This window comes from Buteo buteo, chromosome 7 (genome assembly GCF_964188355.1).
Source record: "Buteo buteo chromosome 7, bButBut1.hap1.1, whole genome shotgun sequence".
Lineage (NCBI taxonomy): Eukaryota > Metazoa > Chordata > Aves > Accipitriformes > Accipitridae > Buteo > Buteo buteo.
The window spans coordinates 22,120,145-22,192,233 of NC_134177.1; the positions used below are offsets into that span (position 1 = coordinate 22,120,145).

Sequence of the window (72,089 nt, forward strand, 5' to 3'; positions counted from 1 at the left end):
AGCAGTCAAAGCTGTAGTAAAATACTTCTAAAATAATTCACTCGATTTTTCAGCCTGTTATTTCCACATGCTCCACCCAAGGCAAAAAAGCATGCAAAAACATACAAGAACATGTTTTCACAAACATTCCTTCAATTTCTTCCTAATTCCTCATGAAGGAGTGGACTTTATTGCTAGAGAGAATTCTGCAATTCTACTTATCTTCAGTTTAAGACAAGGTAATTGTGCTTGAAGTAGTACTACAATCACATTACTAATACACTTCAGGCTTCTTTTATCATTTGTATGAGAAAGGGTACCAATTAATCCACAAATAGAGCTCATTTTGTATTTTTAAGGTAGGGATGCATTCAAGATTTATAGAGAAACATTTTTCCTTACAGACAATATGAAGATTAATTGACATAGGACTAGTATCACAAGAATTTAACCAGAATGGTACTCAGCTCCAAAAAGAAGGAAAAAAAAAAAATAATCATACATAACTGATGAGGATAAGGTTAGTTAAAAATAATTTCAGAGTAACTGACACAAATAGAAAAATGTAATCAAATATAAAATGCTAATTTGTCCCCCTCACAAATTCAAGAAAGTATTGAGTGGAGTTTTAACTTGGAAAAAAAAAAAAAAAAAAAAGAAATCCAGAGTTCTGGTCTTATAGATAAGTCTCAGTGGTGCATATCTTTTTATGAAACTGACTTGATTTAGAAAATAAGCTAAGTTTCATTTTCAAATTAATCAAGCAGATGTGCTCTGCTAGGAATTCACCAGCCCACAAAATAGAACTCATTTGAAAGAAAAGGTCTGTACTCCATGAATCTCTAACACATTCAAGCATTCTGGATAAGACTCAACAGGAAAAAAACCAAAACAAATCAAAACCTCATAAGAGTACTGTGCACACAGAACAGAAACCAGAGATGCAGAGGACTGAAAATGGTAAACTTACTTTTTTTTCTGAATCCACAGGTTTTGGACTCACAGTACATTTAAATTGTATACTATGTAAGCATTAGGCACACTTAGTTTGATAACATTGCAGTCTTTTAATTTAAGTTTTATAACAATGCAGTATTATTTTTTATTCAGAATTATTTTCTATTAAATGTTCTAATCTCACATGCCAGTACTCCTGCGCACTCAGGAACTGATGACCCATATATTACCCATCCCCTCCAACCCCAAAAAACAAATCAAAAAACCCCATACATGAACTTTGTTTCATAGACTTAGCATACGCGCTGCAAAACTAAAGGAAAAGGAAGAACACACCATTCTGTTTCCTTAATAAGTTTCAAGCCATATAAGGTTGTATGATTAAGATTTAGCATGATGTATGGATTTCTGGATTCTCTTAACATCTTAATGTACAGCAATATATTTCATTATATTCATATTTATACTTACAATAATCAGCAGAAAGGTCAAGAATGGGCACAAAGATCCCATTTGTTGTGACATCTTCCCAAGGTTATAGAGTTTTAACTGCCGCCTTCACACAGAAACTAGAGCTCAGAAAAGCAGGGTGGGTTTTCTGGGAAACATTGTCATCTTACAACTTGAAGCGTTGCTTTAGGATGCTCCCCAAGGAGGAGGGAGAAGACAGTGATACAAAGTCACAAACTGGAACTGAAATCTTTGTTCCAAGGTGTTCCACTTCTACAGCCAGTGCCTTATTTCCCCCCAAAAAACCCCCAAAACCCCAAACAAACAAAAAAAAAAACCCAACAAAAAACCGAACAACTTTATTGTAAGGTAAAATAAGAGGAAATAATAAAATCCCAGTATTTCCAAAAAAACAGAGCTGCTCCTGTGCCTTGGTGGATAGGCAGATGGTACCCATGTTTTCAAAGACAGCAGACTGTGCTGTATAAGTAAAGATGGTTTAATTAGTCTTGATGGCCCAGGTTTAGACTAGTTTTAAAGGGAACTGTAATTGGTATCAAGAATAATGAAATAAAAATCACTTTTCTAGTACAGCAATGACTTGACATATTATTACAACTTTAACAACAGTTTTCTCCCAAATAAGTGAAGTGTTTAATATAATATTCTCAGCTGCTAAGAAGAGGGAAGACTTCTCTCTTGCTACTTCCATGGCACCGGCAAAGCCATGTTACACCCAGCCCTCCTCTCCCTGACCTCTCTCACTTTCCAAGATAAAATTTTAGGTTTCTTGTTAGCTCCACAACTCATATCCCAGAGGCACAAGTAATTTCAATAGTTAAACTTCAGAGACTGAAACCAAGTGTGATGGGTTCACCCTGGCTGGATGCCAGGTGCCCACCAAAGCCGTTCTATCACTCCCCCCTCCTCAGCTGGACAGGGGAGAGAAAAATATAACAAAAAGCCTGCGGGTCAAGATAAGGACAGGAGAGATCATTCACTAATTACCGTCACGGGCAAAACAGACTCAGCTTAGGGAAAATTAGCTCAATTTATTACAAATCAGCCAGAGTAAGGTAATGAGAAATAAAACGAAATCTCAGAACACCTTCCCACCACCCCTCCCTTCTTCCCGGGCACAACTTCATTCCCGGATTTCTCCACCAAGCCCCCCCAGCAGCACAAGGGGGACAGGGATGGCGTTTACGGTCATCACACGTTATTTTCTGCCACTTCACCTCCTCAGGGTGAGGGCTGATCACACTCTTCCCCTGCTCCAGCGTGGGGTCCCACCCACGGGAGACAGTCCTCCATGAACGTCTCCAACGTGGGCCATTCCCATGGGCTGCAGTTCTTCACGAACTGCTCCAGCATGGGTCCTTTCCACGGTGTGCAGTCCTTCAGAAGCACACTGCTCCAGCATGGGTCCCCCACGGGGTCAGAAGTTCTGCCAGAAAACCTGCTCCACGGGCTCCTCTCTCCGCAGATCCACAGGTCCTGCCAGGAACCTGCTCCAGCGCGGGGTTCCCACGGGGTCACAGCCTCCTTTGGGAACCCACCTGCTCCGGCATGGGGTCCTCCCCGGGCTGCAGGTGGAGATCTGCTCCACCGTGGACCTCCCTGGACTGCAGGGGGACAGCCTGCCTCACCAGGGTCTTCACCACGGGCTGCAGGGGAATCTTCGCTCCGGCGCCTGGAGCATCTCCTCCCCCTCCTTCTTCACTGACCTTGGTGTCCACAGGCTTGTTTCTCTTACATGTTCTCACTCCTCTCTCCCGCGGCTGTTTCTCACTGTCCCAACTTTTTTTTTCCTTCTTAAAAATGTTATCACAGAGGCGTTACCACTATCACTGATTGGCTCGGCCTTGGCTGGCGGCGGGTCCGTCTTAGAGCCGGCTGGTATGGGGTCGCTCTCTCTTGAACACAGGGGAAGCTTCCAGCAGCTTCTTACAGAAGCCACCTCTGTAACCCCCCCCCCCCCGCTACCAAAACCTTGCCACATAAAACCAATACGCCAAGCAATCATAGTTACACATCCATAATGGAAATACCACTAGGAAAGCAGGGAAACATGACAGAAACACTGCTGCACTGGAACAGAAAGGCTTCACTTCACTCACACCTGCACCACAAGCCTGGGATATGGGCAACACCTGCAGCTAACTTTCTTTACGAGGCAGAAACACTTTTAGCAGCTGCAACTCAATAACCCGATCACCACTTCTGGGGGGGGATGCCATTCCCAGGCTATGCATTTCTGTTTGTATTACAGCAGACCTGGAGAGCTACTGAGATTTCTTTATCAACTTGCCCTGTCTCCAAAACCCTTAGCAAGCTCTGAACACACATAGCGAAGCTCGTTGCTCTTGTAGCTGAGCCTAAACACATGAGATAGTGCTAGTCTAAAATTCACACCAGATGTTACATGGGGTAACTAAGTCCCAGGCATTTGCTGGGCAGCAGGTTACTTAGCTGCTATCCAGTAGTCAGGCAGGTACATTATCCATTGAATTACTTACATTTAGGATACTCGGCCACCAGCTGTCCCTGCATTATTCTTGGTTTGGTGAATGATGTCCTCTGTTTGCCCAAAGGAAGACGGAAGCCACATTCAATTCCTTCCACATCTCCTGTTTTAAAAAACTGTGTTTTAAACACCCAGTAGTCAAGTGATTAATAGCCTATCAAGAAATATTAATGTTGTAATACTAAAATTAATTCATATTTCCTAAAATATACCATAATTACAGCATTCATATTTCACTAAATGCATTGATAACTGCTAGAACTGCAAGAAACAGCCCTGTTAAAAGATGAAATTACCTTTCCTAACATCTCTAGAAGTATATGATATGTCTACAACATACCCTAGAAATAACCAGTGGTTAAGCACATACAATTGTATCGGTCCTTTTCCCAGAAAATAGTCATTCATTTAAAACCCATAGATATGCACAGCTTCCTTTTCTTTGTGCCACTATGAAAGCACTATATTTTCATTCTATTGTTACAATACCATCATCATCTATAGCTGGTAGCACTGATGTTGTTAATAAGGATTACAGCAATATAGGTTATCCCCATCAGTGCACCCACACTAATAGCTGAGATCAGCATAAATCCCAAGCTGATGTTAAGACTTTAAACGTATCACCATTACCTACCTATCAAATAAGTAAAAGATATCATTTCATTACAATATAATATTGAAAGCTGTAACATTCATACCTAAGAAAATAGAACAAACATCCAAGTATTAACACCCCTGTTTTTGTGAAACATATTTACCTAGATACATTTCAACAGGTCACACCACCTACATCTGGTGGGAAGGAAGCAGAGCAATGACACACCTCCTAAATGCTTTCTGCAGTGCTTTTATACCTTCTGCACATTCCCAGTCACTAACTAATTAATTACAACTCACTGATGCAGGCAATCACTCAAGCACGCACATGAAGACCAGAACCAGGGCTAGAGCTTAGGAGCATCTGGTTCTCAATTATGGGGCTGCTCTGTGAGAGCACAACACTCATCTGCCTGTTATGCATACGGCAGCAGAGACTTATTTATAGTTGCTCCTCAGGAAGCTGTAATTTGTATTAAAATATGTAATGACTGAATTACTCTTCAGTGCCTGTACTTGAGAATAACAAAGTGTTCCCACCAATCCCCATACCATCTAAAGCTGTAGCTAATACCAAGGATTTGTTCAAAAGGCAGTGTAAATTGGAATGAAACCTGACCTTTATACAGCAGAAAACAACTGTTATGGTTTTTTTCAAGGATATTTCACCAATACCACAAAGTGGAATTCTTGTTCATACTGATATACAGGCATCTGCTGAGTATTAATGAGGCACACAACATTAGGCAATGGTCAAATGTAACACAGCAGCTTGAAGTCTTGCTTGAAAAGCAATGTGTAAAAACACAACCACCTTCTTTCACTACTGGTTTGTCCTTCCCTCTCACTCACAAACTGCCTTGAACAAAGTACTAACCAGAGCTATGCTGACTCGGTGCTTTAAAGCACACCTAAAAGTTCTTCCTTGCTTACTCCCCACCAGCTACCCCTCTGCCCCACCCGGCTGTGCATCTTGCACACCTGGCAGTCAATTGCTAATTTCACATAATTAGTCTGTAATCTCTACCAGTTACATTATCACCTGCTCTGCTTGCAAATCCAGGGCCCTCCCACCTTCTCCAATTAGCAGGTTCTTACTTAATCCGTTCTAGCATGGAGTTGGGAAACATGATTTCTATTAAGAAATTAACTCTTTCCTGAAACTCTTTTCAGTTTGTTACATCCAGGTTGTACTTCCAGAAAAAACAACAGACATCCACAGCAAATCCTCACAGTGGGAGATCAAATGTTGCACTCACTTTAGCAAGAAGTGACTCTTGCGCTTTAAGCAGGGATGCACCCTACTCCACTCGTGCATTATAATGCCTAGGCCTTAACAAATACAGTTTTAAAAGGTTCTGTAAATTAAAATTAGATTACATGAAATGTCCTTGTTAACTGGTTTGTAACAGATCTGCGCAACACAGTGTCCCAAGGACATTCAGTTTTCCCCAGCAAAATCCATAAGTGATGTGATTGAATAAAGGGATGATTCCTGTCATAATTTAAAGACTTGAGAGTTTTGCAAAGATGTTTCTTCTACCTAAATCCCCAGAAAGTGTATGATTCATATACAAGTTCAATGGGTGCAATAACAGAAAGCATAGTTATATAAGCCCCCCAAAAATCTGGAGTACAGATTGAGCAAACAGGCTTATTTTACCTAAGAAAAATGACAATGAATGTAAGTCATCAAGTATGTGAAAGCCTGGTGCAAAAAGATAGGAACAGTCTGCCTTGGTCTCAAAGTACACAGAGCAGAGGGCTTAAAATGCAGAAAATAAAGATTTGACTTCAGGAAAAAAAAAAAGCAAAAAGCAACTTTCTGATGGAGAAAGTAGTGAGATACAGGTAGGGAAACCGGGAAGTTTCTGTCATAGGAAGTTTTGGAGAAAGTTTAAAGGAGTGTCAGTCAGGGAAAACCTTGCTTAGAAGAGGATTTATGATCCAGTAGTGGTACAATGCAAACCAAAAGAAATTAGAAGAGGCAGTACAGTGGGTTATGCCAGGAGCCTTGTTACTATAGCTATGGTTCTAAATCCCTTGCCTAGCACAATTTTTGGGATTCCCAGAGAGGTGCAAAACCTTCTGAGAAACTCAAAACAAGTTTGTATCTGATTATTTTCCCTTGCAGTTAATTACAAGGTGTGATGACGGTGGTTTCTCCAGGGCCTTGCAATTTGCACTATTACTCTGGAAAAAGCAGTAATCCTTTCAGAAAGGCTGTTACAGGCTCTACTGAAATTAAAGTGCATCTTTCTATACAGATCATTAGGTGTTTTCCTACTCTGTTCTCCCACAGAAAATAAGAGGGAATATACAATAAAAGGAAAATGTGATCCTGAGGGGAGAACACGTCCGTTAGAAAAGAGAATTACTGAATCTAAAATATGCTAAAATTAAATATGTCACTCTAGATATTCAAACAGAGTTTTTTAAAAAAACACCACAGAAGCAGAAGTTTTTTTCTCTGGTAGATTTTAAGCATGTGACTTAGTAATTTACATCATCAATCAATTTGCAGAGTTCACTCAGAATACATCCCAAGCCCCCTAAACTTTTCACTAGCAAAAGCACAGATATACCCTGTTTTACCTCATTCTCTTGGTTTTATACAGCTGCACTTCCCAGAGTGTCCTGGGTTTGGCTGGGATAGAGTTAATTTTCTTTCTAGTAGCTGGTATAGTGTTATGTTTTGGATTTAGTATGAGAAGAATGTTGATAACACACTGATGTTTTCAGTTGTAATGTTTAGACTAAGTCAAGGATTTTTCAGCTTCTCATGCCTAGCCAGCAAAAAGGTTCTTGGTTGCTGGCTGGGGTTAAACCATGACACAGAGCATCAACAGTTGTAAAATTCAGGTTCTACATAACAAAGACAGACCTTACCTAATTCTAGAAATAATCTGTATTTACAAGATCAAGGATTGTGTAGTTCATGTTGAGTATAGTTTGAATATAATTACAATAAGTAGGATTAGAAAAAAGTAAATCTTTCTGATGGCCCATTTTTGTATTTTGTTTTTTTGATCATGTACCTTAGGTGTCTGTTATGTTCATTTATCTCCAGAAATCTGCTCTGGATGCCTTGATCAGAGCTAGAATGAAAGTTTATGGTGAAATCAAAACTGGAGACAAGTTTTCCCACATTTTAGTCAAAGTTAAGTAACTTTGTCGTTCCTTATAGGTGTGCAAATCCCCTTCTTGCTGAAATAATCCAAGGCCTGTGTCTTGCACATGAAAGCCAAGCAGAACTGGAAACCATCCACTGAGATCACCAAGTCCATATTCCTATTTCCTTCTGGTTTATTCCCTACACTACCATCTCAGATACCATTCTCTTAACTAATGTCAAATATCTTTATGGGCAATTTCCAGATTTTAAAAGTCCTTTATTTTCTGAATTATTACCAATATTGTTCACATATCTCCTAGCTAAATGATTCTTTTACCCATGATTGCTGTTATCTTGTCTTAAACATCAAGGATATAGATACCGAAAGAGAAGTCACAGGCCTGAATCCAACAAGAGGACTGGCATACAATTCTCCTATTATTTAAATGTCCTTAAGAGTTCCTTTTCATCTCAGTATTTAAAAACCATAAAACAAAGATCAAAAAACCCCATTACTGCCATGCACAACTCACTAAAGATATCTTTAATATCAGCATTCCTCTTCTATACCTCGTCAAAACCACTTAGAGAAAATAAGAATGGAAAAAAATATATTCAAAAAGACTGTGAGACTTTGTTGCTGATCCTATTAAGTTGTGAGTTTAGGACTACTTATTCATTTTCATATGGATTGGAGAAAAAAACAGATGCCCCTTACTTTGCAGAAAAAGTAACAGACAGGTGTTGGGAAGTTATTGCCATTATATTTCAAGTACAATCATGAAAAGCATGACAACAGTGACATCTTTGTTTTACTGGGTTACCTCTATCAACTCTCAGGCAAATATGGGAAAACCTGATTTGCAGTCCTGGGTAGAAAATTCCCAAAACTTTTTCCATCCACGGTTGTGAAGTGTTGATGCTGACCCAGGGGCGAGTTCTGAAATCTAGTAGCACTTGTCCAAACAAACACTGCATGCTCACTAGGGCTCTTGTGCACACAAACTATAAATATTACACCCCTGTTACAGATTTCTCATTTGTTCATCTACTTAAACAAGCTTAGGATACATATTTGAACTGAATCAGCTTTCACCCATATTGCAAACTTCCATCACAGTTTATAGTTTTATGGGATAGAATATCACAACATTACTTACTGAATCAATAATATTAATACAAGATAAAACGTATTTTTCTTCAAAAAGAGAACAGCAGCACTCCAGATTACTGAATCAATTTAACTTTCCTGAACTGCATACCAATTTTGTCAACATAGCCTCATGGTAACTTTGTTTCAGTTTTTGTGATTTGTTTTCCTTGTTTCCATGTATTTAGTGCCTGAAAAAAAGGAACACAGTCCACATACTTTCTTTTCTGTCTTAGGGCTTCTTAGCCATTGGAGATGAACCTGAACAGACCCTGATGAAACAAGCTCTCCTCCTCAGTGGTTGCCATGAGTCAGGTCCCCATTTGGTCCACAAGGCTGGAAATTCAGAGTTAGGTCATAATTACCTCCTGAGGCATTGGAACAGGGATTTTAATTTTAGTTTAGAGACATGATCAATTGGACTAAGAACAGTATTTTGTTGCATATTGATGGATGCAGAAATTTTCCTAAAATCATGCAAATACTGTAGCAATAATATTGTTTCCTTTGTTTACATGTAAGTTGTAGAAATCTCTAACAGGTATGTAATTCTCTCATAAATGCCACAGAATTGTTCACAATGACTATAGAGGTATTATAACTTTGTCATAATATTTTTATTTTATTCTAATAAGTTTTCCATATGGCTAACTTGTAATCTTTTCTTACACACAAGAGTAACATCCTACAAATGTATCTGTGGCAATTTTACAAACATAATAATTTTCAATAAAAGTCTTTCCCTGCAAAAAAGTTAAATTCATGCATATAAATGAGTGTGGGGTAAGGACCTGAAGGCCTAACCCTGCCAGATGCTGATTCCAGCAGGAACTTTAGTACTACATTGCTGCTCTCAAGAGAAATTTAAGAGAAAAGTTAATTTCAAGGGTTCAAGTCTATTTTCATAAAAGCCATAGACATTTTTGTAATAAATTTCAGAATTGCATTTTACTTGAACTTTGAATGACAGGTAACAAATGCTTCAGGTTGCATGATATAACACTCACCTGATCTGAGGCAATAAAAAGGAGACAGAAGATGAGGCAACTGTTCTCTCTGATTAATCTACACAGATAAAACCACACATCCTCCCCATGCAAGCTACCTTCACTCCAGTGACTTCAAATACTCTTATTTCTGCCAGTCATGCTTAGTAGTGTTATATTTAACCTGAGTCAAACTATGCAGTTCTATAATAATGCAAAACAAAAAATGCCATTTCTTCCTGCTTCTGGAAGATGTTACAGATCAGGTTTTCTAAAAGGAAGGAAAGGGGGATGAACAGGGCCTTATCCAAAAAGCCCTGCAGTTTTCCTTCTACCTTGGAAAAAGCTGCCTTTATGTTTTCTTAGAGTAGAAGTATGTTAGTTTAACATGATGTCAGTCAAACTCTACAGGTTAAAAGGCCATAGTTTGTTTATCTTCAGTTCTGATATTAACCAGTGAAGAGATTGAAAAGCAGCTATCTAGACTTCAGGGACAGTATTTGAGATATAACAAATGCAGTATATGGAAAATTAAAACACATGCCCTACAATTATTTATTATCTGCCATTTATTTTGACAATACTGTTAAATTGCAAATGGATTAAAGGCATCTATAAATCCTCCTAAAATTTAAAGATTCAGAAGTCCATACCTTAAAGTAGAAAGAGTTTAGTTTTAGCTCCAGCCCTCTCTCATTTTCTAATTTGAGAATTCATTGGAACTGGCTTTGCTAACCACAAAATACAGTAGGAAAATTGTAGACTATGCAAGAAAAATCTGAATCTGATCTGCAAAGGATCAGCATTTTGTCACTAGTTTTTATTATACCATCCATTCTAGACAAATAGTGCATTCATAAATTACTATGTTTTAGAAATACTGGGGGCTAACTTCCCTCCCCTCTCTAGATCAAAAGCATGTGCAGGTGGAGAAAAAAAATATGCTTATGTTGAGTTTGCCATTTCTTCTAATAGTTACCCAGGAAGACTTAGGTTGGTTTTGTGTTGGTTTTTTTTTTTTCCTTTTTCCTTTACGAAATTAACTAGGATTTATGAACTCCTGTTCCAGAGCTCTATGTAAAATCCCATCTTGGTTTTAATCAAGATTACACTGCCAAACTGAATAGGTAGAGTTTACTAGCTCCTCAGCCATGTTACCAACTTTACTGGAGTCAGAGGTAGGTTAAAGATGAAATTATACGAGAGTATATTGGCACAATTACCATCTTTGATCACGTACCTAGGGCCAAATCCACTGTGGATGTAAATCATCAGATCTCTGTGGAAGCCATTTACATTTTCTAGGGCTAAATTAATATTAAGACAGGTTTCTTTTTCAGGTATCAAAAAGGATGGCACCTATATGCTGAGTCCTCCTAGTTTGTCTCAGCTCCCAAACTGGAAGAAAACTATACTAAGTATATTTAACCACAATTATAAAACAGCCTCTAACTTCGCCAACAAATGGCAGTAATTGGAGAATTAAATATATATCAGAGAAGATAGTTATTTCATTATGTAAGACTGTAATAACAGTGCTGTAGATAGAGCTTCAGATTTTAAAATGATATCAAAGTCATGGCAAGGGTTCTGACCTCCCACTCTGATGATTGCAACATAGTACAGTTGAATGTATCCTCTTGAATTTTTAAACAGTCCCCAAACTCCACACAATCAGAAAACTTATATTTGATATACAGGAGTCTGTGTCATGGACCAAAAATTACAGATGCACAGGTGGTTGAAAGCATTGCAGTAAATAATTAAAACAACAAGAACCTTTGGCTATATTCCAGCAATAGTTATGGTGCTGGGCAATGAACACAGAGCTGGTCCAGCAGCTGTGTCACCAAGAACCTCATTCCTGTAATGACCGTGACCATCCATTTCAAAGCATTTGAAGGTTTGCTAAATGTCATATTTCTTTAGTGAGTGACCAAGGTGTTTGCTAAAGTTCACCAAGTGCTTCTGCAGGTTTGGATGAAACTCTCAGACGGAGCTTTACAAAACAGCAAAATTTGCCATTCAGCCATAACTTTGCTAAGGGATCAGCTCTCCAGAGGGCCTGATCAAGTTTTGTGTTGAAGCTGTTTGAAACCTGCTCAGAGGCCAAGCTTCTCTGTCCTAATACAATCTCAAAACCTGAATGCCTTTAAAGGAAAGCCTCTGACATTTTCATAACTTCAACTTTGGGAGGGTGGGGGGAAGCAGCTACCATATTTTAAAACTCCTGAAAACTCAGCTTTCTAGGTCTTGTTGAAAAGTGTCCACATAGAATTTTATGCAATAGTTGTTATGTTATTGACAGCCACTGGGATAAGGGATTTGGGGCCCAAAGGAAAAAGTAAAAGTTATTGACAAAAAATTCCCCCCTTCTTCCTTTCAGATTTAGAGCATTTGATAATTAAGTATTAACTAGTAACTGCATACGACTTTCAATTTTGTTATACAAGTGTTTCGTGACATTTAAAACACATTACAAAGAAAAATAGCAAATCTTTCGAAAAGCAAACTGAACTGAAATCATAGGATTCTTCAAACAAATGTGTCATATACAGCACAGTTTGGAAAATTAAGTATATGACAAAACTAGAACACATAATGGAGTGGGATGTATGGATGGATGGAGCTGAAGCAGAGCTGTGTCAGTATGGAGATGGCAGGCTGGGCCTGGGTTTTTGGCTTAAGATGAGGGGAGCTTCCAGAAAAATAAAATAAAATTCTGTTGGTGGAAAGACAAAGAAGTTAATAAAGCCAGAAAGAAATTAAAACCTGGTCTTTCTTCTTTCTCTACAAAGAAATTTAAGAGATTCATATATGGACTAGAGTAACTATTTCTGACCAAAGTCCCTGCTTTGAATAGCAACACCCATAACTTAACTTGTCCCTCACTTTTGAATTGTCCCCCCACAAAGCTTGTGCCAGGTCTGATACTGGTCGATGCCCCTAGGCCATGACATGATCTGCTGCATTCCACCATGTGGGAAACAACCCATTGCTTCATCTCTGGCCTCTGATCAAGGCTGAGGCTTACAAGGAGGTTGCCATGGTTCATCAGCTGCTCCATGTGCACTCTCCTTCTCTCAAACAATTTTGAGTGGGCCTCACAGCCCCTTTAACAGCAACAGCTGAACTTATCCTGGCTAAGAAAACACATTTATCAACTCGGTTGCCATGCAGAAATTTGTTTGTGAATCCTTAGCTACTGCGATGCTCGGTACCCTGGAATGGAAATGTTACAACTCTAAATTCATTGTAGCGAAGATGAAAGTTTCAGATCAAGAAAACCTTTTCACCATTGATGCTGCTCTATTAACAAAGCTAAATGTTAACCATAACAGTTTGAAAACTAGGGGCCAGCCACATTCAGAGGAAAATGAGTTCACTGACCTGGCTAGTTCATTGAAGCATTTCTTCCCCCTTCATGATGACTATTAGTTTGTTAGTGCCTGAGTTTAGTTGAAACCAGATGTTTCTGATTTTTCTAAGACAACCTCACTGTGATGGCTCTGGCAGCCTTTATTTCCCTTCAGCCCTAGGTGTATGTGCAGTTTGGGAGTCAATTAAGCTACAGATCAGCTAGTAAAATTGTTCATAATTCATGATCTACAGTATTTGCTAAGCATAAGATGACATCACTCATTTGAGACACTGGAGATCACAATGTCTTCCTCAATATCAAACCTCTACTACCTAAGAGCTCTTGACCTTTTTGCTTGTCTGTAGCGGAAGGGGCTGTTGCCTCCTAGAGGGGGCACGTTTCCTACCTGTGAGAGAAACTATGAAGTCAGTTAAACCAGCATAAACCTACCATAATTCCTTTACATTAATAGGACCTTCACATTTACACTATTGTAGCAGAGAGACAGAAATAAGTTAATGACACCTCAAAACTAAGCAAATCAAATGTGTAGCTTTCATTCCCAAATACCAGACTGCATCACACTGGAGGAGACTCTCCTACTCCAACTAGATGCTGCTGGACGTTTTGATGCTTCAGGACAAGACATGAGATAAAGATGTTACATTTTTTTCCTCCTTGTTGCTGTATGCTTGCCTCATGCTGACCAGAGAGGAAATGACAACCAGATGCCCCTGTGACCCACCATTCCCCTGAGGTGACCAATCCAAGTGTAACATGTGGTCACCTTATTTGGGAAAGAGCCAAAGTCTGTTCTCTTTAATTGGCCGAATGGTCCCCTACAGCTGCAACAGATTAGGGACAAATTCTCTTCAAATAAAGCTGTGCTTTCCCCGCCCCCCCCCCCCTACTTTTATCTGAGGGGCGTTGGGAAGAAATCATGCCTGGAGAAACACGTGCACATACACACAAAAGTGAAGTTAATAAAAGTGTCAGATAGGCAAACAAAATACCATTTATTATTAAACAGCAATAAAAGACCACATTGATGTGTATAAGGAATCAGGCAACCAGGGAGCTCAAGAGAGAGGGAGGGTAGTAGTATCTCATGAATCATTACAAAAGTTTGCTCTGATCTTTAATACCAGACTCAGTGACTTTGGGAATGGGGGAAGGGGGCAAACATTTGTAATTTCAAGTCCTAAGCCCTTTCCAACTCTACAGCAATTCATGTCTGAAAGAGAATGAAACTAGCACGGCTAGAACAACAATTTGCTGCAAAGAGAAGCCTAAGCTGTGAGAGCCATCTCACAGGGGACTTTCATTTGGCCTGGTCTGGCCTGGTCTGCCAGTGAGCTCTGTTAGCAGTTATTTTAAAAAATAAAAAGAATAGAATTTTAAAGATAAAGGAATCTTCAGGGCAGAAGCAGGTTGTTCATTTATCTAGAGATCCACTATCTGAGAAACTTCTGATGGAAGGGCTATATTTAGCAGCCACTCAGCTGGCAAATAAGTGCTCTGCTATTCATTATAATCTCAAATTTTCATGAAACAAAGCTCATTTTCTTAGACTTTGCAGAAGCTGTATGCTTATGTAGGGCGGGGGTTTTTTCCATCTCTGACACTTCTTACTGTGTTTTTCTTTCATTGCTTGGTCTTCATCTTGGGTGTGGAAGTTAACTCTTTAGAAGACATATGTAGAACATACTAAGGACATACCTTGGGGGAAGGAGTTGCCAAGAGTTCTGTACCAACAGTTCTGGAGCCCCAGACACCAAACTGTTTTTGCTGCATAGACTCCTTTGGATCATCACAAAAAGCTTGTAAGTTTTTGGAGATCTGTTCATGAAGTCTGATGTAACATAAAGGTCATTGTTTCTACTTAAGGCTAAGGAAAGGTTATCTTCCTTTACCGATGGCCTATTAGGAAATGGAGTGCAACACCAATGCAGGGTGTGAGAATGACTGTATATCTAACATTCATTCTACTCCTTTTGGAAGAAAGTAAGATACATTACTCTTGCCACATGCACTGTTGTATTTAGTTAGGAAAAACTTTTTTATTAAATTTAGAGACTGATTTGATAACCCAGTGCCATCCAGGCACATTTTTTTTATAGTCATTACTTTAAATATATCCACATACTATACGATCAAAATAGTTATACAATTATAGCAAACATTCCAACTGAATTTTTCTGGATATCTTCCACACCTACTTCATGGAGTAGAGCCCTTGAAGACAGGATCATTCATTCGTAAGAAATAACTCAGCTGGAGCTGTTGCTGTGCCTTAAATAATCATATATTAAAAAATAAATAAATCTGCAGATAGGTCTGTTATTCATTTAACTGAAAGGAGGAATCTTAGTAAGAAGTTGAAAACTCTGAAGTTGAGAACAAATACTTGTATGTGGGTCAGCAATATGAATATGTTCAGCTCCTAGTAAGATTTGAAAGTGCTCAGAGCTATGGACTTTGCTTGAAGACCTTTTCTACCCTCAAAAGATTAGACAGAATGAGAAATCTCCTCTTGCTTTGGGGTATCAGAGTGTTTAATCCTCCCAATTCTTATTAATTATCTGATTTGTTCATTACCCCCAAAAAAATCTTTTGAGGAGGAAGGGAATCAAAGAACATCAAAGGATGAAATAAGTCATTGTGGAGATATTTTAGAAGATTTGAAATACTTTCAAGAAACCCCTCTAGTTGTCTCTGTCCACACACAGAGGTATTTTATTTTCCCTTCACTGCATTAACTGGTTTTGCATGTATCCATTACAAGTACAAATATATATATACTAATAAACATTTTGAATTGTTTCCTCCATTTATTTTAGAACAATGCAGTTTCCTCAGCCTGAGAATTCATAGGTATTTACTGTGTATTCATCGCATAAAAAAACAAATGTAATGTGTTGTATCACTAAATAAGCCTTTTCCACAGGCAGAAAAATGGTTTTACACCACTTTTCAAATAGGATACCAAAGGGGTGGGAATGGGATGAGCCCAGCACAAGCTCACATCATTCCCAGGTTGCTATCATTCCCTAAGCAGGCAGAGGAACAAAAAGGGCACTCTGTGCCAGAAACATTTGCCTCAATGATTCAAACATGGTGAGACCCTTTGGACAAAACCCATAGGCTCATGCTGATGTTTTCTTGTACTCAGCTAAACTTGAAGTATTTTACAGTGGGAACAATTACACTGAGGAATTCTTTGGTGGACACCTGTTTATCAAATCCACCATCTTTCCTCCACTGTTACCAAGCAGAACGTGTTCACATAGGCATTTATCTCATTAAAATGTTAATTATATTCACTCTATATGCCTATCAGCATTTTGTCAAATGCAGGACTGCATCATCCAGAAGCAAACCATCAAAGGCAAAAGCAAAATTCACAAATGTGTACAATGCAGAAGGGTTTTTCCCTTCCTACTCCTGGTCTTAGTGTACAGAACTGTTTGCAAAATCCAATTTGAAACATGAGCAATTGAAAATCTGACTTTAAAGCTGCTTTGACAAACCTATTTCATACTGGTGTATAATCACAGTTTTTACAAAAGATTACATGATAACACACTATCAGTTTATCGTTTCATTACACATCATAAATATATATCTCAAGTTTTTCCCATGTTGATATCCAAGTTGAATAACAAAAAATAGTGTAGCTTTGTGCTAACCCTTGTCTTTTTTTTTTTTTTTTTCCCCCTGTCCTGCAGCCCTGGCCACAAAATTCACACTGTTCTGGTGTGACATTGATTGGATCAATTTGGTCAAGCCACAGGACCACAGAAGAAACAGCAGACTCCATCTGCTTTGTGCTCTCAGGAGGCAGTACAAGTTTCATGCATGCCTTCACTCCACCTGCAGCAGCCGTGTTTCTGCAGTCAGAGAGGCGAGGCTGACATCCTCCCCGTGACATATGCTATGTCTATTTTTCATACCTCATTCCTACCCCCTCACCTTGTCTGGAGTTTTTTCAATACTTTTGTGTCACAGTACCATACAGAATGACTGTATGTTTTTTGTTTTTTCTTTTTAAGTCCAGAACAGCAAGAGCTTTTCTACAAATGGTTATCTTGGACACATATGATTCTTGACCCATTTTTTATTACAAATAAAATCAATTTTATGCAAATGCAATCTCACATTGAAAACACAATACATTTATATTTTTGGATTCTTTGAATGTAAAAATAGCAAACTTTTTGCTGATGTTATTGTACAAAATACACTTTGGGGAGCAATTCATTTCGAATAATTCAGAGCATGTGAAAACTGACCTGTATTTGTGGATGAGATTCTAGTTCTAACTATTGGTATCTTTATTTTTAAATATTTTTTAAAACATATTTTTATAAAACTGCTGCTATTTTAATACTGGGTACAAGTACTGTGCAGAGATGGATTTGTGATGCTTTTTGGCTGGTTAAGTCCATACTTAAAAATTTGGCTCTGCAGTGCTGCATGTTAAGGTGCCTGTCTTAATAAATTGATAAATACGCTACCACAGTTATCAATACAGTCCTTACATTGCTATCAATGATATCCAGTCTGTGAAATTCCTGAGATGTTTCCAGCCTGCCTCATTCGATGGGCACTGTTAATAATAATTCTACTGTGAAAAAACGGGGTTTGGTCCTGCCACCACTCAGTTCCATGCTAGCTGTGCAATCCCTTTCAGCAGAAGTCACACAGGACTTAGCCATGCAGCCTGAGCTTCAAGTCAAAGGCAGCTCCATATTTCATTTTAGTATACACAGAATTGGTCATCATTGTTTTCTGGATAGACCCAGCCATGCAGACAGGTTCCTCAGCAGATTAGGGGTGTCAGCATGGGCAGCTATGAGGTAAGGGTTATCTACTTCATTCCTCAGAATGAGGGATAAGCCAATAACCATTTGTTATAGCACAGATTTCATAGAGCAAGCTGCTCATTGCAATTGTTCTTACAAAAGCATCACAAAGCAAGACAGCATATAACTGAGGATAACTAGTGCTTTGTAGAAAAGTATGGGAAATCTGAGCAAATCCAACAGGCCAAAACCTATACCAGAACTCATACAATTATTTCATGCCTTCTCAAAAAACTAGTGAATTCTGCCCAGTTCTGCTTACTCTTACCAGTGTCATATGCTGTAAGACCCATCCTTCAAGCAGGTTACTGTATCAATGTGGTTTCTCACAGAAAATGTGACAAAAATCTCTCTATAGAATGTCATTACTTTTTGCAGATTCACCAGTCTATAACACTATATGGCCATGAAGTTTTGCAGTGAACTCCAGATCAATTGCAGCTCTTGACATCTAACTTGAATGCTAGAGAATATACTTTTTCGTTTGATTCATATCTGTTACCTGCTAAATAGATCAATAAGGCTTTTTTTTCTTTTTTTCAGTGAGAGAGGGTCTACACTTGACATCTTTTAAAGCTGGGCAGACAGTTTCATTCAAACTGCAATGCTCAGCAACCTCTGATATTCTAGCAGTATCCAGCTGCTCTTCTATTGTTAAGGGATGGTTCAAATCTCTATTATAAACCCTTCTTTTTTTTTTTTAAATGAGTTTAAAATGCAGCTGTAAAAATTGCTTTGGGATGAACCTTGGCATGCTGAGCTGACTGCTAGCCTCTCTTTCTCTCATCTGCCCCCCACGCCTCTTTAAAATTTGAATTTAGATTTATTCTGCCTGGAGATAGAGGAAGGAGAGCAAGTAATAAAAATAACCTATTCCAAAACTAATAGGCATACACCAAGCCATCAGATATCAGGTATCTGGCTTCACTGTATATTAAAAACCCATATTATATAACATCTATTTGCAAGTGTCAGACCCCAAAATCTTCACAGCATTAAAAGAAAAGATGTAACAGGTAAGTTGATGTTAAAGGTCATACATCTGAAAAAATCCTCCATCATCCAGCCAGGATTCTCCTTCAGGCCACCTCTACAGTAGTCCATGGAACCACTCTAGGGACTGAGGAGGTAATCAGGACTGAAAAGTACTGTATCAGTGTACTTTAATCTATTGCTTTTATCAGCTGCATATCAATACAATTATGTATACCGTACATGTTATGTTTCAATAGATCAGAACATGCCATCATATGACTGTTTCAGTGTCCCTGCTTCCTCAACAGTGAGTTTATTCTCCACAGTAATGCAAAACAGAGCTTTTAAGAGGTAGGCAGTTAATTGTCATGGATATATTTTAGAAAAAGGATAATAATATGTGCTGTCAGTGTGATGTATTCTCAATGGCTACAGTGCTGATATAATCAGCAAACTACATACAGTTCAGAGTTAGCCTTCACTAGCGCTGGAAGTAATTAGCTATCAAATTGATCTCCAACTATTAGAGCCCATGGACAGGATGCCTTCTGTCAAGTACACAGCTATTCCAGGAGCCTTCCTTTATGCCTGAAGCATTAGAATGCACTGGAAAGGACCGTCAGCTTTAATCCAGAATTTCCATGCTTTTCTAGATTTAATTAAGATTGTGCTTGGTCTGAAGAGAAATGCAAAGTTTTGTACTTGCTATTCACACCCATATTTGTTAGCACCTATTAGGATTATGAGTATCAAATAACAAATGCTAAATGGTGATATCTTAAGTCTTAAAACTTTCATAGAAAAAAAATGCCTTGTTTTGTTTCTGAAAGAAAATTCTAGAAGTTGTATTTGCCACTGTTTGAGACCTCCAAGGATGTTCTGAAATTTCAAAGCAAGTAGCTGTTTTCACCTGACACACACACATATTACATACCTCAGGAAAAGAAGCTCTTTGTGAAACTTCCTTAGAAGCAGGTGGCATGGTGTCCTCTCTCTGACAGCAGCAGCATGGTTTACATCAGGGTGATACAGGTAACAAATACAACAGGCAATTGTAAAATAGTCTGTCAAACAACAAATTCAATCATAATCAGCATATGCTTTGTCACAGACGGATCTCAAGCCCTTTGTCTCACCTATCATATCTCTGTTCACTGATAAAAATGATTTGGCCTTTTACAAACTATTACTATGCTCTGCCTTGAATGATAGCTTGCAGCAGTGAGTTTCACAAGTTAATTTAAGAAGACATACTTCATTTCATATATCACCATTTTGCACACATTAAAGAAAACCAGAAGCATTCTCAGTAATGTTCACTTCACATTTCTTCATAAATAGATATATAAATCTGTTCATATCACTTCAACCACTCTTGTTTAGCAGACTTAATCATTCCCTTCCTTCTTTGTGTGTATAACTCTTCACATCTTTCATCATTATTTACTCCTAAACTTCAAAGTTATATTTTTAAAACATATTTTCTTTCTTAGAGAATTTTCTTGTAACTTGTTCTTATGTGATGGAAATATCAGTATTTTGCTAATAGAAGTTAAATGCTGAAGTATCAAAGTTAATGAAATGACAGTCCTACAGTGAAGTAACTCCTTAATTGTTTTTTTAACTGTTTCTGTACTCTTTATTAAGTTATTCTGAGCTATGCAATTGAACTTATGTCTTACATCAAGGGTCCAGAGAACTATGATATTGTGGTGCTTTTGCTATGAAAATCTTATCCCAGAATTTTAATGGCCTGAAGGGATAGCAAAATATTCCCACTCCATTTCAGGGAGCGAATCTAGGACAAATTCCAGTGGCTTTCATCTTCTATGTAAAATATATAAACTGTGGAATCCAGGAAATATAGTGTTTTATGTTCTGTGCAAAGGAAAAAGACTACAGTGCTGCAGCATGGCAGCAGCCAGAGCTGCATGCAGTGCATACTAAAATCAGCTGCAAGGGCATCTCTGCTTTTCTTTTTGTGCTAGAACGTATGAACAATGCACTCTATTGCGAAGCCCCAAGATGAAAGTTATAGTTAAAAAAAGGGGGAAACCATTACTTCAAACTCGGTGAAAATATATAATATATGTATATATATTTAGTTGATAAAGTAATAATGTGAAAGCTTATAAATGACCACAGTGGATTTATGTAAAACTTAGCAGCCTTTGAGCCAAAGCTTTGCAGAATAGATATTCCTCAGAGCAGTAATATAGCATGACAAGAAACACAAGAAGCTGAAGATGATAATTGAGTTCACTTTAACTTTCCATTAGGAAGCTTGGGTCAGGTACTACAATCTAAAGGCTTGCCACTATTTGGGTTGAATGAAGTGTTCCTTACAGCTGTAATCATGATGTACAACACAATTTTGGCCATGGACATTTCCTCTCCATCAGAAATCCATCCATAGCTACAGTTGGAACCCATGTGCATGAGAGGATTGATTTCTTGACATTTTGTCAGTGCCACTTCTCCCTGCATGACTGCTGATCTGATTAGAAAAAGAAATTTGCCTTGGTGGAAGGCATGTGTTCCATTTCCTGCCCCTGGCAGTGACCCGCTCCACAGGGTTCCACCAGCAGCTCGTGTTCAGCAAGTCCCTCCTCCACCTTGCCCTCACCCAGAGCAGAGAAAGAGGAAGAAAAAGTTGTTAAAAAAAAAATAAATAAATAAAAATAAAAAGAGAGAGAGGGAGAGCAAGGGAAATTCAAGTAAACAGCCTAAGAAATTAATAGAGAGTGAGAATAAATGCCTATCCCTAATCCCTTTTCACTTTTTTTTTTTAGAGCAGAGCAGATTAGGTTAGCCTGATTTTAACACTTTTTGGTGCAGAATGGCATATAACAACAAAATTTAAATGGCAGGAGAGAGAGGAGCTCCCACACTAAAATTTTAGCAACATTGTGAATAGAAAGCAACACTTTCTCAGAGTTTGGTTATTGTGCATTTTAAGTGATACTATCTCAATTTCACTTGCTGAGTGGCTGTAGACCAGCCTGCAGAAAACTGGAATGAGCCTCCAAGCAACTGCCCCAATGACAGTTATCATAAAGCTAGGAAAGCAAAGCCACTTCCAAGCTAGCCCTCATTAATTGTTCCCACACCATCTTTGCTGCTTAACACAAGCTGTTGGAACCAGCAGCTTATTCCATTATGTTCTGAGAGTACAAATTAACCCTCAAAAAGAAAGACACTGAGAATAGTAAAAGATGGAAGAGGAGGAGGGAAAGAAAAGAGGGAAACAGGGACTGAGAGACAAGGAGGGCCTTGAATTAGCTGGATTTACCATTCAGTCTTGTATTCTTTAAAATAAGTGCCCATATTCATTGCTATGAAGAAAGGGAAAAGGAGGACATGGCATAAAAACATCATCTAACTTAATGGGTTTTTTTCAGAGGTGTTTTTAATTAAAATGAAAAAAAGCAGCAACTTTGTTACACTTGTACATTCATATGTTTAAAATCTGCTTTGTATTAGTACAGAAGATTTAGAAGTTTTTTGTATAAACAGGCATTAAACAGAAGTCTAAGAACTTGTAAATTTTTGATGGCAGGAGGACACAGCAGATGACAGGTGTCCTAAAATGTTCTTCCAGTCCAAAGATGTAACTCATTTAAAGCCAATCTGTAGGTTTCTGAAACAGAGAACCATTGGGCTGGATTCTGATATATTAGACACCTCTTTCATGGGATCTAGGCTTTGTAACTAGAGATATACTGTTCTGGAGAGCATTCCCAGGCAGGTGTCTGAGACTGAGCAAAACACAGTATTTGGAGCTATAAAGGTCTAATTCATATCTTGAAAAGAGACACAGGGTTTATTATCCACAGGTTTATTTAGCCTTTAATGTACGTTATTGGCAGGATTCTCTGCCTGAGCTAAATATATCAGATGTATCTGAGATCAAGGCTACAATGCTTTGTTCAGTCAGAGAATGAACAAAAAACCAACAGCAACTACAACAAGAGGAATCACATCACATAATCTGCTTATAAGTAGTAACAACTTTCATGGAAGTGAGAGGGGAAGTTCTCTGCACCATCAGATCACAAAACAAATTACAAAATCCCAAATGAACACCCACTGGAACATAAAGTTAAGAGAGAATACTGTTCTGAATTCATCCCCAAAACCCAATTCCATCATTAGTCTCCATCTCCCATTACAGGTTTCCTCAGGTGTGGCAAATTGGATGGGGTCCACAAGAGCTGAAAACAAGGCCGAGAATACCAACCCTTTTCATTTAAAATGAAAATATTTTTACTTATAGTCAAGTCTGGACTGAATGCAAAAGGTGGAAGTTTTCATACCTCATTGTGAATGCAATGAGCCTTGTAAATCCATCTTTAGCCTGGCAAGAAAAGGGGGGCGGGGCGGAGGAGGAAAAAATATTGTTCATCAAGCTAAGGTCAGAACAATACAGCATTAATAAATAAAAGGAAATGCATTTGCTTGAGCTGCACTCTGAACAAAAGAAGATGCCAAGGCTGTTATGTTACGTCACAACTCAATGACTTGCATGCATTGACTTGCTGGTTTCAGTCCAGTTCCTAGAGGAGAGTTGTTTTGTTTGGTGGACACCTACTGCCAACAGCAACATCAGGAGCTTTGAGTGGATGGAAAGGCTACGCTTTCTCCATCTCAGAGATGACCCTTTTCATTATATTTGAAGGACACAGATGAGGTACTTTAAGTAAACTTTTGCATTTATTTATTCTATAGCGAAGTCAATATTTGTAGCTTCTGATACTTTTCATGAATATTTAATCACTTTGAGAAGAAGACTATTTATATAGAACTATATATGAAAATTAAGGGAGCCACTAATGAGTAACTGAAACAAGATTACATGTCCATAATTTGGAAGCAATGATCATGCTGAATTAAAATAATTCTAACTGGTTTAAAGACTTTCAGAATGAATGGCAAATTGATAATAAGCAATTTCGCTTTGATAGCATTACAATGCCAGGGATTCTTTCAAATCAATTCCTACTTCCCCCACAAAAGAGGTTTGCAGATAGTAATTGCAGAAAACACATCTTTACTGTCAGAGCAGATCAGCTTTTGTCTCTGAAATTGGATCGACTCACCTTCTTCAATTGCTATTTTCCATTGAACTATAAAGCAGTGCAAGTGTTACATAGCTGCATGGTGGGATTGTACCGGGGCCCCTGGGAAGAAACAATGGGACTGCTGTACAATCTGTGCACACAAGGTGCACAATACATGATCTGGAACCCTGTTGCTCTTAAGGACAATGCTGACTGAACCAGGTATTATTTTAGACAAGCCTGGAAAATAAGCCAAAAGTAAACCAGCTTTTATCCATGGAGGTCAAAAGCTTAACAGACAGTGTTATCCTTCAGCATGACTCCTAAAGAAGCAAGACTATAATATCACTATCAATCTGTCAGGCATCTTATTGCTTTCCAAACCACATTTGTTAGAGACTGAAGTTTTCCAGGGGTGAATCCTTTAAAAGCTCTCACACAGCCCTTCATATGCTAACACTAACCATGCAATATCACCAGCACTGTCTTTGGTGCAATGATAGCAATATATCATTTGTGACTTAAGAAGCTGTTGTATGTCAGAGAGGAGGCAACACAAGTTATGTCACGTAAGAAGGCAACATTAGCAGCTAAATAAGAGTAAAAGCAAATAGCAAAAGGCATCAAGAGAGAAAGAATAAGCAATAGTAAGCACCACAGAGGAAAGAGCATGGCCAAAACAAGTTTCTGGTGACTACATGGGCACATGAATATTTCCAAGATTACAGCAGGAGCCCTCCTACATTTACCAAAAATCGACAGCAGATCTTTTTCCCATACGTCTCTTTGCATTTGAGAGAAATCAAAACGCTTAAAATCAGGTACTTCACAATCTTTCAGATCCCTGGGGGGGTTGAATGATCCAAGATCATGGCAAGTACAGAGTTCAATGTACAAAACAGGAAATCAAGAGCTGTCATTATTTCACTACCTCTTAAACATAAGTGTGAGTCAGCTTCTCAGCGCACTAAGTGACTGCACCAGCTGCTAGCTTGAAAGGGTGCTGGCTTTGCAGAAAGAGAAAACACCAATTGCATATAATGTTTTGGGATTTTGACTGAAAGCTAGGAATGCCAATGAAGCTTTTGGGACATACTACAATATGGCTGCTAATGTGAACCTCTCACGTCCACCTTTGGCACTGAATGTTTTGCAGTAATGTGGGAGCTGATCTATCCCACCTAGACCATTAGTGATTTCTTCTCATCACCAGCTATGCAGGTTGGCCATGACTGAAACTCTGCCCAGATACTCCTTATACACAGTTCTCTGTTTACAGCATTTACAAAAAGACTAGTTTCACCCATAATCCTCTGAGTTCTTGCTTCCTACAGATTTCCGTAAGTGCTGCAGCAAAGGAAGTTTCCTTTAAACTGGTCTTCATGAATGACCCAAACAAGCCTTTAGTGGTTACTATGCCATGCTGTTCACAGACAGTCCCACTCCAGCTGAACTGCTCACAAGTGTGTTCCTCTGCACTGCAGTTTCAGCAACTTTACTGCAGCATAAATCACACATCCCCAGCAGCCACTCTTCATGAAAGGAAAGGCAATTGATTAGAACAACATAATGAAAATGATATTGGACACCAAAGACCGAGAGAACTTCCTGAGTTCTATGTAGGGCCATCAGTGGGAGGTCTTATGGTCTGGTAAGGGGAATCACTGCTCTCCAAGATCATGTGTTGCTAAATCATCACCTAATACAAACTGTAAATATTTTCCTAGAATGACAAGTGATTGAGGAGACAAAGTAGCTGCTCAGACAACTGCTTCAGCACTCTGATATCATCTCTCTGTTCAATTCCTGAGTTTGTGGATCTTGTGGCATGTCTAGCAACAACACTACTCAGGCTTTGCTCTTCTACTACAAGATGAACAAGGAACATCATTTACGAAAGTCAGATTATTAAAACCACTTTTTATTCCTTTCAAATTGAAAGGTGGTTTGTCAAGGGCAATGTGATAGAATGAGAGGAATGGATATGTAGTAATGAACACTGAGCACTCCCACCCGACAGCAATGCAGGAAGAGTTTGTGGCTGGTGAGTTTAGGGGGATAAGTTGTTTTTCTGTAGGTTCCATTTGCCTTGAAGGGAGCAAAATAAGCCTCATACATTGCAGATTCTAGCACAACTTAAATAACAGTGCTGCATGGGGCAGAATGTTTTGGTTTAGTAATATAAATATTTTTCTGACAGCAAAAAATCCCTGGAAGATTCTGGCCATCTCTGCTCATGACTTTCATCCCTTCCACATAAAGTTTAGGCTAAGCAAAATATTGAAGATTTGTGTTTCACTGCTGAAATGAATAACACTTATTAAATGCACTTCACCATGCTTTCCCACTATTGGGCTTGGCAACAGCAGAGAGGCATACTGAAGATCCCTACACTAATTAAGTGCACAGTGAAGATTTCTCAAAGTGAGAAGAGAATGAGGAGCCCAAAATACAGCACTTAACCGACAGTGGTGCTCAGTAAGTTAACTGCAGTTCTCTCCCAGCTATACCACTGACTTACCATGCGTGGTTGAGCTGGTTAACTCTTCACTCTCCCTTTTCTGTCTTGTCAATTTATATTGTCATGCTTTGGGCCACCAACTCCTGCATTCTGTGACGGCGTAACTATAGACAAGATCAGTCAGGGCCTGTTGTTGGTACTGTAATAGATACAATAGGTAATAAAGACTTTGCAGGCTACAGGTAAGCATGGATGGTACAGGAAAGAGTAAATGATGCACAAAAAGGAATTCTCTTCCTTAGAAGTCTGTCTGGTCAGTATAACTGAAAGTAGAGAAGGATAGATTTTGAGTTTCACACATCCCCATTCGTTCTTTTGCTTGGAAATCCAGAAGGAGTGTTATTGCAGTATCATGCCATCACAAACACAACGTAAACCCACTGAAATAAATGACATTAGAGTAGACCAAAATGACAATACTTACTAGCTACCATTGAAAGAAGGTAACATTTTTATCAACATATAATCCCAACTCCTAATGGTGCTGGTATATTACAATAAAAGGAGGATTTGAAATCATATTTTGAGCAACAAAAATGCATATGCTGTTGAGATTGAAAAACGTTTCTTCTTTCCCTGTGCAGAAACCAGTTTAGGAAGGTCTCCCACAGGCTCCAGTGAGAGGGGATGGTAAAGGCAGCAGTGCCATGGGTTTTACTTACCTTTTTTTTTTGATCCCTGCAATCACTTTCCAAGTCTTGATTTCCAAGTCACGCTTTCTACCAAAACCTGGCTTGACCCATGATTTGTGAACAGTTACTTCCACAGTATGGTTCTGCTACAGTGCTGGGAGCACTGAATAATAACTTAAAAAGAAAAAAGAAATCCAGGTGTGAAACAGTGAAGGAGAACACTTGGGATGTTATACTGAAGGGCTGGTGAAAGAGGGGGAGAGAAAGAAGTGTTGTGTGAAAAATTTAAAAGCTAACAATACAAAAAGGTCTGTTAGCCTCTCAATGAACAAGAAATTAATGTGCAGTATTCTTATTGGAGCTAATAAGAATGACAGACAAGAAGAGAAAACAGCAGACTTCACACTGCTTACCAGTTACCACCGTTTCTTCCCAAAATCTGCAAACTACTTGGGCTTAGAAAGTTAGAGATAAATGGTATTGATTTAGACATATTACTAAATAGTACCTTCGCTGTAGCAATTGGATTTCACCCAAATTACTCTGTCATACTAGCTGCTCCTGTAAAAATGCAAATTTATCTTCTAAAAGCAGGATATATTGTGCCAAGTATCCCCATAGCATTTATGACCAAAAATATTTTATTAAAAATGTCTTGATATTTTCAAATAGTATTCCAAAGGGCTGTCAAATTAATTGTAAAAAAAAAAAAAAAAAAATCATAATTCAGAGCTGTAAGGTAATAAGTTGTGCTATGGCTATGGACAGTGGAAACCCAGCAGCAGATAAGAACACAAATTTGGAAGAAATACAATCCTTTTCAATTGCCTGTTTTGTACGATTGAAATGTGAAATATGTATTATTTAAACAAAGAAACTGAGTGACTATATGGGGTAGGGGGAGGAATTTCCCTCAGCAGTTATTTCAATTATCCACCTGTTTAATCAGAAGACTGCCATTCTGCTCGAACAGCAGTACAGACACACACCCCAAGGACCCGTACCCCTACACTGGTGTAAATGAGGAGCATTCCACTCTTCTGAGTACAGTTACTCCGTTGTGTACTAGCAGAACTCAGAGCATTCAACAGAAGGGTCAAACAAAGCAGCTACTGAAGTCTATGGGACCTTTAGCACAGGATAAGGCTGCAATTGCGATAACAGTTCAAGAGGATTCAATGTTACATTTGAATTGACAATAACAGAGTGTAGCGTTTGCTACATATCAAGGTGCCACGCTTAGATGACTGGTCGGCCCGGACCAGGGAAAGAGACGGATAACACACACAGTGTGAGCGCCAACTTCTGCCTTTTATTGCGCAGTTAATTCCTTTTATACTAACAAGGGGAGGTGGGGTTACAGGTACATCACAAGGCTGCAACTAACCCTCTAACTTTCCGTGACATCGCGAGATCTTCCGAACGCCGACCCCTACAACAGAGTACAGATGGAAAAGTAATTCTCCCACAAGCTGCATGTGGTTAAGACAAAGAACTGATGCATCAAGATCATGTGGGATAAGCAACGACTGACTACCATACTTATCTTAATTCAGCAAGCATCCCTGCTTAGAGGTTTGGGTTCTTTTAATCAGAGATCAGAGTATTTGTAGCTGTCTAGTCAGTTTACACTTTATACCATCTTAGCAGCTTTGAAAGGTTTCCAGTATTCTGGAAACATATTCTGGCCAGCTAGAACTGACTGAGCTGTGCCAAGCTTGTCACCCTGCCTCCAACTTCAGGCGTTCAGGCCTTCTACTTTCAGCAACTCATTGTAGTCCTGGCTGCAGTGGAACAACAGTAGGGTGTGCAGCGCTTGGCAAGAAAGCAAGAGCCTGTGGAATGACTAGGCTCATACCTATCATTGCATAAGATACTTTTCTACCAAAGGAGGAGGTATCCCTTTTGGCAATGGGGCATCACCCAGCTGCCCTACAGAAAGAATAATGAGAGCCTCCTGGCTTGCCAGAGGCTCTTAGGGTCTTGCATCCAACCTTCCCTTTTCGTAGCTTGGTGCCTCCTGGCCTACATTGCAGTCACATGGAGATCCCAGTCAGTAGCTGATCCCTTAGCCAAGGGTCCTTAAAGACAGCAGCATTCCAGATAAGCAGAGTGAGGAATCCTGAGTTAGGAAGGAAAATAAAAAGAAAAATTTTGCAGAAGACAGAAGGAAGTTAGGTGGAGCAGGATTTGGAGGAGGCATTAGAAAAGCAAAGGATGCAATATCAAGGTAGGAGCGGTGGCCACAAGGATCCTGCAATTGTACTTGACATGTGAGAGGAGCAGAGCTAAGGTGATGGGTGACAATTAAGTAAAGCAAAAAGACTTCATGACAAACAGCGCTGAGCCACTACTGCTAGTAATGTAGCAGTAGTGTAGTGATGTAGGAACTCTCTGTAAAGTTATTCAAACCAGGACCTACACTGAACATAGGCTGCCCTAATTGCAGGCAAGCAGATCCCAGGCTAGGCAGCTGAGAGGTAGAGCCATGAACTGCAGTCAGAACAGTTGACATGGCATGGGACAAAGCATGTAAATTAAAGAACCTGAAATTAAGTGAAGGTAGAGAATAGTCATGGTTTTGGGGGAGTGATGCTATAGTGTGTAGTAAGAACAGGTGCATAGAAGAGCGTTAAATAAATGTTTGTTCATCAGGAATAGTTTACCACTGCATACATCATAGAGAAATATGCAGAAAGAATAAAACATTATCATGAGCCACTTCAGCAACTTAAGGGAAACCCATGTACATAACTTGCAAAATCCTTTAAAAAAGTATTACAAAGAAGCACAATTAAATACCGTAGACTGGAGCTTCAACCACAGTAGTGGATCAACAGTATTTTTGTGGTAAGTCTTTCAAATCTAGTTTTACTTGTCTCTGAAGGATCCTTAAAAGGACTTTTTAAGTTAGCTCTGCTAGCTTTGGCTAACTATACAGAGCAAAGAATTGATTGCATTCCTACAGAAATGCCCCTAATAACTCCTTAGAATGAGCTGTGGCATTTTTCCACTAATTGTAGAAATAACTAATGGGCACCTTGAGCATGTGTTATTAATCTGTGTGCCAATTTTAAGAGATTTCAGTTGTGAAAAACTACAAGGCAGTATTTACTCTAGAGCACACACTCTGCACCAGTAAAAATATAATGCCCATTGTGAACTGGAAAAATAAAAAGGAATTTTTATCATGCAACTACATTATCATTAAAGATACAGAATCCTGTGTTAGGTCCCCAAAGAACAGGGTGTTAACCTGAGTTCAGTTTTCCTTGCACAAGTTCTCAGAAAGGTGGTAGGAATCATAAGAAATAGTGTTCCAAGGTTCATAACTCTCCAAGGGAGAGATATTAACCCAAGTAGATTTGGATTGTAGCTATATATTTCATCCATTTCAATGACCAGAAAAGAAGGAATAACTGCAATTATGCTTTTCTGCTGAGTTACTCCATAGCAAACATTCTACCCTACCGCATTTCAATTTTTTTCCTAAAGATGCAAGATCCAGAACACCAAAACAAAATAAAGCACAAGAACTTGAATTAAATTACAATCCCAGATGGACATGCACCTCCTCAGTGACTAAGATCTTCTGAAAAACATTGTTGTATGATCTTGCGCCTTTATTCTTCATTTTCCCTACAGGCCTGGTCCCAGTTCTTGGTTCCCCACATTCTCATTGTAAGGAGTTTTCCTACCATGAGTAAGTTTGACATTTCAAAAATGTTGGCACTCACCTGGAACAAAACAAAGATCTTTCCTGTTTTTCACAGATACCATGAAGTCCTTTTCTTCACATAGCTAGGTGGCTGGGACATCCAGTAAGGGTATGACAACACAGCTTCAGGTTCCTGCTTTTGGCCATTTGCCCACATTCCAGATTCCCTGTCTTCATTGCCAGGATGATAACTGTGTTGAGGTGACCAACTTCCAAAATTTCCTATTTTAATTCTTCCATTATGTATAAATAAATGTGGGTAAACCAGACCTTGAACCTAGATATGGCTATCTGTGGAAGATTCATGACTGAAAAATTGAGCAGTTCTCAGCAGAAGTCCACTTTTGCCAAATCAGCATTTTCTAAGTAAAAAAAATGCTGTTGGCAAATTTATGTGTGGCTTTCTCCATTACATTACCCTCACTCACCTGTAAGTTCTGCTGGAGCTGAATCAGGTCCAGAATCAGCATAAGGATAGCTGGGATTGGCATGAAGACTATTTGAAAAGAAAAGAAGTTAAAGAATAAAAGAAAAAGAAAAAACTTACTGCTGTATTTATAACACCTTCACAGGTTCCATGCCAACAGCAATTCAGCTGGGCCCCCAGAAAACCCAGTTATTTTTCAGTCTGGGAAAATGCTTTTCCATAGCAAAGAAGACCCTGATACAGTCTTCTTGCAGAACTTCTGTTAAAAACAAAACAAAACAAAACAAAACAACCCAACCAAACCTCTGGGGTGTGAATGGGGGACTATACTGCTGTGTGGTAGATGTTCAGGTACCATATTTCTTCATCTGCCTTCCTTGAGTGCAGTTTCATAATGAGTGTTAACAGGCCAGCTTTAAACACTAAGGAGTACATTTGCAGTGTAATGTGTAGAGATTTGACTGGACAACTTCCAATTAACACTAATGTGCACTGCATGGTTAAATCCCTAAACACCACGTTGAAAATTTAGTTTCAAAAGTGCCCATTATGTTTGGGTGTTGGATTTTTTTTTAAAACAGTTGTTAGTCTATTAAACATTCATTGCTCTCACACTAGTCAGACAGAACTTTCTCCTTTCCTTTCAGTTTAGACAGTTAATCAGAAGATACATTTTTGCAACAAGTTCACATACTAAATGAAATTTTTAAAGTGAATCTTTAGAGCTGACACTGATTAACATCTTCATAACGCCTCATCTAAAGATCTACTCATAAATGCTAAAAGCTTCAGATAAATCTATGATCTAACTACAAATTTTGTTCACGGAGAGCAATGCTTATTTTTTTAAAAGCACAATAGGTACTACATTTAACATAATTTTTGTCATGATTTTCTATCATTAAAGATAAAGACAAAGTGAGTGTATGCATATTTGTATTTGCCCTTTGGTGGTTTTTTTTTTTCCTTTTTCTAGTTAGTCATTTAAAGCATTAACAAGAAAAAAAACTCAAGGACTTTCACAGTCAGGATGTGAATGCACATAAAACTGGGCAGAATACAGGAGTAAAAATTGAAGCATCAGGCAAGACTGTGATTATAAGCAAGTTCTGAGTGACAACAATGTAAGCATTAAAAAATAAAGTATGAAAACAAGTTGGTCCCCACCTTTCCTGCCATACAATCTATGTGTCTGGTTTATAAATCATGAGATCTTAAATGAAATGTAGCATAGTTTATGCATGAATGGGATAATCTAATTTTATTGGGAAAAGGCACACAGCACTGGACCAGTCTTTCTGCTAATTACATTTGTTAAGGAAAACAAAGAAGAGTTATCTGAGCGTATGCTGGGGGAGGGGAGATGAGCAATAGAAATTCTTGAATGTATTTCATAGAGTAAACTGACATGAAATGCCATCTACAGACAATGGGTGAGTTTAAGTTTATCCTGTGTGGCTGAGATTTGTAAGTGGACTTGAACAGAGTCCACTACATTTACAACAATTTGCTCACTCTTTTTAGTGGCTTTCAGAAGTGGAAGTCTGCCATTACAAGCAAGCATTTAATTCTTCAAAAAGCCCAATTTCTTCTTACGAGACAATAAAGTGCTTCCTCTTGCAACAGCAGGTAAGCACTGAAGGCATCCTTAAATCTAACCCCAATGTGCTAAAGACACTTCATAATCTTTTAACTACATACAATACCACTTCCTCCCTGGTACCAGGATGTTGTAAAATGTCTAATTAGTCCTTATAATAGTGCTGACACCTCCACAGCACATAAAAGAGGACTTTCAATTCACAAAAGACAACTCTGGTTGTCCTGATTTTTACCTTTAATTAGATTGTACGACATAGCTCCATGAGACTGCAGATGAATATTCCATTAATTTGGCTGTTAACCAACATATGAGGTATTGGCTTAGGGTACAAGGTAGATTTGTGAGGCTTTTTTAAAAGCAGTATTTTAATATTTTGAATTGATTTTTAATACACAGTGTCTCATGGATTATTTAACTCTCTAATGAGGTAGAAAGAAATATTAAAGCCAATATTTTAAATGTCAGGTAAATGACCCAGTTTAAGGCAAAAAAAGAGGACTTTTCTGTTGATTTTCCTGCGACAGTACCAGTAACTGCCTAGATTTTGGAAATGACTTTATGATGTTTAGATTTTATATTGGTGCAATAATTGTGCGCAGTAGGGTACTGCACCTAGCTATGAAATTCATTTAAAAATGAAATAAGAGGCATGATGAAAAATACAGAAAAGGCAGTTGCCCCAAAGGAAATATAAATAATTTTGAAAGTAAAAGTGTTTCTGTGGCAACATGAACTTTAGTAAGTCAAAATTTGCAATACTAGTAAGTTATACCCCAATGACAGATAAATGCATGTGTCTGAATAAGAGGACCAGTGGAAATTATAGTCATAGATCTGTCTAATGAAATCAGAGGAAGTGAGCAACACATGTCTGAGCACTTAATAAAAATCACCATCCAGCTCTCAATGTGTAACACAAGCCCTAAAATATGGAGAAATCTGCATTGTGATACATAAGGGACTTAGCATGTCATTTGACATGAGCACTTGCCTTGACTGTCATCTACTCCAAACAGGGCAAAGAAGGGGGGCAGCCCGATAGGTCTTTCTTTTTTTGTGTCAGCACATCTGGAAGTGGCAAAGAGTTGGCTGCTGCCTTCCTCTAATTCTCTTCCCAAACACGAGCTTCAGGAAAGCTCTTTATGCATCTCACTGTAATGAACACAACACCACACACAAGATAGTAAAGCTTCTGGTGAAGCTATACACCACCACCACAGGAGAAATATAAAGAATAGGTAGGGTCTATCAAAAGCTACCTGAAGATACAAGTTCAGGCACAGAAGTAAAATGACCTGCCTGTTTTGTAAAAAGTGGAGACATTTGGGAAACAGAATGTCTGCCTTGTAAGTGGGAAGAAAGAACACCCAACAATTTTGATTCAAAAATTTCAGTGGATCTAAAGAATAATTCCATGTTAAATCACTAAGTTCTCTTACTTAAAGAAAATAACCAGAATACTTCATCAGAAATTATTTTTCTCTCCTTCTTTCAAAATGTCAACTCAGCACTCAAAACAAAGAAATTGTGGTCCTTTGCCCAAACTCTACAATCAGGGTATTGGATCCATACTGATTTAAGGGTTCTGCACATCTCTTGACTACCCACTCCTTCTATCTCTAAAGCAACTCCTGTCAAGTGTGTGAGAAACTGCGCTACAGTGTTAACAGATGGAATAAATAACAGGATGCTGCATAGCAGGGAATTAGGCCCATCTCTACCTCAGTCGCAGCCATCTCCCCCTGTGTATTCATGTCTTGACCTACAGAGATTTCAAAGTAAAGCATAGGGTCTGTCATGGTTTAACCCCAACCAGCAACTAAGCACCACGCAGCCGCTCACTCACTCCCCCCCACCCAGTGGGATGGGGGAGAGAATCGGGAAAAAGAAGTAAAACTCGTGGATTGAGATAAGAATGGTTTAATAGAATATAAAAAGAAGAAACTAATAATGATAATGATAACACTAATAAAGTGACAGCAGTAATGATAAAAGGATTGGGATATACAAATGATGCGCAGGGCAATTGCTCACCACCTGCCGATTGACGCCCAGTTAATCCCCGAGTGGCGATCCCCTCGCCCCCACTCCCCCCAGTTTCTATACTGGATGGGACATCCCATGGTATGGAATACCCCGTTGGCCACTTTGGGTCAGGTGCCCTGGCTGTGTCCTGTGCCAACTTCTTGTGACCCTCCAGCTTTCTCGCTGGCTGGGCATGAGAAGCTGAAAAATCCTTGACTTGAGACTAAACACTACTTAGCAACAACTGAAAACATCAGTGTTATCAACATTCTTCTCATACTGAACTCAAAACATAGCACTGTACCAGCTACTAGGAAGACAGTTAACTCTATCCCAGCTGAAACCAGGACAGGGTCATAGAAGTAACCAGCTCCTTCACCATCAATACAGGCAGATCTGTTCAACATGAGTTCTCTCCAACTATGGACTGATACTTTATCAGTCCAGACTGGAGAGTTTATTAAAAACTGAATGTACCTGGCTTTATATTTCAGTGTACATATTACTGCCTGGGTAACACCTCCTTTACAATTGTTGTTCCAGAAGTCAAGAAAAAAGTTTGGTTTTTTAATAATTGAAAAACACACTTATCTAGTCTATAAGACCTAATTAAAAATTTATAAAGCTCATAATGATCACCTATTCATTTCAAGAGAGAATGCTGGAAAAGAGAAAGGGGAGGATTAAATATAAATAAAATAACAAAAAAAAACCTATTCAAAGTATGACGACTGTGTTCACGGCTAACACCAGAATTCCAGTATGCATCATATTCTACAAGGATGAATATAAAAACTTCTTCATCCCATATTACCAGACACATGATGCATTTTAATACTAATCTATGACTTGGTCACATCTGGAGACACCTCCACAGTGATGGTAAGCCTAGGACATTGCCAAACTAGTGGGCTCAAAGAAGAAAAAAGAAAATAATCAGAAAACGTTTCAAACATGATGAGAGACTGACAAGAACAGGAGTGCTTTCTCTGGATGTGAGAAGACTTGGCAAGGCCTGAAAGAAGTACAGAAAGGTAAAGAATGGTATAGAAAACATTTTTGGGAATGCCTGCATTGCCTATATCATTATAGAATACTGTTAGATGAAAATGAAAAAGTGAGAAACATGGTTAAAAAGATTTTTTTTCATTCCACATCATGTTATAGAAGTCACCAACATCAAAACCTGAAGATTAAAAGTATATTTCCAAAAGCATTCACAAGTGATCACCAAATATGTGGAGCAATAATTAATGACAGTTCACATTTAAGAAGTAAGAAAATAAGTTTTCCAACTATTGAAGACCAGAATGTGACCTATGTAAAGACAAATCATTTTATTAAAAACCAAGTGACTCTCATGTATGGTGGACATTTGCATTTAAGACATATGAAGAAAAGCTTTAAAATGGGACATTAATAATTTCTCAGCTGGGAGTAGTGGGTCAAGCTTTGGAAATTGCTTCATGAGATGGACCAGCTAAAGATGTTCCCAGAGAGATAAACAAAAATTACTAGCAGTCCTAAAAGCTATGACCTATGAGAAAAGAATTGAGGTTGTTTAAGCTGCAGAAGAGAAGCCCAGAGGACATGACTATATTCTCCAAAACATAAGTTATCGTAAAGAGGATGCTGCTTATCTGTGGTAGACAGGATGAGCAAAAATGGACTTGAATTGCTGCAAGAAATAAGAAAAACTTTGACTGTATAAAAAGTTAAATGCTGGAATAAATTTCCAAGGAAGTTGCAGCGTTTCTTTCATCAGAATTCTTGAAAACAGCTTGAGAAGTATTTGCAAGAGATGAGATAGCTGGAGTTATCTCAGGACGATCTCAAAACTTCTCCTATTTTCTCTGTTTGTATATATTCTGAATTCAAACAATAAAGCTGGTGCTTTGTTTTAGAAGTGTCAGTATTCTGGATCACATGACTAAAACCCTTACAGCTAGTCTGTGCCTATGCTACTAACCCATCTATTAACTCCTGAGACAAACAACTGGTACCCTCTCTGCTACTTAATTGACAATGTTTATTATCTCTGAGTAATGGAAATCCTTATTCCAAACAGTTTTCAGACCAGGTAGACTCTTCTTTTCAGAGAGACAGAACAGAGGAATAAGGCTATCTAGTTTTTTCCCCTAAAGCTGCCTTTTCCACAGAGATGGGGTCTTAAGTCAGCTACAGCTACCTAGCTTTTAGTTTTAAATAAAGGTGGATTGTTAACACACATTCCAGAGAAAAACATCTAACAAAAGATAACTCTTTCCTTCTGCCTGGTTGTCAGCCCCAGCAGTGCCAGGAACAGTGAGAACAGAAACCAGAGCTTTGGCCAAGGAAGTCTACATGGGGCAAAATTAACAGGGCAGGTGGCAGAATATTCCAGCCCAGACCCAACTCTACTCTGACCTAAATGCCTGCCAGTCTATTTAGAAGAATGAGTTCTGTGAAAGTCTCATTCAAATTCACCTGGAACAAAAGTGCCAGTGCCGAGCCAATTTAAAATGACAATCACACTTCATCGTCCTTGTCTCAGTAGAGGCATGCAGAATCCACACACCAACTTGCTTTCATGCTCCTCTTTCTTCTCTCACACTTAAATGTACAGTTTAGAGGGCAGTCCCAGACAGTCTCAAACCATAACCATTTTGTTTATGAGGCCTCTATAATTATGTCTGAATCATTCAAACAGCAGCAAGGCCCAGAATATAGGTTTTGTTCAATAAAGATATATCAAGTATAAGCTCTGTTTTTCTCTTTCACATCCTTTTAGATGTGGATGAACCAGTTTGTGTCATCGGTGAAAGGATACAGGCATTTTTTGCTCTAATACCATGACAGAATTCCCTGAGAGGCTGGCCTTTTTCACTCCTTTCTTCTTCCTCAAGAACTGAAGTCTCATTTCTCATAAGAGAGATCAAGAGGGCAGAAGCACGTAGCTCTCAGGTGCCATAGCTCATCATCATAGAGTCCTCTGAGGAGACTTAAGGTTAGTTATCATAGCCAAAAAGAAACAAGGAGACATTTCTCTCAGAGCAAAGTGACAATCCACAAACAAACTGTTTTCTGCTCATCTTAAATTTCTATGTGGTCTAACATCTCATTCAGCTTGCCATTCAGAGCACAAAGCTTTTTAGCAGTTTAATTCAATGTACTGACAGTATATTAAAGAAATATACATATTTATTTGATTTTGGTGCTGGTGATTTTTTCATTTTCCTTTTCATTTACATCTAGGCAATGTTACTAACTCCTTCAGCCAGGGATTTTATTCTTACTATCTAAATAAAAGGACAAGAAAAGTATTCCATTTTCTTTTTACAGACAGGGACTATATCCAGAATTTTCAGGAAGGTTTAAAGGAAGGAAGAGAACAAAAGGCCCAGAGCTAATAACAGAGTTCCCTGCCTACAGACAAGGAGCTGGGACACCTCACTCCTAAGGCAGCTGAGCCCTGGAGCAGGCTGGAAGCACCACATCTCAGGAGTGACCCACAGAAATTACATGCTGAGCAGTAAGCCACCAGGTACAGCACACTCAGTACCAGAATATTTCTAACCTTTTTCCCCTATTAGGGTCTTAAAAGCAGTAAGGAAAATACACTCTGTCCACACCTTAGAGTCTGCTTTTGGTGTCAGAATACACTCACTTTTCTGCTTTTTTTTTAAAGCCAGTGACTTGGACTCTATGGGCATTCTCCAAGGAAGGAGATGTGATTTTAACTCTTGAGCTAGGGGAGTAAGGATTTTTTTCTTTTTTCTTTCTTTCTTTTTTTTAAACTTGTTGGGTAAGTACTCTACTTCCTAGGCCTTAGTATAAAAAATGATTCACATTCTCATCCATAGCAGCCACACTCATTTTTTCTGAGGTAGTCTACGTCAACATGTACGTTAGCCATGGTCTGAGTGGAGCCTCCTGCCGGATCAACCCTGCCATCCGCTCATTTCTGAATTGTGTTGCTGCTGCAAAACTGCTTAGAACAGGATGCTTCTAAATATGCCAAAAAGCAGAACAGGAGGCACTGAAAGGAATTTTAAGACAAAAAAATGAACTGAAAAATGAGTATAAGATCTTCAAGGGCTCCCCCAATAAAGGCTGATTTTTGATTTCTTGGGGTTTTGGGTTTGGGGTTTGTTGGGGGGCAGCTAACTTATATTAGGAAGTAACATCCTAATTCATGATGGAGTCCTTTAGGCTCCTTAGAAACTCCCAGCTTCATGATTTACTTGATCACTACACAAAGGTGGTTTCAATATCCATATATTTCTCATTGTTTTGCATGTGGCTATCCATTACAGCAGAAGAAATTACAAAACTCCTAGAAGGTATTATAATTTTCATATCTAGTAAGCCTGATGAGTTTTCTATGAGCAGGATGCATGAAAAGATGCATAAGGAAACTGGATTACAGGAAAGAAATAAAAATATGGAGAAACAGGAGAGGACAAAGAAAGGTGAGGATATTTCACATACTGATATAAAAATGAGGACAGAAGCGCTATTTTTGTTTATGGAGGCTACAGCTTTCCTCTGAGCTCATTAATGATTAATTGCATATCACAGGATTAAAAACAAGGAACAGGTACATTAGCAAGCCTGAGCAGCTAGCCAGATTTCTGACTCAATCAGCCAGCATTTGAGAAAGCCTCCTCTTTGAAAACTCCCTATTCTTTTCTCAGAAAAAATCCACAATGGTTTTCCTCCACAGTACCGACTTCCAGCTGTAATAGTGAGGTACCACAGAGCCCTCATCTGAAAGCACAGACTCTGGCAGGCAGCCTTGACTGTAGCAAGAGTGTGCTCTGCAGGGCCAAGAGGAAGGTGCTTGAGGCTGGCCATGGTTACTGGAGACAAGTTGTAATCCCTTCCCACCAGAAGAGCTGCTGACAACAGGGGCAGAAATGGAAATGAGTATTCATTGTTGAAAGTTCTTTACTTTAAAGAATACTCAGAGGGGCTTTTGTTCATAATTTAAATGCTTCAAATTAGAGCTATACGCTTCACTAATGTTCCCACTAGCATTAAGAGGGCATTTGTCAAAGGCTTCAGTGGGAACCAAAATTATCCCTCAACTATTTTGCCATTACAAGACTTATCTATTTTGCTATTGCTAATCATAGCCCACAGTCAAATCAACAAAACATTACCAAATCAAGGCGCAGGAACTCAGGAAGACTTGGAAATCACCGCTTCTGTCTGCCGGAAATGAAATGCCCTTCTCTGGTTTCAGTTTCTGCTGTTGCAAGTTAGATTGTATTCCAGTACATTCTGCTAAATCAATCACACTGTAAAATACATTAACATTACTCACCCCCAAAATGTTGTTTTTCCTGTAATTTTAGGATGATGATGACACAAAGCAATCAAAGCAAGACCATTGACATGTATGGCTAATACTCTACCTTCATCTCATCACACCGTCCTTCAGAGTTAAAGCCCAAATGGTACTTCCGCATTCTGTTTTATTTTGCCTCTTACACCACACCCATAACAATGGAACTAATGACATACAGAGCAACATGCAGCTCAAGCTTTCTCAAAGGGGGAAACCTGCTAGTGTATATTTTATATTTAGTTTCTAATTACTGTCTTAATTTGTGACCCTGCTGTCACATGTGCTTTTATGACAATTGCAAAAATCAAAGAAAGCATGTTTTGTTGTTCTAGTAAAAATGGTGAGGTATGGCATTCAGCAGATTTCTTCTTCAGAAAAGGGAGCTGTTTCTCAGAAAAGCTTTCAGTCAAGTCCAGAACAAGAAGCAGAAGTTGGTACTCAAGATTTCAGCTCTCCAGTGTTTGGATCAGATCCCATCTGCATTCTGGAAGAGAGATCTGAATATATGAAATTCAAATATATCTCATGGGCTCCCTCCACCCGATGGAAAAAGAAGATGCTTATAGATTATTATTGTATAGAGTTCTCCAGGTACAGCTAATGATTCATCATGCACCTGTTCTGATAATCAATTACTCAGTGCTATACAATAGCTTATCGAAACCCTTGATATATGTTGTTAGATGCTTGTTATACATCTGATTGCAATATGGCCAAAAAGACAGAGAACTTCTATTTTGTAAAGTAAAAGAAAAAGCCAATATACTCAAAAGCTGAGCCTGCACATCTGGAAACTCGGTAAAACACATTCAAATTAAAAAAAAAAAAAAAAAAGGTAAAAGTAAACTTACATGAACAAATGGAAAATTTAATTAAAAACAAAGGATGAAGATGGATTCTGCGCATTTTTCAGGATCAAGTGGCCTGGAAAAAGAGAGAGAAAACCTTGTCTGGATAAAAAGCGTTTACAGTACAAATGAGAAAAAATAAAGTTCAAATAACAAATTTAAGTAATTAAAATTGGAAAGGGAACTTCAAAAAATATTTTAAAAGAGAAACTCTGGAAATTATATACCAAATGATATTTGACACTTCATTTACACAAAGACACATAATTTTCCCCTCATTAGTGCATATTTCTTCCCCTTCTACAGTTATTTAGCCACTACAGTATCTCAAATATGATCATTGTTTTCTTCCACTTTTGCTCATTAGTATTTGCATGGCAGTGGCTCCAGACACCTATAGGATGCTCAGATTTGAGATGAAGAACCTACAAAAGACAGGAGATAATCCTGGTTCAGAGAGGCAACAGTCTAAACCCTTTATCCAGCAAAGACACTCTCTTTTCAGAGGAAAATGACAGGTAAGTGAGAAAGGCTACTCAGAACTGAAGCTACATAACTTTATTTTGTAGAGGCATTATAGACCTTCCCCTGCCTGGTTTGAATAACTCTTTGAAACAAGGACATTGCATGCCAGTAAAACACTTCCTCCCCCAGCTAACCCTGTCTTTGGACTAGCATGCATGTTTCCATAGGAGAAGGTCTTCATGTTTCCATCCTCGTACCATTCTAAAATTACTTGGAGTGGTTCCCATACCAGTTCAAGAACCTCTGAATTTTGCCTGAGTTTTTGAAAATTGTGTACCCCAAACTGTAAGACTGAAAGCAAGAGAATCAGCTGCAATTTCTTTCTCCCAGCTACAGAGCAAAGTTACTCACTTCAGTTTTCCCCAATTCTGGCAATTCAGGGCACCATGAGTCATTATCCTCTCTTGCCAACTACTGTTTCAAAGCACAAATCTCCATAAGGGGAAATTAAATGTTTCTACAAACTCGCCCTTCAAGAGCCAAGAGAACTGCCTCACTGAGAGAGCTTCTTGACATGACACAGAAAAAAAGCTCAACATAATCACTGCAGAGTAATCAGAAAATGAAATCATATTCCAGCCCTGTCACTTCTTCTGTTTCTGAGACAGGCAAGTACATTTCTGACATTTGGGGCCTGTTTCTATGGCCACTGAAGTCAAAGGCAAACCCTCCCTTGGCTTGAACCGGCACAGACCCACTATTATGTTATAGAGCAGAGCTATCGTGAAAGAGCAAGGCTCTTCTTCAGGAGGATAGATATACATAGCTGAGCTGCTGCTCTTCTCCAGCTAATCTACAGGGTAAGTTGTAGGGTTTCATAAAACAGACACAAGCAGTAACAGGATCAAGAGCTACTCTTCTTGTGAGAGGGCCCAAATTAAATTTTCCTAAGATTAATTTACCTTCCCTATTTCCCCTAAATAAATAAATAAACAACACAACAGGAGAACAAGACAAGCCTATTCTAGTGCTCAACTAATTAACAGTACTAATTAGTGTTTAGTGGCAATGATAATTATAATCATATCCTTGTGACTCTATTGAGGCTGCCACATCAGATGGATTGCAATGTTCCCCCTTCCTTTACAAACTTAAATCAGTATCACTTCAAACCTGACAGGGTCATTTCATGAAAAGTGATCAGAGTCACCTTTAATTTCTGTGCTAAACTGAGAAATTCAAAAGCCTTTTGAGTGGTGGGAAGAGAAAGGACAAAGAACCACTTTGAGTGATGAAATCAGTAAATGAAGCTCCTTGCTGTCCTACATAGGCATCATTCTTTAGATTTTCATTTGAAGTAGTCAAACATAAACAATCACAAAGCCAACATTCACAGGCTCTGTGCAGCTAGCATGTTTCTAATAAAAACACAGAAACACGGAATAATTTAGGTTAGGAAAGACCTTTGTAGTCCAATCTACAATTCAAAGTAGCGCTACCCAGACCAGTTTACTCATGGCTTTGTCTTGCCAAGCACTGAATATCTCCAAGGATGGGAATTGCACCCTCTGGATACATGTTCCAGTGTTTGATCACCTTCATGGTGAAAAATCTTTATCCTTATATCAAACAGGAATCTCATTGCAACTTGTGTTGCTTAGTCAGGGAGAGACACCAGACACCCTCTGTAGCTCAAGATCTGGATGGCAGCTCCCATTCACTGGAGTCCTACCTGGGTTGAGGTCTCCGATATGCCAAGTCACTCCAGCTCCTCGTGCTGCAGATCATGCCCCATGGCACGCTCACACTATCACTGGACAGTTTTAAGCAGTCCCATTCTGTCTTGAACAGAATTTCTGGGCCACTCAGCAGCCCTGCTAACTGCTGCTACAACTGTTACCTCTCTGCTAACTATAGGCTGGGAGCTGTGCTCTTATATAGCCAGCTGAATGGCGCTTGACATTCCCTGAGCAGCTGTCAGTTGGAGACAATAGCTGTAGCACTTCCTAATCAAGAAACAGCCAACAGAAGATTTCTGTTAGAGTTGATTGAAGCAAAAGCCTCTGGAAGCTAAACCTCACTGGCAGCAGGGAGCCAGAAGTTCCCTGCCCGTGCAGCTCTCAGATGTTCCCTGAAGGCCTCTCTAGAAGAAGGTTGGAAACTGCTGCAACAACTTTCTGCTACCCACTTCTGCTTGCTCTTTCAAGCCCCAAACCCTCATGGACAAATGATTTGCTTGTTCTTTAAAGTAAACAAAGGTCAGTGCACTCTTTGGGAAAGATCATAAAAAATACACAATTGTAGAGTAGTTGGAACACATCTATTCTGAGTTTACTAACAAAATATAATCAGAGGGGGCCAATACAGAGCCTGGGAAGTTTCTGAATCATACTGGTAAATATGCAGGCCCAGCACTCAGCTAAGCCAACCACAGAGGACATAGGATGTAAAGCAGACAAGAAATTCCTCTAAGGAATGGGCAGAACAACACTGCAGCAATTAACTTGGCTTTACACAAGGCAACACCTGACCATTGCATGAGAACAGGGAAGAAATATGGGGAAGCTAAGGAGAAGCTAAAAACTAAGCACGGCATGGTACTGAGATACATATTCAGATACAGGTCAGGGCTTCACACACATAATAAACATATACAGCAGGAGAACTCTTATGAGTATTATAATAATGAAAACAATGTGTATGAACATAAAATTCCAAGAAAACAGAATCTAGAGCATCCAGAGGTCAGAGCTGAGAGTACGACTGTTATTGTTTTCAATGCCAAAAGCAGCACAGTAGAACTGAGTCTCATAGCAGCTTTTGTTGTTGTCATTAGTTCTAAACATGGTAGAAGGAATCTCATAAGAGAGGGACAACTAGCTAGGGAACACAAGCTTTTGATCTATCTTAGCAAACCATCCTACCTTATTGTGATTTCTTTTTTCTTTTTAGAATAATAACAAATACTAAGAAAAAAAAATAATCCTGAAGTTCAAGTCTCTCAATTTGCAAGAAGAATTGTCAGTTTGAACAAACACTTGAGGGGCAGGGACTTGTCCCTGTTCCCTGATCACCACCCTCTTTCCATCTCTCCCACTAGGAACATATCTTTCCCTATCTGTTATGCTAATTCCAGGAGGAAATCAAATATACATTTCCATTAGTGACTAAAGCACTGATTCTACAATTAGTTAAACACAAGCTTAATTTTATGCATGTGAGTCATCCCATCAACATTCCCATATGCCAGAGACTTTGTGGGATTGCTGCCTAAAAATGAAGCCATTATGAATGAACTCCATTTCTGAGTTGCAGAACTGGGATTAGAAAGTACATGAAGAACTGAGATATTAGAACATAAATCCACAGCATAACATAGGCCAAGGAAGTAAGCATTTAAAAAAAAAAAAAAAGATTAGCTAATTCCTTATTCTGAAAAGAAATCACACAACAGTTGATGTTATTAATTAAGAAGTTTCAGTCTTGTTACCCAACAGTCAGTGCTTCTCCAACAAAAACATGGCAAATTGCCTCATTTTAAAGAGCACATGCCAGACTCTGGATTTAACTCTGCCTGCTTTTGGCCACTACAGCATCATAAATTTGGTATCTTTCATTCTGGCCCCATATGTTAGAATTAGGTCTAAATTCAACTCTTTTCTACGTATTCAAACCAAAAAAACTTCAGGGACTCATAGTATCAATGAAAATCCCTAACATGTAGTTATCATTTTACATTTGAAAAACACCTTACAAACATTAACTAAATAATTAGAACTAAATATAACTAATTAATACACTAATTAATTGATCATATAAGTACTGTGCATGCTGCTTAAAATGGCTGCAACATTTTAGTAATGAAACGGTTCAATACAACAGTGGTAACTGTTAGCTCTACTGCAGGAACGCATGCCAGAATCAGACTTGTAGTGTAAAAGAGGATAGTAGAACAACAGTTAATAGCTCAGAATGAAGTCTCAATACTTACATTGCTAGGCATGTCTAAAAGCAAGGGGTCCAGAATCATTTTCATTGACATTTTTGCCACCTGCTAGAAGACAAGTGTATTGCACAACTGTTACGCAAAAGCAAACATGACTTATTACTCCAAAGCTCAGTGGAATCTCACACTATTAGTAATTTAAATCTTCAGCCTTTCCACAAAGTATTTTATATAATCATATTTCCCTGTATACTAAAACCACTCTTTTAATATATATTAAAATATGTCTCCTGTAAACTCAGTGCATGCTCAACATTTAACATCATATGCTGTACACAGAGTCATTGCCAGAAAAGAGCAAGTAATTTCTTTACAAATATCACCACTTTGTAGTTCCAAACTATCCAAGGCTTACCTCCTTCTCTAGACAGTTTGTAAATACACTACTTACAGGCTATGGCAACTGGGGACTACTCTGATTTGAACTTGCGTAGCAAACCTTCTTAATTCTGTTTCTCCTATTAAGCAGATTAGTTGAAAACCAAAAATATGTTATTTGATTTTACATGGGAAACTTTTAATACCAAAATATGAATTTAAAATTTAGAGTGTGCAAATATTTACCACGCTCTCTTCTCACAATGTTCCTCATAGCAAACTTATCCCTGACAATATTCATCTCCTGTAAACACTGGCAAAGCAATTTCAGGATTGTTATTCCATTGCATATTCACTAACCGTTGCTGGAGGTATTTTGTTCAGCTCTGATTAGCACAGTTAATAAGATCAATATTTTCATTACTTAATGTTGCAGTAAGGCAAAACATGCTTAAAAACTTACATTTACAAAATCCCAAGAAATATAATTCTTGGGAAATCCTAGTCTTCTATTGCAAAAGCATAAAGCCCTCAAAAATTGGAGGAAAAAACACTTTTGATGTTTGTTATTTAGACGACAAAAATTTAAAATTAAAACACCCATATTAGTCAGGGCTGCTTTTAGAGAAAAGAGCCTCTAATTGCTCTTTCTAATTGCTTTTTTTACCACTATTTACAGGTATCCAATGGCTTTTTCAGGAGAAGTAAGCACTGCATTTGGAATCACTCTCACAGCCCTTAGTGTTGTCACTATCACTCTCTTTGCACCCTTGCCTACCTTAAAAAACCAGAAACCTGAAAGAAAAGCAGAGGCACTACAATCTAGTGGCAGTGTTTGAAACTGGGCTTCAGCACTGGCAAATAGAGACCAAAGGAAATGAAAACAATACAGCAGCAACAGACAAAACGAGTGCTAGGTCTGAGAAAACAGCGCAGCCCTCAGCATCCCTGCCCTGAGAATGGAAGCACCAGGCCTTGGGGCTTTTTGGCCAGCTCTTCCATCTGCAGAGAGCATCCACTTCTGCCACAGAATACACAATAGTCTCTGCCTTCTTTGGACCTTGTGACAGCTACAACAGCACCAAGAAAAAGAAAGCAAAATACATACATCAGACCTCCTGCTTCTCAGATATCTGGGCTTTGTTAGTTAGCATTCTTCATGTCTAATAATAATAGGTCAGAAAAGGATCCTGAGCCTGTAACTCTTTTTTTTTTCCTGGCATTTTTCTCTTCTTTTTAAAGAGGAAAGCTCAAATTTGCACTTGGAAAACACTCTTCCATCCATCCACACAACCTCCCCAAATACAATTTTCTTAATGAATTGGCAGTTCACTGTGCCTCTCCCTCTGCAAAAATGTCAGTCAGGAAATTGTCACTGTAAACCACCCTAAAATAATTCCGTGCTCATGTTGAGTAATTATTTTCAAAACTGTTCCTGCAGTAAAATATGCTCAAATATCAAACAGATACTGTATAATTAAGCAGCAAGATACAACAGGGAGAAGAATATAGGTCTAGGTGCTTTATTAAGCATGAGACTAAAGGCATAGGTTGTCAAAGCAGAAAGAAGTGCATTATATTGCACAGCTAGTAACATAAAGCTGTTTCCTAGGGTAACACATCCTGCACCTGTTGAGGTTTTGCCACCCACTGTGTCCACTTGAATTGGTTTTCTTCATTTCCATGACCACCTTTTCTACTCAAGTAGTGCTACTTCCTCTCCAACTATCATGCTAAACTTGCAATTTACAGCATCAGAGCTGACAAGATATTTAGAAGCCCAAATCACAAAACACAAGGCAAATTTGGCATAACACTTCTAGGAAAGGCAAGTGATAATGCTGGTGAAACATGCTAGGCAGTTCCCCAAGCATATTCAGTTTGCTATTAGCTATACGAGCTCTCATAAAAAAACTGCTCTTTTAAGATGCCAATTATAGCAGCATGGCCAGCTTGATCTACTGTCCAAATATGAAACACTTAATTTAAGAAATGGAGGAAAGCTATTTAATAGGAGGAACATAAAGAGAAGCCATCTGGGGACTTACCTGATTAGTAAGCTTCACATATTCATTTTCTAACAGACGCAAATGCAAGCAGTAGGCTTAGAATTATAGGAGGCAGTATATGTGTGTCTAACTTGCAGACTCAAATGAGACAATATTTGAACTCTGTTGCTGTTTCTCCACCAGAAAAGAGCTGGCAAAGGGGTAGGAGAACAGAGGGTGAGGGCAGATGGTTACTCAGAAAACCTAAAACCAAACATGCAAATAAAGAGAATCTCCAATGGCCGTTAGATCAAGCCAATGTGACCCAACTATTTTCTTGATTCTCCACTTTCACTTGGTTGAAAAATGAGTTAGATTCTTATCTGCAATGGGGGGGGGGAGAAAAAAAAAATTTAAAAAGAGGTTTGATTCCTTGTCTGGACATATCACTCTGGCAAGATGCCTTATTTCTAAATGTGGTGGCAGATATGAACCACCATTTCCAGAAGCAGTCTTTTTCCTTTAATGAAACAGGGCTGGATTTTGGAAAAGAACAAAGGCATTCATCATTAAACCCAGTCCCTTGACAACATGTGCCAGGAGCCCTGGGAATTCATCAGTCACCAGTGCTACCCAGAGAACTATCATAAACTACAAGTATGTGGCTATTCCAAATTACGACAGCAGGAGAACACTGGATCATCCTATTGAAGAATCTCAATCCAAAGACTGTACTGAGAATAACTCAGGTTTATACTGCATTATTTCCCATTTTCATTGTGTCACACAACAGATTTAGATACTGTTGTACTCCATTGTCTGTTCTTTTTACTGTCTCTGTCACTAGAATGAGACACCCAAAGCGTAATGCCAAGTGCAGTCTGTGAAAGATAGTAATACACTGAACTCCTTCATATTTTATAAGTCAATTTGCCAGGTACTCCAGTATGTTCTTACAGGCTGCCGGAGCTGTAAAAGAAAACAAAAGTAGCTGGCCATTCTTATTACACAGGAAACTGTTGCTTGACGGATCTTCTACAGAACAGATGTTGTTACTAGGCATACCTTTGTGACACAGACTGTATAAACCGCATAGCAAGAAATGGTGCAATCATAACATTATGGTTATCATTTTAATACTGTAGTTGTGAGACCTTTTGAATATACAATATTTAGGGGGTTGCATATGTAGTATACATACACATACTTGCATATATATATAAAAATATATATTTCCATACCAGGAAAGCCAAACTTCCTCGCTACCTTAGCTGAAGAAAGGTGAGGACAGACCATATGCATTGTTAATACAGGAGAGTTCTCTGCCAATGGACAGAGAGAAAGTGAGGGCAAAAGACTTTCTTGCTTGGGTCTAAGGTACATAATCGCTGCTGTGGACAGTATCTAGTCTGGAGACTGTAGTTGTGGTTGAAAGGGGAACAGCATCGCCCTCATCTCACAGCATTCCTACTCAGGGTCTCATTAGGCATGTTTTGCAAGAGGAAGCTGGAATTTATCCTATGTACAAAAACAGCCACTCCAACTCTACTCCAAATCTTTGGCTGCAGAAAACAAAACCAGAATTATACTCTTATGTTCTTAGAGATATAAAAAAAAAACTCAAAAAACCCAGAAACCCAAATGTTCAGAAACAATTGCCAGGAGTTTTGTATTTATTTGTTTGTTTGATGGTGGTCTGTGCCTAATAAACAATGCATCCTCCTAAGGCATTCAATTAAATTGAAACCAAACAAAGAACCAAAATCCATCCATCTCTCTCTCCACCCACTCCCATTCACAGGAAAACTTTCATCCGTCACACTGGTAGTAAAACCAAAAAAACACCTGACCAAAAACATTGCTATCACTCCACTGCTTTACTTAGGCTTTGCTAGTTAAAATCCACTCAAGTAATCAGTTACCATTTATTGGTCCATTTATCCCCTAGTCTCTTTAGTATAGCATCTCCACAATCAAATACAAAAATAAAATACTGTAACTCAGTAAGAGCAATGCAAACACTGTTAGGAAGGGACTGTGCTATTTGAAGGTCAAGTAAAACAGCATTTGGAGTAAAGTGGCAGTCAAAAACCTGCCATATTGTGCTGCCATTACAGAGGTTTATGTTCTCCATTACACTGAAATATAACTAGAGTTGCTCTGGAATTTCTGCTCATTTTACCAGAGTAAATCAGCAAAGGGTTTGGATCACAGGAATTTAGTTCACTGATGACTGAGCTTAGTCACATCACAGAGGGATACCTGCACAGTCTTTAATCAGAGAGACCTTAGTTCGTTCTTTATATATAAACTCTAGATCTTAGATGATATAATTTTCTGTTCTGCCAGTGAATCATGACTTGAAGTTTGCTTAATTCTACCACAGCATGCACCTCATGTAATGGTCTCCCCTGCAGACAAAATTTCTACCCAAGTACTAGGCTATTTCAGAAAGAAACCATTCTTACTTACCTGAATTGGTTGGTATGGTACTTAAATAGCCACATTCACCTAGTGATTTCTTTAAATGCTTGTTTTCAAATGCTTTAAATTATTTTTGGCTTTGTTAAAGTTAGAAAAAGGTTAGGTGAGTACAGAACACATAAGATTTAGAACAGATTTATATCAATCACATTTAAATTGGAAGCATGTAAAGCAACAGGCATATTAAAAGCTAGACTACCAGTTTCTACTTCTAGGACTTCTAGTACTATTTTAGTTAGGCACAGAGACATCCAAGTGAGAGAAAATTAAAAACAAACAAACAAAAAAAAAGGACAGAGGAACTGTATAAATCCTCAGATGGCTTTGACATTTAAGTGTATTAATTTTCAGGTTAGCTGTGGACTTTGGCCATGATATGTGATAGGAGAAGGAAGAGACCTCAGCAATGGAACAGAAGAATTAGTAGTGTATTAAACAGCTCTGTTCCAGTCTGATGGAACCATGTGTTTTTACTGGCCACCTGGCATATCAGGTTAATATGAGAGGGTATCAAACAAGCAAGCTGAAAAGCTAGTATCTATGAAAGTGCATAAAAACGAGCATGCACTTAATGAAAAAGTAGCTCAAAAACCAATGTCCTGCATCATTATTCAATAACTACTGGAAAAAAATTACTTTGATAAGGAGTTTCATAGCCCTTATGTATCACAAGTCTAGAGCTCCAAGTGCTTCTGTTGGCAGAGGGATTTCATTCAAAGATCATTCATCCTTCCAGGCCTCATCTCATTCTCTGGCACAGTACATTGTCTTTCACAGTTATGCTGAATTCCTTAGTATCCTGAAACCAACCAGAATCCAGGTATCTTTGACCTTCTGCATATATTCACAGAGAGTCTCAATCTATCAAGCGTTTTCACTCCTAGTACAGCAAGATTTGGACTCCAGATTGTACATTGCAAGTGAGTAGGTAAGAGCACTCAGTCCAGAAAAGGAAAACTTTGAGTAGAGCTGTGGGTTTGACTGCCAACACTCCCCCTCACTAGGGTGCTCTGGTGATGACACTAAACTACCCTTAAGCTGGGAGCACACTCCACCTTCTGCAGGAATCTGTACCACAGCATGCCACAAAAAATGAAAGATACATGGGACCAAAAGAACAGATCTGCACTCTCATGGTCAGCACATGGGTGCATTCCTGTCTCTGCTCTTCAACCATGCCTGTATTTTACCTTTAAAGGAAATTAAAGCTAAATGGAAGTCCCTACCTTCACTTTCAGTCCAAAGATGAATGAAAATTCCTTTGCAGGCTATACAGGGTACAGGGCTGCAGATCTCCGACAGATCTTTGCAGTTTTTAGCCATTTGGGGAAGAAAGACTGAAGTATCTCAAATCTCTCCCTTCTCTTCCCCATTGTCCTGGTTTTGGCTGGAATAGAGTTTTTTTTCTTTCTAGTACCTGGTATAGTGCTATGTTCTGGATTTAGTATGAGAAGAACGTTGATAACACACTGTTGTTTTCAGTTGTTGCTCAGTAGTGTTTAGACTAAGTCAAGGATTTTTCAGCTTCTCATGCCCAGCCAGCGAGAAAGCTGGAGGGGCACAAGAAGTTGGGAGGGGACAGAGCCAGGGCACCTGACCCAAACTGGCCAAAGGGGTATTCCATACCGTGTGATGTCATGTATATGTGATGTCCCCTAGTATATAAACTGGGGGGCCAGATTGCTGCACGGGAACTAACTGGGCATCGGTCAGTCAGTGGTGAGCAATTGCATGGTGCATCACTCGTTTTCTATATTCCAATTCTTTTATTATTATTATTATTGTCATTTTATTATTGTTATTTATTATCATTATTATTTTCTTCCTTTCTGTCCTATTAAACTGTTCTTACCTTAGTCCACAAGTTTTACCTTTTTTCTTTTCCCTGATTCTCTCCCCCATCCCACTGGGTGGGGGGGAAGTGAGCAAGTGGCTGTGTGGTGCTTATTTGCTGGCTGGGGTTAAATGACAACACCCATCTCCACCATGACCCATGGAGAGAGACCCCAGCTGAAGGTTATGGGTTCTACTACAGGGCTGCTCACTATGCGGCTAAAACTTTATTACTTTTGATCCTAAATGACCTTCAAAACTAAGTTAGTCTCAGACTCCTATGCTATAAGGGCATGTTTAAAGCATGCAATGGAGCATGTTACAGAAGCCCATGAATGCAGTTCGCTGGCAACTGAAGCATGACTTCCATCTGGATGCTACGGCATGTGAACAGCAGAGGCATTCTGAATCCCCACTGTGAGGAGCAGCAACCCAGCTGATGCCCGGACCCATGGGGCAGCAGTGCTGTCCTTGGCCTGAGAAGCAGTCCTTGGCCCCTCTCCCCCCAGTGCTACAAGGCACCATGGGGTGTGTCTGAGGACTTACAGCTGTTAGGATATTTAGCAGCACGGCTGTTTGGCCAGAAAGATTGATTACCTGGCCCCATATGCCCCAGTATTTCCAGTTCTGGGGTCGTCACAAGCTGAACTAGTTAAAGTGCTGTTCACCTACTGCACAGACTTGCTCAATGTCTCAGTGAGAGCTGACAAGCCTTACTTAAACAGCAGCCAGGGCTAATATTTTCAAAAGCAGGTCCCTGCCTTCTCACCTTTCTTCTTACACCGGGAAAATTCAATCAATTATTACATGGGAAAAGAAAGCTCTTGCCCACCTTTTTTCATATATCACAGAGCATTGAGCAACCTGATCTAGTAAAAGATGTGTCTGCCCACGGCAAGGGGGGTGGACTAGGCAAACTTTAAAGGTCCCTTCCAGCCCAGACCATCCTATGATTGTCTCAGTATCCAGCCTTCAAGTCAGCTGTGCAAAACCAAACATGAGAAGAATTTATCGAGTTTGCTAATGGCACTGACCTGATTTTCTTTCTGACCTTTTCTTTATTTTCCAGTGACTGCCTTCCTTCATAAAGCTTAATGACATTTAGAACAAGATTTTTAATTAAGGTGCCTAACAAGCAGATAGGCAATTAGGATTTTAACAAATACCTCATAGGCTAGGCATATCAGCTCTCCTGATGTGGTAGGCATATAAGCACTTTTGAAAATCTGTCAGACATCTATCTGTAGCTTAAAGCACCTAATGACCTTAAAAATAATCTAACCCTCAAGTTCTAAATATTCTAAAGAGCTGGGTTTTTTTTTTAGACATATGCTATGCACATATATACAGAGGGAATATTGTGGAGCCTCTTTCAAGCAAGAATCACAAACATTTAAAAAAAAAATACAAAAAACAATCCTTTGAGCCTCATAAACTTTCTAGGGAAACTAACTGTCCTGTAATCCTACTGGTAGAAAATGAGCGCAAGTTGGAAACAGTATTCCAAAGCACGGTAGCAAGAGTAATTGGCTTCCCCCTTCATCCCAAAGTTCTTGACCTTTTGCTCCTCATTAGGGACATAAAACATTAGGAAAACAGTTATATTTGTCATATTTCTTGTAAAATTATACAAGTAGAAATTGAAATGGTTTGGAGTAAGAAAAGTGAATTTGAAATGCTCCCTGTAGGAAATGCTTAAGAAAAGAATTCTTTAAATTCCCTTTAAGTAATTCTAGCAATAGTTATGCCACATACACTTGTACAATGTACTTCAAAGTATAAAAATCTTAACAAAGTGAAATTATAAACAAAGCTGCAAAATTTAAAGATGGTAACACATCTGTTACTGTTCTGGTATTTAAACCACAGATCCCAGTGAAAATAACAGTAATCATACAAACACCTGACTTCAGAGACTTTCCGATTCCTACTTTTCTCCCTACAATTCATTATTGGGTATAAAGCTCTCATTAAGAGAGGACTGCAGAATCAAAACATATTGTTCCTACACATTGTTGCTCATAGACTTGCTCCTCCTGATTTTAGTGGTATTTTTAATTTAAACTCAGGATCCCATGAAGGAGAATATCATACCAGGTAGGTCCTACTTTTATTGATGAAAGTTTGTAACTTGCTGCTAAGAGACAACAATTCTATGAACTTCAAGCCCTAGGATTTAAGAGGTAAATAACCTTAGGCAACATCTAACAGCATATTTCAGGTGTACATATTAGTATGTACATTAATACAGGAATTAATGTTGCCTCTGATAGAAGTATAAGAAAGTAATATTCATAATAATCATTTAATTCAGTATGTAACATTAAAATAACTGATGTGTCAGCACAGAAATGCTGCACTTCCAAAACTACAGTACAACGTCTCTTGACATGAATTTTCATGTTGTAAACCAACAATGAAAGAAACATACTAGTTGCTAGAAAGGAGCATGAGAGAGAACTCCAGTCAAGGATGTAAGAGTAATTGCCAGTTCAATCTACCACTCTTGAGTAATTTTCAATAGTCAGTCAGCTTCTCTGTCTTCAGAAGCTGAAGCACTAAGGCAAGCAAAAATAATTGAAGCTGTAGTTTTTCTTGCACATACCTACTTGTTCAACATCTATAGTTGCTCTATACTATATATGTATAGAACATATACAGTTCTACAAATACTAGCTCTACAAATATAACTTTAATTGCAATGAAGGATAACTTACAGATACCTAGCAGTGTATGGGGGAGACAGATAATGTTTTAATGAAAAGATAAATTACCAGCAATGTCATCTCATGCACAGTATCAAAATATTTAGGAAACCCACAAAAAAAAGACCTGAGTACAGTTTTGACTTGCATAGGATGTGTAGTAGCTGAGTCCTCACACTTACTTTTTCTTTCATACTGTTTATTTATTTTCTGTCTTGCTCTACGATCAGAGTGTAGAAAATATCTGCATTCTTGTGTTATGTCTCCTCATAAAATGTCCCATTTCAGTCTCCTGCCCCTGCCACACATAAAATGACTCATATTATCAATTAGCAGCATAAATCTTATTCTTTAAAAATCTGGCATATTTGAAATTTCACAAGGAAATTCCATGGCAGACACATTTGCTAATTATGCTTTAGGAATGAAACCTGAGAGAGAAACAGAAATTATCTGATTTCATTGTAACTTGTTCTCTGATTCAAAGATAAAGCTATTTATTTATTTACATCAAATAAAATAAGGTTAATCTTTATAGTCATAATTTGGCTTGTGAAAACTTACCTCCATTTCTTTGGGAAGCCAGGCAGTTCCAAGTGTGGAAGCAAATAAACTCACAAAAGGACCTATTAAAGTTCTTTACAAAAAACGATTTTTCAACAAACTTTGATATCCAGGTTCTTCGTTAATTTTGTTAAATCTACCAGTTTAAATGTACAGAAATCTTTCCAGAATATGCCTTCTGACATTTTGACTTTTATTTATTTATAATCAACTTGTTTATTAAACAACTTTATTTTCTGATTATGAAACAAGGAGTTTGCACATCAAAGGTTTAATTAAGAGGTTGAGGAATTTTTTCAATATCCCATGCTGAAATACATTAATAAAGCTGTCTTGTGCAGACTCTTTCAAATATAAATTTATAAATATATTACATTGCTTAGGTAACACAGCCCATATTCTTAAATAGACAGAAGATCTTTTTGCTACAAGGAAGAACTGTCCTTAACAACTGCTCTTATATGGCAAGGGCTCATGGCTCCTGGAGACTGTGGTCACAGACCTCCAGAGTAGCAACATTCTTCTTGTCTAGCCTTGTAATTTTTTGCCAGGTACTCTGTACATGAAGTTGTTTCATTTCAATGGCCCTAAGGGTTTCTTGCTCACTAATGGGGAGCTTGATGCATCATTACTTTAACATAGCACAATGTGATAAAGCTGTAGGATTCTCTAGTAAAGAAATTACCAGTTCTGTTCTTAATAGATTAGTTCTCACAATATTTAGCCACACATTAACAAGGCCTTTATATTTAAAATCTTATTTAGAAGAGATATTTTACTGGGTTCAACTAATTTCTATAAAACAAAGGGTAATTTCAAACACAGCTTACCTGCACATACAAAAAAAACTGGAGACAGGGTGAAGCTATGAATTTGCTTCACACAAAAACCCCACAGAACACTATATATTCATAAATATAAAGAACAGGTTTGGGTTTTTTTAACAGCCTAATTAAACTGAAACAGCATATGAGACCTTCGGGGGGTATAATCTTTATAGTTTACTAAACCTAGGGTTGTTTGAAGACGCAGAGGTTCTGCATTGTTGTTCATTCTATAAGGCCCTGATCAGAAACTTCAGAATGGCTCATGAATCATTTCCCAGTCATTTATACAGAGCAGAAGCAGTTCAGATAAAAGCTGCTAGACTGTAGCCAAATCTCATTTTGTATGCATTCTCATTGACTCAATTCCCAGACTACACGCTTTTCTCTGTATTTTGCATATTCTTTGTTTAAAGTTTTTAATTACCATATCCAAGTTTTCCTCTCACGGCAATCCCAACAGGGAGAGTCTATCTTAAAAAATGTTTTACTGATAGTCCTTTTCCTTTTCAGCTCTGTATGCTGAGATAACAGTTTAGGTATCTCCTGTTAACTCAGGCTATCCACCATATACTTTGCTCTATTTGAATTTCACTTAACATCCTCCAGCAGTTTCCTTATTGACTCTTGTGTATCTCTGCCTACGACCTTCTGTCTAAATCGTAAAGATTAAGAGCTCCCAAATAATTGTATGTATTACTGTGAATGCTTTTACAAACATAACTGATGGGTATTAGAACAGTTCTGTGCTAGTTGCCAAATCCTACAATGGATCTAGAGCCAGAATACAAGAAGGACATGTCATTGACACCATGAACAAAGTTTCAGTCCTTCATTTCTCTATCATATTTATTCCAACAAGAATCTGGATGTACAGTACATTCAGTAGCACAGACTGTAAGATAGTTCCTACTTCTTGGCAAAAAGGGTGATCATTCTTGTACTAAATTAGACTTCCTCCCCAAATACTTGTTTTACAATATATTTGATTTCTTCTGAAAACTTCAGCCCTTATCTATGCCTGGGAAAGAAAAATTAGTCATTTAAGTACTTGAAAGCAATAATTATCAAGTATATTAATAACATACTTGGTAATTGCTTCTTCATGCCACGTTCATATTCAAGTCCTCCTATGTACTTTGGTTCAGTGGACTGGAAATCCTGGCTGTATGTTTGACCTGTTACAGCTCTTTGGAGAAGTCAGCTGCCTTCTGAATTTCGTTTTACCAAGTAAGTCAGGATCTGTGCTGGACAAAAACATTGGTTAATATTTCAGCAATTATACAAAAAAATGTAATGGTATAAGGTGTCAGCCATGTGTAAAGCGGCTGATCTGGTCTCGGTAAAAATCAATAAAGTTTTGTTATTGACTTTGCTTGGAGCAGGATTGATCTCTAAAGGCAACAAATGCATTGAATTAGATTAGTAAATTACTGTTCCCACGACCAAGTTAAAAGACAAATGAGTAGTTAAGTGAGAGTCTGGTTACAATATCACATCACAGGGCTTCCTGGTTATTTTCTTGTGGAACTCACACAGTGGAATTTCAAAGAAAATATTCTCCCATCAGTACACACGGGAGTTTTATATAAAATATATAAATCCTTTACAAATAGAAAGATTGTAAATCTGTCTCATACCAAAAGGAACCTAAAATTCAAAGTTAAACACGCCCTATTTTGAAGATGGCATTAAGATCAACTGATCTTCTCTTGACTGGGAGTTTCACACAGTTCTAGCTAAATACATTAGAAAATATAGCCTGGCAGGACTAAGTATTTAATTTAAATATGTTTTCAAAAGTTCAGGCTATATCTTGATTAATGAAGCTTTTCTTCATTAATGAAGCATTGCAGAAAGTCTCTGTGGGAGCATGCTATATTAAAATGAAGAAGCTTTTAATACAGACTTTTAAATTTGTTCAAAGTGGATATTCATACAGGTCTTAAGTCTTGCATGATCCATTTACATGCACAGATTAGAAATGACGGCATTTCCTTTTTCTAAGGGTCTCCTGTGTCTGCTCCCAGTGATTACATGGCACAGTCAAGCAGTTCTCAAAATGAAACACTCTACAGAAAAGATGACCTATAATGCAATAGGTTATGTGCCACAGAAGACAGCATATAAATATTTTAAAATGTAGAATACATAAAAAAGCATCTTTACTTTTATTTGCTGTCTCATGCCAAGGGCAGAAACACCTTCATTGTTAAAGATACTGATTATGCATTGCTTATATATACATAGATATTAATATATAATAATATAATGAAATGACATGATTCCTATGTTTATAAAATTCCTCTTATAGCGAACTCATTGGCAAGCAAGCATCTGGCCAATAAGGGCTCTGCAGTGGATAAATTCTTAATGATGGAAAGTAGGCTAACACTTTGAAATTCTGTTTGCATATGACCTTATTTTCTTTCTCCCCTTTCCTTAAACTGGTATATTACAATTTTTCTCCAAAATGGCTACATAAATGTGAGTCTTACAGAGAAGACAAGCCAGTGCAAAGCATTTAAATTCCTAAACTAACAGCTTGGACTCAATGTAAAAATGACCCTTTTGATTCGAGAACTTTTTTGAAAATTCAACATGACACACATAAAATCTTTATTGTCAGCAGCCAAGCAGTTCAGAGCTAGTTCTGTAATCCCAGTGTGGGACCTAAAGTGCACACAGGAAGCTGGATTCAATTTTTCACTTAATTCCAGAAGTTATCCATTATCCTTCCTTACTGACTAAAAGAGGTTACTTTTCCTTGGCAAGCTCCTTGGTATGCAGAGCTAAAATTGGGTCTCAGTCACAAAAGACCTGTCAGTAGACATTAAATTATCTAATTACAACTGAACATGTTATTGAACAAGTCATATTTAAACTATGAATGATACAAGTCAAAATCCATTCTTAAAATAACCCTAACTGTTACACATACCCCAATATAGCTTCATCGTTTTGCTACTGTCTCATACGTGCAGTGTCCGGTATGAGTCATAATTGAGACTTGTGAAATGATAAATACTCAATATTTTAAAGCTTAATAGGAGATGTGGCTAGAAGCAATGCAAGAAAAATAAAACCATCCAATCAAGATTATATTCTCTAAAAGACAACAGTTTCAGCCCATGGGGTTTTATTCATCAATAACAATTGCAGTGAGACCCAACACAAAAAGTAGATCTTTAATATCAATAACACAAAATGCTACCTTGCTAATGAAGACATATTAGTTTATTGATTAGTTGTGCAAGAATGTTTATGTTGGTTTAGCTTCTAGTTGCTCATATATGGATGAGCTCTTCAATTTTACTCCATCTGCATGTAAAGACTCGTAAAAATGGTTGTGAGGGTTTTCTTACAGCCTGACTCTCCCCCCCCACCTTTCTTACAGCCTGTATTTCCCCCCAGCTGGGTTCTGCTATACTTGGTATGCACTAAGCACAGGCAGAATAAAGTAAGCTAATGTTTAGCCTAAGGAAATCCAGCTCACCTTAATCAAGCGTGGGTTTACCAAAGGTAAGTTGGTATCCTCCCCCTTTCCACATCTATGGCTTCTTTAACTATGCCTTTTTGAACAAAAGTCATTAATAAATAAGTGCATATGAATAGCAGCATGGATCTAACAGCAGTTAAGTCCCAAATGATTGTATATGCCTACCCAGTGTTCTGATGAACAGACAGGTATTTGAAAGGACAGCTTCTTACTACTCCAGGAAGAAAAAAAAAATACGCACACACATACATATAGTAGGTAGGATTTGACCTTCATAGCTCTTTCCAGTCTTTCATCATTTTCTTAACAAGGAATACTACCCCATCAAGGCCAATAAACACTGGTCCATCTCCACTGCCTCTGTACTCTATACCGCAATGGACCCAGGCTGCAGTACATGCAAGAGCTTCCACAGCATCAGGTACCAACAGCTGCCAAGAGAATGCAAATCATTAAAATCATACTGAGGTCCTCCAGATCATTTCATTAGGACAGCCTTTTGAAGGTTATGATCCACAGACATTTGCCTGTACTCTTTGTGACAAAACTACCTGCCTCTCAAGTGCCCAGAAACTTAAGACTGCTTATGGTAACTCCACTTCTCAGAGAGCAAGTTGCACAATCTTAGGCTCTTGGAATAGGGAGGAGTGCATAACCTTCAAAGAGTATGAATGAAATTAGTTTTAATATACACATCACTTCTAAACCAGCTTTGATTTTTTTTTTTTCCTTTTAGATTAGTTTCTTATATTGATATGGACCAGATGCAAAGTTCACAGCCTGATGCAGCTCTAAACCTATGAAGTTTCAGAGGTGTGCAGATTCAGGGTTTGGTTTTCTCTGACTTCTAGAAGAAAATACCAGGAGAGTTTTTCTTCAATTAAGAACAGCTGTTTCTACTACTACTGTCAATGACAAATTAAGACTTTTGTACCTTTAGAGATGGAAAAAAATGTAAAAATTCAGCTTTGCTCAAGAGTTTATTCTTAACATTTTTCTTACTGAAATCCACAGAGGAAATTGAGAGAGAACAGGTTTTAATTACAGTATGTTTTCTTGCGTTTTGGCCACTTCTAATTTTACTGTCTGTGGGCTATCTGAGAACTAGTAGGAGAGAATATCCTACATTCCAAATCAAAACCAAAAAAACCTAGAGCTCAGTGCAAAACTTCCTTGTACAAAACATACAGTGTACCAAATTTCAGCACATAAGCAGAGTTTCTTCTGTCTTTATTTAAAAGCATATGCACTTCTCCATAATGATGTACAGAACTGTTCTAGGAAAATATGCTCTGCTCATTGCTCACTGCTTCTGCCTACATTGGGACTTTGCAACAAACAGGAACAGTTTTCTCCATTTTAGCCATTTCCAGATGACTCCAAAGATCTCACCTCTCAGTTTGTCAGTTAAACTGAATATAATTATGCGAGGACATAGAAATACAGACATTTCTATAGGCCATTTCAGTCATTACAATACTTCAAAAAGCAGGACACGCTACATTTCTGTCACTCCCTTCCCATGCTTGTCTAGCTTTTATTAAGATCACTTTGAAGCCTATCAAGACCTCCAAAGTACACTTTGGAGTGCTGGAGTGCTTGTTTCAAAGTTTCAACTCATCTACCAACTTTGTAAGTCAATACTCTTGTTCAATCATCAATTTAAAGAAAAATAATTAAATGGACCCAGAAAATAAGACAGAACATGATGAAACCCCCATTAAGTACTGTGACACTTAACCACCAATAATTGCCATATAGGAAATAGCTATCTAGCCCATTTTGTGTTGATTCTATAGCAGTCTCTCAGGACTCTGGTTCTCTGTCTTGCTTAGGAAGGTGTCATGAGACAAAGAACTCACCAATTACAAGATACATGACACCTGCTTTTTCTTTCTTATGAACAAGGCTTGATACCTGCAGAAAGGATTTGACAATCTTAAATCCAAGCTGGCTTCGACACAGTTCACAAATACTCTGTTTGGTTATTAATTTTGGTGTGCTTCAGGAAGTTGCCATTAAGCTGACCACTCTGAAATTCCCCTGAATTTTCTCCCGTTTCCCAATTCAAAGATAGGTATCAAATTTGCCTTTTTCAAGTTTTTGATTAATTCATCTATACTCCACACTGAGTTTGAACAATAACTACTAGCAGCTCTGAGGCTATTTCATCTAAGTCTCCATATACTCTAGGATCACTTCAAATCTACTTGAATAAATGGCCTTGCATTCTACGATGAACTATTTATTTTGGTATCCTTCAAAATCCCACCATATATTTAGTTAACTTTTATAAATCTGACCCAGGAACTATATCAGAACTGTTAAGAAACACTGCTTTCCTCCCTGAAATTCAGAGACACAAGCCAAAGGTGAAGCCATTGGAAATAATATTGTGGACGGCCCTGTGTTTAACTTAGCCAGGAGGCACCATTGTGCAGAAGAGCTAGCAACCTGCTGGCGTGTTCAGCTTGATTGTACTAATGCATTGCTTTGTAGAAAATGTTTTAATAACAAAAGGAATAAAACTGGCAGAAAATCTTTCTGTTTAAAACAAATTTTAGAACTGCCTCAATATGCATATTTATCATCTGTTACTTTTCAGATATCAGTCATAGTTTAAGCTCAAAAGATTTACCGTTGCAGTAGAAATGATACTTAAATGAGAATTAGCAGTGGGAAAATACTTGAAACTCTGATCTCCTCTCTTTTAAAGATGTCAGAAAATTAAATATTTTCGATTCTATCAATAGGGCATTAAATCTGTAACTAATTCCATATGTGTGAAAGCTGTAAGGATTAGAAGTGTATAAGGGTGTTGTAGAATAAATCAAAACCATAGCAAATTCTGCAAGGTTGCAGAATTCAGCCAGTCTAGGCAATCAGGATATGAAAATTAAATCAATTTATGGGAGGAAAAACCATGCTTATCCTCTAAGTATTAGTTACTTCTAGTACACTGGCACCTGGATGATTCAACCCCTTTGTTCATGGAACTATACACAGACATATAAAAAGAAGGTTCTAGACCCAAAGGATAAACACATTAGCTGCATCCTCTTTGCTTAGCTTTTAAAAACTCAAAAGAGTGTCTGAAGAGTCAACTCTCACTTTACTGGGTACATGTTCACAGAGAATACTGATTTATATACATATTTCTAATTAAATATAGAAACGTCTATATAAGTGGGCTCAAATCTAGGGTTATTTCAGCTAGATCAGGTTGTAGCTTTCTAATCTTCTCCATAATGAAAGTGGGAAAATTACAGATAAGTAACTGCTGCAATAAGACTACAGCCGTTAGTTAGGTTTATAACTTTTCTTTATGTTTAGCTTTTCAGAACGACTATCATGATACAAGAAATGAAGCAATGGAGAAAATGTTCCAATGGTTAATTTATCTCCCTGTTAAATCTTTTTTCTATGATCAGCAAAATTAGGCTCGATACCCACTGGCCCCCATGTGAACTTCATTTGCAAAATCTTTAAGTCATAAATTAAATTTCTTTCATCTAGCTATTGTTTACAGACCATATCTTGCTCACCTGTGCAATATTCAGCATCTGGTACGATAAGATCTTTGCGAAGCTCATATCCCACAAGGAATATGTAACTGGGAAACTTGAAATAGTCTTTAGTGTAGTCTGCCGTATCATATAGCATGATCAAGGCAAAGACCAAAGAAGCTGCCTCCTCACCTTGCCCATTTCTCTGTCTGTGACTTCTTATACAGTCCCTAAGAACACTTCTACTACAGTGATGTGTACTGCTGCTTCTGCCTAACATGCCATAACTAGCTGTCCCTTTCATATGCTCATCTTGCATAATTTTTCTTATCCTGAACAGTGCATAAGACAGGATAATTGTGCACTCTGGAACAGATCTTCAACAGATCCATGCTAGTGGAGACCTACTAAAATCAATGGAGATAGGCTTGCATAAACAGCAGCTGAGACCTGTCTTTAACCAGCCATGTGGTAAAAAGGTACAGATTTTAAGTTCCATAAGAAAGCTCTAGTATCCTCGTACTGTGAGGTCAACAGTACAGGCGTCTCTTTTAAAAAGTTCCATGAATTTCTTGAGCTGTCTTCTGGCATGCTTCAGCCCTGTGAAACAAATAACTGAGGAAGGCTCATAAAAATGAGTAAACAAACATAAAAGGCTGGCTCTCAGTGCTATTGTGTTTCAGAGCTGGCTCACTGCTCTTGTTAAATGGCTGCTACAGACATATACAAAGAATCATATGAATAATGCTGGAGCCATCTACCTACAGCACAGAAACGTGATCTTTTCTGTTCAAATGTGTTTGAAATTTGTTAGAACTGGAAAAAAGATTACTCTTTCCTTAAAAGGGCATGATCTCATGCTCACTGCCTTTTTTTGATACAGGACTGGGAGGCGAAAAAAGCCTAAAAACCTATTTAGTCCTTGCTGGCTTAATAACTTTAACATATTATTTCTGATGAAGATGAAAAAATCAGACTTGTAAAAACTGATCCTAAAAAGAAAAAAGAGGCTTTAACTAAGAAGGGGGGAAAGAAAGTATGGGAGGCAGCTTAGTGCCTTGGCATCGGTTAACAATACAATAGTCTGAAGTCTTTAACTCATTAATTTGAAAGGGTTTGGCTCCAGCTCTTTATTTTGGCTTTTCATTTTTGTTTGTTTGTTTTTCCCCTCCCAAAGGAAATCTGGACTGTAGATGATTACTTTGAAAACAAAGCAGTACACAACTCTGGCAGAGAGATTCTCTTCAAAAGAGATTATTCGAGGAACAAAACATGCTTTAAATTAACAATCAGTTGCAAGAGTGACAGGCCTCAGGGTTTGGTGACACAGCCTCACATTAATTACTTGCTAAAGAATGGGATTGTGTGCAATATAACACGAGGATAAATATTAGGATAGGTAGTTTCAAGAAGTTAGGCTAAAAGAAAGCACCTTTTTGACATCAACATTGAGGAATCTAGGGAGGTTAAACACAAAATTGAAACTAACACACATACATACACAATATCCTTTTCTAATTAGCATGAGCCTTTGGGTTTGCTCACAGTAGTGCATTAGAGATAAGACAGCTGTTAACTTCCAAAACTAAATAGGAGGTTTTTTAATCTATTAAGAAGGATGTGTACATTTGAAGAAGCAACATCAGTTGATTACAGATTTAGAGTACACTGAGTTGTGCTAAGTTTTCCTAGAACTACAAACCAATTTCAAGTTAATCTCCATGGGGACTGGACCTGAACCAGTGAACCACTGACAATCAAACAGGATCTTTACAGACCATGAACACTCTGTTCAACCTTTTGTGGAAGTCTGATCATTTAGAAAATGTTCAATAAGCTATGCTGTGAGCTAGAACTATGTTCCTTGGGAGAGCTCTTATAGGACACCTCAAATGACCCTGCTGAAGCGCTCTGCTAACTAGTTGCACATTAGATGAGCACCTATAGTGAATTTGATTCATCAGAAGCAGCAGCAGGATTTCAAATTCCCTCTATGATCCAGATGGAGAAATCAAACCATTTTCCCTTTAGCTACTGTATCAGTCTCTGACAACCATGGCGTAATTATGTTATCACCTTCAGTAATGCGCCTAGTTAGCCAAAACTGTCTTACATTATTGTCTAGTCTTAATAAATACATAACAGTTTTACAAGGGGAAAATAGGTTTTTCTGAGATCAGGAGCTCTGCTTTTACAGCAGAGTGATAATCTTGTCTGAATATGCTTGCAAGAGGCCTGCATTTACTGTACCTCCCGGAAATTCCTCAGCTAGGGAAAAGCTCTTTCAGTATTTAAAGTACAGCATCCTATTAAAATTTGCATTTTTAAATGTTATGTTTTATCTTAGGTTTCAGATTGAATTTGGTTTGGACAGCAGCTAAAACAATGCATTCTCCCGTGGATTAAGAAAAAAAAAATGGAGTCTGGGCTGGAAGGAGACAGGACCTATGCCACTATCTGTGGCTTGAAAAAAAATATAATATCACAGCTCAAGAAAACAGCTGTTTTGTTTCCTGAGGCCATCACTCCTGTTCCAGTTTTTTCTTTTCTGCTGTCTCAGAGTGAACTAGCCCTAACTTGTACAAACCTCTATGCAATTCCAAATCTTGCCCCTGCTGTCTGTGAGACCAGGGGTGGCTGGGTGGGGGGGTGTTAAGCGAAGTTTGCCAGAGAATGGAAACACAAAACATTTCAAACTCTTACCTCAGCAGTAAAAACCCATCCTAGATTTCACATACAAGAGAGAGAAGTGCCAGGCGCCAACCAGCTGAAAAGCATCCTCTTCAAGGAAGCAGCTGTTTTGCTTTGCAAAACCTAAGTGGCCACTCCCAGAAAATCATTATGCAGAGATGTCCCCATAACCACGCAATTCTCTATGACAGAGAATAGATGGACTGTCACAACAAGGCTCTGAGATCAAGAGCTGGATACTAACCATGTATCATAAAGCCTCATAGAGAGGAGGATTAAAAAGACAGTGCTGTCAAGATCAGTTGTGACTGACACTTACTACATATGTGTAAGATGTAAGTTTAGCTTCCAAGCTTCCATGACCCAATTAGATCCAGTGTTCTGTTAGGCAGATATTAAGTGAGATAAATCCTCCACACTGTGCATAACTCCCTCTGAAAAGTGTCATCTGGGGCCACCCTGAGATTGCCAAGGACAATTCTGGAGAAAATAAACAAATAAATAAATAAGTGATATGTATTATTCATTTATTTAAAAAAAAAAAGGGGGGGAGTTAAATTCAGTTGGTGGGGGATCACAAGTGGTGTTCCCCAGGGCTCAGTATTGGGCCCAGTTCTGTTTAATATCTTTATCAGTTATCTGGATGAGGGGATTGAGTGCACCCTCAGCAAGTTTGCAGACTACACCAAGTTGGAAGTGAGGGTTGATCTGCTCAAGGGTAGGAAGGCTCTACAGAGGGATCTGGACAGGCTGGATCGATGGGCTGAGGCCAGTTGTATGAAGTTCAACAAGGCCAAGTGCTGGGTCCTGCACTTGGGTCACAGCAACCCCATGCAGCGCTACAGGCCTGGGGAAGAGTGGCTGGAAAGCTGCCCGGCAGAGAAAGACCTGGGGGTGCTGGTTGACAGCCAGTTGAATATGAGCCAGCAGTGTGCCCAGGTGGCCAAGAAGGCCAACAGCATCCTGGCCCGTATCAGAAATAGTGTGGCCAGCAGGAGCAGGGAGGTGATTGTTCCTCTGTACTCGGCACTGGTGAGGCCGCACCTCGAGTCCTGTGTTCAGTTTTGGGCCCCTCACTACAGGAAAGACATGGAGGTGCTGGAGCGTGTCCAGAGAAGGGCAACCAAGTTGGTGAGGGGCCTGGAGCACAAGTCTTATGAGGAGCGGCTGAGGGAGCTGGGGTTGTTTAGCCTGGAGAAAAGGAGGCTGAGGGGAGACCTTTTCTCTCTCCACAACTCCCTGAAAGGAGGTTGTAGTGAGGTGAGTGCTCGTCTCTTCTACCAAGTAACTAGTGACAGGACGAGAGGAAATGGCCTCAAGTTGCGGCAGGGGAGGTTTAGATTGGATATTAGGAAAAATTTCTTTACTGAAAGGGTTGTCAGGCATTGGAACAGGCTGCCCAGGGAAGTGGTGGAGTCAACATCCCTGGAGGTATTCAAAAAGCTTGTAGACAAGGCACTTCAGGACATGGTTTAGTGGGCATGGTTGACGGTTGGACTTGATGATCTGAAAGGTCTTTTCCAACTTAAATGATTCTATGATTTCAGCAAAATGAAAGTCCATCTCCCACTGGATTTTTTCTTCTGTCAAACTAAGAAGGCGTTCAGGAATGTGGACAAAAATAAACCTTCCCTGACTGTGGAGGTGGAGTGCTCTGACTTCTACGGATTTTTAGCATTAGCTAATAGGTTCAAGGAAAAATTAATATAATGTTCCAAACACTCCAGGTGACCTGTGCCAAGTGTAGCAGCTGGCAATAATAGAGGAAATTACATGATTATATTAAAGATGAATAGCACAGCTTTACAAAAATAAGTAACTAACACTGTTCGGAATTCAAATGAGCTATAACAGGAGCAGACCTAATGGATACAAATGAACATAGTATTAAAGTGTAGAAAAGAAAATCAGAGTCTCCATTTACCTTCCCATCATGACCAGGAATCATACTTTGTGAGTGTATAACAAAGCTGATGGCATTTTCTCAGGGCTTTCAAAGAGAAGTCCCTACCACTGCAGTATTTTAAGTACCTACTGACATCTTGTCACCTGAGAAAAGAGTATATTGAGATCAGGACAAAGGTATAGTTTGATCTCACTGGAAACCAGAATTCTGTCTATAAAAAGACCTTGCTGGTTTGCTTTGTGGTAGAACAAAAACAAAACCCTTCAGTTTGGGAGTTAGGGAGTGGAAAGGTGAACAGACTTTCTCAGAATTGGCAGTAGCCCAATGCTTATAGCATTTGGCATGGATAGGGGTTTTTTCCTGAAGTAAATATCTGAAACTGCATCTCCATGTCCCTGTGAGAATGCTTTAATCTGTGCTACTGGCTATTCTGAGCTCTGATCTCTCTTCTGCTCCAGAGAATATCTAACCTTGGCCCAGAAGGCCAATATTTTTCTACAAAATATTCAAATATTGGTGTGCCAAGGGGCAAAAGCTTCCTCGAAAATTTTTCAGCGACTTCTATTTATGGTTCTGCAGCCTTTCTGTAATGGAGTACTTGTATTGGCAGTAATAGGATTACCTGCATCATTAAAGGTTACAGGAGCTTTCCCTTGGCAGGTGCAGTAAACGAAGAAAATTATTTTCAGAGTATTTGGTTTATAACAGAAGGGCTTAATTATAGTTCCAGTGAGGCTGAGCTGCCCAGATCACGGTGATCAACATCAGCTCCAAAAAACATAATGCAGTACATCTGAGAGGTACTGAAAGCAGCACTGTGGGCCACAGGATAATAACACCTGTAAGCAGCTCTCTCAGACAGGTTCTGAAAAGGAGAGAGGAGACAGCATTTCATTATTTTCTTCCCCTGTCTAAGGATGATTGGAAAGAAAACATTGTAATGTGCTCACAATGCATCACACAGCGTAGTCAAACTAACACAGTTTCACATGGCGTCACACTGTCTACTGAGTGCTACTGCAGCACTAAGCCTAAACCTACAACAAACCTTAGGACACTAAAGAATCAAAGCCAAAACCAGGAGATCTTGCTCGCTATTATGGATGAGGCTGTGGGAGAGAGAGAAAATAAATTAATTGCTAGCCAATAGAAGACTTTTAACTTGTTCTAAATCCAAGACAGGGCTGAATTTGGGGTGAATTACCCTTCCACCCTCTCAATCTGAAGCTTTTTTTTTTAAGTGTACAGAATATGCCACTTAACTAAGTCTATTTAGTACCCTGTTTCTAAGAATTCTTCCTCTTACTATCAGTCCTATTAAAATCAGTAGTTATTCAATCAAGTGAATATGACAATCCAAAGAACCATGGCTGGTCTAAGCTTAAAAAGGAAAAAGGTTGTCTAAAGCTAGTGACTATCAGAGATTGATCTTTATTTAAGACAGCAGCTGTTCTTAGGGATTTGGCCAATGGCCAAACTAATGAATATAATCTTGAACATATATAAATATACACACGTATATTTTTCAGGGTTGTTTACTCAGGTATTCATTATATTTGAAAAAATGCCAGTATCAACACGGAGAAGTGACTAAGGACATGATCCTGCGCAGATCTGAAGACAGTTATAAACTCTGCTAAATCCATCTGAAAAGAAGAAATGGAGATTAACTGTACTGAATACAAGTCTGGATTTGTACTTGCAAAACTAGGTCAGGCTGCCGCACAAATCAATCAGAACAGAGGTAAGCCTCGTACAGAACTCTTGGGCAGAATTCTCTATGGTTTCAAGTATTTTTTGTCTGCAGAAGAGCTTACTCTTACAGGCAAATGCTGAAGCATCCAAGCAGCCTGGCAAGGTAGTGATAAGAAATACGGTGGGGAAGACTCCTTTCCTCATCCAGCCCACAAGACATCTGCAGAGCTGATGCACTGCAGCCACTGGAGTCTAGAATATCCCTCATTCCTTACTCTAAACATCTAACACATAATAATGGGTCTGGGCCTTACATTTCCCTTCTGTTTCCCTTCCTCAGGTTGGTTTGTACCAGTGAATGTCTTTCACAGGGAATATGCCTGTAGCAGAATCCACGCAATACAACATCGTGTGGATGCGCACTGCCTTTTTTCTCACCGAACCTCCCTTTGTGCACACATTTGAAGACATGCCATTTCTCTATTCCTGTATGCACAGTTAAGTGCAAGAATAGTATTTTCTGTCCTGTCCCTGCCAGTGAAGCACACATGCAAAGCTGTCAACAGAGCATGCAATAACAATTCTATATAAATTAAAAGAAATGCAAGAGACATTTTATATAACCTACTAATGACTATTAATAATGATAAGTATTTAAGGTGGCCCTGTGGCCCAAGGTACTTTACAAAACATTTTGCATCAGGTGAGCTGGAAGGAAGCCAGCCTATGATTTAAATGCTTTGCTATTGATATTCCAATCACTGCTTACCAAAAATAAGGCAGTAGTGTCTGTCTAGCTCAAAGTGACCACCACATAATCATTCTGGACCATACCTTTCTAATCTGATCCCCTTGTTGAGAGGAGAAGGATTGAGCAAGACTAGACTCCCTTTCCAGTTTTTGCAGTGATTCTTGCATTTCAGGGGAGGAAATACATGTCCGAGTAGTATGCAATGATTTTCCCATCCCATCCCTAATAGCAGTCTCATTTCAGTTAAAACACCCTGATACTTTTAACAAGCGCAAATAGTCTGACTCAAAAGGTCTTGGAATCAGAACTCTAATTTAATTTTAGTGGATCAGGTGATCAAAGGAAATTATTCAGCACAAACCACATTGGATTAAAAGCAAAACAAGTTTCCTGAAAATGACTTCCATTTTTCACTTTATTCCATACCCCGTCTGCTTCTGATGTCTTAATTTCTGCCTCTCAAGATCTGGAGAGATCGGTATTCATTAGAATAGTCCATACCAGTTCAAGATTCTAAGACCTAATGCTATGGTATAAAAATATAGACAAATTGAATTCACATTGGTAATGGCAATTACATAATTGAATTGTTATATATTCATAGAAGCAGGCTCCAGAAAGTCCCAGCTGAAGCAATACTGACAGCAGCCAAGATGGCCTTTATAAGTAACTGTGAGCTGCCTTTTCCTTGTCAGTCCCAAGTCTGCCAGCACTGTCTTGGGGGTACAGCAGCCACCTGTTTCCAAAGGATGCTGAGGAGTAGCATATAATTCTAGACCAAGGAACGTTTATGCAGCTACTTTTTTAGTTTTACTGTTTGCGGTACAGATTACTATCCAAACTAAAATGGCATAAGAAAAACTGTAACTGATCATGCTCACAAGAGAATCACTTCTATTTGAGAATTTTGGTCACTAGACACATGCACACTGCATGGCACAGAAGCCCCAGGTCTCCTACAGAGAGTATCTATTGTACTTCAATGCTCTTTCATGGTGGCCATGCTGGCTGCTTTTATGAAAGGGAAAAGTGTCATTCAACTATTCTCTTAAATATCCTTTTCTGTACAAATGAATTTGAACCAGGCACAAGATGGGATGGTCCAATCAAAGTATGGAGTTTATGCCTTGGATATCAAGAGTATCATTGATTTTTGGACACTGCAAAAATTTAACAGCTGTTCCATTCATGAAGAGGAAGGTGGCTTTTTATCCTTAGGCACTTTGTATCTCATTACAGAGAATATGCATGCTTTATAGTCTCTCACCGAGACTTTTCCAGATACTCTCCACTTACTGTCTCTACATTTACTGTCTTCCTTAACCTAGAATACTGAAAACACACGAATGTCCTTTGGGAAAGGAGAAATACATTTCCTGTTTCCTCACTTGTTTCTTCATCTCCACCTCACTTCATTTAACCACACTAAGGCCATATTACATACAAAATGGCCTATTTCTAGTAGTGTTGCTGCTACAGTACTTACAGTGCAGAAATGTTATAAGCTATGTCTACACCAGGAGACTGAGGTTACTGCACAATCCATTTAGAAAGGAAACCCAAATCATATCGGAGTCTTAATAAGCTCTCACCAACTTGCCAGTTGGGATAACCATGAGACCAGGACCCTGAATTGACATGCAGCTGTTTACTCTGGATTCTTGTATTAGCTTTCAAATAAGACAGAACAAAAAGATGGAAAACTTGCATTTAACACATTATA

The 72,089-nt window shown here is 38.6% G+C and overlaps 2 long non-coding RNA genes across 4 annotated transcripts; both read right to left on the bottom strand.

Moving 5' to 3' along the window:
• Window positions 1-2,403: 2,403 nt before the first annotated feature.
• On the bottom strand, window positions 2,404-37,736 carry LOC142032791 (uncharacterized). 2 transcript variants are annotated; one of them, XR_012650992.1, is made up of 6 exons: window positions 27,209-37,736; window positions 26,547-26,685; window positions 19,900-20,029; window positions 8,998-9,114; window positions 3,906-4,016; window positions 2,404-3,302 (listed from the first exon to the last, which is right to left on the bottom strand). It is a non-coding gene; the product is annotated as an uncharacterized LOC142032791 (long non-coding RNA). The 2 variants fall into 2 exon arrangements; XR_012650991.1 differs by lacking the exon at window positions 8,998-9,114.
• A 30-nt stretch (window positions 37,737-37,766) lies between these two features.
• On the bottom strand, window positions 37,767-43,504 carry LOC142032792 (uncharacterized). 2 transcript variants are annotated; one of them, XR_012650995.1, is made up of 4 exons: window positions 43,329-43,504; window positions 41,135-41,207; window positions 40,096-40,233; window positions 37,767-37,922 (listed from the first exon to the last, which is right to left on the bottom strand). It is a non-coding gene; the product is annotated as an uncharacterized LOC142032792 (long non-coding RNA). The 2 variants fall into 2 exon arrangements; XR_012650993.1 differs by lacking the exon at window positions 37,767-37,922 and having other exon boundaries at window positions 38,815-40,233.
• Window positions 43,505-72,089: the final 28,585 nt, after the last annotated feature.